The following is a 60,948-nucleotide window of genomic DNA, read 5'->3' as shown; positions in this document are numbered from 1 at the left end:
GTATATATACAAAATTTAATACCTAAGACACAAAATTAAAGAATTAACTAGATTCTAAGATTCTCACCTTACCAGTGAAAAATTGGGACAAGACTCGGCAAGTCCACCAAGTTAAATTGATCCTAATAAACACTGAAATTACACAAAATCTCAATACCCATTAACCCAAAAATGAAATCTGAATAGAAGGGAAAGGCTGGGCATGAAAATAAAGTTTCTTACCAAATTTTTGGTGATTTTTGTAGAGAATTCCGAGACGAACGTGTGGTCGCTGACGGCTCGTCAATTAGAGCTCCGGATTAAAAGTTATTTGAGAATTGAAATTAGACAAGGTTTTTTTTTTTGGTGACAAATTAGACAAGGGTTTGCTTCTTCTTCTCTTCCCCCAAATCTGTTTTTTCAGCGTGTGTGTGGTGTTTGGCTGGGGAAGGAAGGCTGTTGCCTTCATTAAAGGGTGATTAGGTTGGGCCTTGGGCCTAATATGGGCCCGATTCAACCTGTTTGACCCAATCTTGGGCCAAATTCTTTGAAACTAGTGTCAAAATTCTTATTTTAATTTTCTTATCATATTAAACCATAAAAATCACATTTTTAATTATCTTGATTAATAATTAATTTATTAACTAATAATTTACTAATTACTCGGGATTTACATTCTACCCCTTAACAGAAATTTTTGTCCTCGAAAATTTGCTCTTAATTTTCCATATACGCTCCCTCAAATTCAACCGATCTCTTACCATTCATTTCGTCATTCTCCAACATGAATTTAATACCCTATTCCCAATTCAAGTCTAAGCTAAACTCGTTTGTCTCACTCTTAGCTTCATTTAACTCTCTTGACGAGTACAAACTTCTTACCCTTCAAGGGTTCTCTCTAGATGAAATTAATCTCAATTCTTTCTCGGCTGTCTCACTTACTAAACGATTCCTTAATATCTTATTCTGAGTTAATCTGTTATAACCTAAGCCACACATTCTCACTTTCCATTGCTCGATCCTGTGTTAATCCTTGAATCATTCTCACACCCCACGACTTCGTCCTCTCATCATTACAACTCTAGAGTCACCAAAATCACTGTGCTTTCGCAGTGTTACTCTGATTATAAGTCACTAAGATTCTTAATTATTTACTTACTCTTCCCGAACACTCCTTGAATTTAATCGACCTTCACCCCAACTACACGAGTCCTAATCCCTGGTCGTCTCTACCATCTAATCGGTTATCGCCTCCATCACAATTCCCAAGTTATCCACTCCATTCCTTCAACAGTAGCTTGCACATCAACAGCCAAGAATCAACCGTATTATCTTGCTCGCATTCACGAGATGTCATTTGGGTCTTGTTCACATCGAACAATTGATATTAAGGTGATCAATCTTAATATCTAAATTCTAGTACTTCGAATCTCTAAAAATAATGCTCATGAAAATTTATGCTATATATGTCAAGTAGACATCCTAAATAGCATGTACACACAACCAGAGTATTCTCAGAAGCATAGTCAGTCCATCCCCCAGGCTCTATGGGAACGAACTGCTCTGATACCATAATGTAACACCCTACCACATAAAATCTTATGCTTAAGTCATAAGACAGAGGTGGTGAGGTATTACGACCTTTAAGAGTAAAATTATATATATAATATAGTGAAAAATGTCTATAACTAGGAGCCTTTGAAGGGAAGTTTAAAATAAAAGTCGTAACACTCACGTAAACGAAAACTTGCGTACGAAGAAACGTAAGAGATATGTATATGAATAATAAAAAGGGAGTGTCAAAGATATAATTAACAAAGCTTCCAATTCGGTTCGCGAAGATAAACTGGCCAGAATATACAAGTATATATATATATATATATATATATATATATATATATATATATATATATATATATATATATAAGAGGATCACAAAATGACCCAAAGTAGAAAAACGACAACCTATTTCTCCGAGTCAATCTCTAAGAGGGATAAACATAAAATACAAGGTGGAGATCCTATATACATACATAAATATAAACAAAGATATGACCCTGAGTTCCAAGAGTTCTTCGCTTCATCAGCGTCTCCAAAATACAGAGTGGTGCTTCTCAACCTGCATCTGAAAAACTACAAATATTATATGGGATGAGAACTAGGGGTTCTCAGTATGGTTAAGGTACCCACATATATAATAAATAAGGTCCCGGAAAAGGTGAAGGCGATCCTAGAACCCCGACACTCAGATATGATATAATCTTAAAGGAAATAACTAAACCATAAAATTCGGTTATAACGCTCTAAGGTATCCAAGTCACAATAAAACTCTAACCCTTGCTTCCACTTTTACCTAACATAACATTCTAAGGCATTTTACCGCTTACTAATAAATCCTTGTTAACCAACCTTTACCACTGGTTCAACCAGTCACGGCCTAAGGCCCAAATAAACTCAACCCGACCTCCGGCCCAAATAAACTCAACCCGGTCTCTGGCCCTTTTCAAAACAATTTATCATTATTATCAGTCCACCACCAAAGTACCCAAAATAAAAATATAATCACAAACACAAGGAAATACAAGGCAAATATATTTAAATAACAGTTACAGCAAGTATCACAATTACCAGTTATACCTAATTTATCAGATAGGCAGACCAAAACAAGTATGCACACCTAAACAAAGCAAACAAATGCAACATGATGCAACCCTGTCCTACTGGCCGTGAGCTCACGTGTCGGTTAAATCGCCAGAACCCGACACATCTGGTAGCTAACCCAGACATTTGTCTCTAGGTTGCGCATGTCCAAGAGGATCATAAACGAAGGAGAGTGCCTTTCCACATCGAAGGAGTGTGCCTTTCCACCTTCTCCTGGAGGATATACGAAGGAGAGTGCCTTTCCACATCGAAGGAGTGTGCCTTTCCACCTTGCAACCAGAGAAGAATGTGGGAGAAACAATACGAAAGAGAGTGCCTTTCCATATTCCCCACATCCTCATCACGACAAGAGAGGAAACTTCTGTTCTCAACTTGCCATCCGAACATATTTTCAAGTTAACACGCAAGCGAGATCGCACCCAGACCTTGTCATCTCGACCATTTCGGCCACACACACATCTCGACCATTCCGGCCACACACAATCATCCCCAATCTTATCATTAACATCTCAATTTGGTTACTCTAGACCTTCCTTTACTTTCAAGTAACCTCCCTTTCCATTGCTTAATCTCATCATACCTCAATTTTAAACAATTCTCATGCATAACCTCAAGAAGGCCATCAACAATCTATCATTTATACACATTCATTATTCTCAATTTATCAACCATCATTAAATCATCATTTAACATTCAAATTTTCATTCTCAACATTAAACAACAAATTCATATTCAACTTGGTTCACAATTATCAACAAGGCACTAAGTAATTTACACCCTCGTATATTCATTCTTAGCCTATGGTCATCTAACCTAAGTTTTCACAAGACATTATATATTAAATACGAGAAACCAAAATCATACCTTGGCCGATTTCTACGTATTACCCGAGACAAGACCAAAGGCAACAAACACAGCCTCAAGGTTCCAAGATCTTCAAAACAATGATACTCAACCTCCACCAAGTCTCAAGTGTCCACAAATCAAGCTTCAATTTATATATATACACCTAATTTGATATCACCACATATGTATATATCCAAAATTTAATACCCAACACACAAAATTAAAGAATTAACTAGATTCTAGGATTCTCATCTAACCAACAAAAAATTGGGACAAGACTTGGCAAGTCCACCAAGTTAAATTGATTCTAAATACCAAAATTACACAAAATCTCAATACCCATTAACCCAAAAATGAAATCTGAATAGAAGGAAAAGGCTGGACACAAAAAAAAAGTTTTTTACCAAATTTTTCAATGGATTTTGTAGAGAATTTTGAGATGAACGCGTGGTCGTTGACGGCTCGTCAATCGGAACTCCGGATTGAAAGTTATTGAGAATTGAAATTGGACAAGGGTTTGCTTCTTCTTCTCTTCCCCCAAATTTGTTTTTTCAGTGTGTGTGGTGTTTGGCTGGGGAAGGAAGGTTGTTGCCTTCATTAAAGGGTGATTGAATTGGGCCTTGGGCTCAATACGGGTCCAGTTTGGTCTGTTTGGCCCAATCTTGGGCCAAATTATTTAAAACTAGTGTCAAAATTTTTATTTTAATTTTCTCTATCATACTAAACTATAAAAATCACATTTCTAATTATTTTGATTAATAATTAATTTATTAACTAATTATTCACTAATTATTCGGGGTTTACAATAATCCATGTGAATATTCATTGGACGATTTAGATATCTTTAGTCTTTCAAGGACTTTCATATAGATATCACGATCTAATGACCGTATAAGTAGGCTGTTACCACATTCATTAAATGCTAATGTAGTTTATGATATGTAGATAAACTGACCAAATAACGCAATGTTATCACATCCACTACAGGAGAATACGCTTCTTCATAATCTATATCGGGCCTTTGTGAAAAATCTTGTGCCATAAGTCGGGCTTTGTAGCGCACAACTTTATTTTTTTCATTTCATTTTCTCACAAATACCCATCGGTATCCAACTAGTTTTACATCTTCTGGTGTACGGACTACAGGTCCAAAGACTTCACGTTTTGCAAGTGAGTCTAGCTCAGCCTTCATGGCTTCTTCCCATTTTGACCAATCATTCCTTTGTCGACATTCTTCGACTGATCTTGACTCAAGACCCTTACTTTCATGCATGATATTTAATGCCACATTATATGCAAATATTTCATTGACAATTGTCTTATTTCGGTTCCATTTCTCTCCTGTAAAGACATAATTTATCGAGATCTCGTCATTTTCACAATTCTCAGGTACCTGAACGTCTTCTGGCGTTAAAACTATATCAGAATTTTGGACAACTGCATGTGTCTTTACTATGTCTTTTTCAACAGAAATAGTATTTACCTCTTTACTTTTTCGAGGATTTTTGTCTTTGGAACCGACAAGCCTGCCACACTTCTGGCGTGAATTTGTTTTAATGGCAATTTGTCCAACTGGGATATCAATTCAAATTGGGGTATTTTTTGCTGGTATATAAGATTTGGTTATTCTATTTGTATCAGAAAATGCATCAGGCAATTCATTTGCTATTCTTTGCAAATGCATGATATTTTGAATTTCTAGTTCACATTGCCTTGATCGAGGATCTAAATGCATCAAGGATGATGTATTCCAATTAAGTTCCTTTTTAGGAAGCTTATTCTCTCCCCCTAATGTTGAAAATTTTTATTCATCAAATTGACAATCCGCAAATTGGGCTTTAAAATACATCTTCAGTTTGCATCTCAAGATACCTTACTATAGAGGAAGAATCATATCCAACATATATCCTCAGTTTTCTTTGGGGTCCCATTTTGGTGAAATTAGGTGGTGCAATGGGAACATATATCGCACACCCAAATATTCTTAAATGGGAAACATTTGGCTGCTGGCCAAAAGCTAATTGCATAGGAGAGAACTGATGGTAACTCATTGGCCTCAAACGAATAAGTGCTGCAACATGTAAAATAGCATGCTCCAAACCAAATTTGGGAGATTTGTTCTCATAAGTAAGGGTCTAGCAATTAATTGGAGGCGTTTAATAAGTGATTCTGCTAACCCATTTTGTGTGTGAACATGAGCTACTGGATGTTCAACACTTATTCCATTAGCCATACAATAAGCATCAAATGCCTGGGAAGTAAATTTACCAGCATTATCAAGACGAATTGCTTTGATTGGATTTTCTGAAAATTGTGCTTTTAATCGAATATTTTGAGCAAGTAATCTCGCAAACGCCAGGTTGCGAGAAGACAATAAGCACACATGTGACCATCTCGAAGATGCGTCTATTAGGACCATAAAATATCTAAAAGATCCACATAGTGAATGAATATGTCCACATATATCGCCTTGAATCCTTTCTAGGAATCCATGGGACTCAAATTCAATCTTTACTGGTGATGGCCTTAAAATTAACTTCCTTTGAGAACATGCAGCACAACAAAATTCACTAGATTTAAGAATCTTCTGGTTCTTTAGTGGATGCACATAGGAGTTTTCAATAATTCTCCGCATCATGGTTGTTCACGGATGACTCAATTGGTCGTGCCAAGTTATGAATTCATTTGGGCTAGTAAACTTCTGGTTTACAATGGCATGTGATTCAATTACACTAATCTAGGTATAATATAACCCAGATGAGAGTGAGAGTAATTTTTCTAATATAACATTTTTATTTAAATCATGAGTTGTGATACATAAGTACTCATGATTTCTCTCATTCATTGTCTCAATATGATATCCATTTCGGCGAATATCTTTGAAACTTAACAAGTTTCTTAGAGACTTTGTAGTCTGTAGACAATAGTGCATTATTTATTATGGATTTTGTTCCTCCAAGAAACAAAATTATAGCTCTTCCGGAGCCTTCTATTACATTGTCTGAGCCAATAATAGTATTAACATATTCTTCTTTGGCACAAGATGGGAAAATATATATTACTTTTAAGAATGGTATGCGAACTTGCACTATCCGCAAGGCAAATATCTTCACTATATGTCCTTGCCATTCTCTTCAAAGACAAATAATAATAATAAAATAAGAGAAGTATATGCACATAAAATTATTTTCTTGATTAAAAATATTTTTCTAAGAAGTATAGTATATACTAAAAATTTTATTATTATTATCTTGACACATTCAATAATTTTAAAATTTATAAATATTTTATTAAACATTATTTATATACATTATACTTGAAATTCAGATGCATAGAAAATAAAACTTAACAAGGAGTTCTTTACATTATTTATTTACATGAATACTTAACAATCTCACATATTAAACTATTCCATCATTGATCAAAAGACCAATATTTCCTTCAGGAACCTCAAAGAAATAAGATACATCATAATGAGCGGTGGAATTCTCAACAGCATCATTTGAAACGAAATTTGTTTCTTTTTCTTTGTCGTCTTTTTTCAAAGATATTTGATAAAGATCGACTAGATGCCTTAGGATATAACAGGTATGTGACCAATGGCCCTTTCCACCACAACGAAAGCATTTATCCTCAATTAATTTATTTTGTCCATTGTTTATTTCTTTATCCCACTTCTGGTGAGATCCTTTCTTGTGAACATAATTCCTTTTCCTTCCAATAATTTTTCTTGTTACCAAAACCTTGCCACTTACCTCTTTTGTGGTAATGATTTGCTGCATTTGTTTAAGGAAATGATGCGTCGCCAGCTGGACGCGCTTCATGATTTCTTAAAAGCAATTCATTGTTGCGTTCAGTAACAAGAAGGTAAGAAATTAACTCATAATATTTTTTAAATCCTTTTTCTCGATACTACTGCTGCAGGAGCACATTCGAGGCATGGAAGATTGAGAAAGTTTTCTTTAACATATCAGGTTTGAGAAAGTATCACCGTCTTTTGATTATTATATCTTTTTTCAAGGTATTTCCACAGATCTGCATGATATTTTATTGTGAGATATTTATTTTTCAATCCTTCGTCAAGATGATGACGAAGGAAAATCATGACTTTGACTTTATCTTTTTGGAATGCATTATTTTTAGTTTTAATGGTATCTCCAAAATCCATTGAATCAAGATGGATTTCAACATCTAATTTTCATGATAAATAGTTATTTCCAGATATATCAAGAGCATTAAATTCAAGATGAGAGAACATTGACATAATGAAAATTTGTTACTTGAGTCTTCCTAAAATTTGATCAGAGTCTCGTGCTGATAATGTGTTGTAAAATAAATAAAGAAGATGTACTAAATATAAAATAAAGATATGTAAATAGAAGACTCTAATATTAATATAATTAGCTCAATAATAATAATTTATATATGTATTTACTAATATTATATATTGTAATATATATATATATATATATATATATATATATATATATATATATATATAAAGAGAGAGAAGTATTCAGTATAAAGAGAGAGAATGTTTGTTATTATTGATGTATATTATTCTTCATATCAGACTCTATTTATAGGCGTCCAAAAGTTAAAATTTCAGATGCAATTAACTTCAATCTTCTTTTAATAGTCTAAACTTTTCATTTAAAAAAGTTAGCCGCCAAAACATTAATGGACATTTACCTCATGCCTCATTACAATAATCTTATGGACTTATACAATTAGGGCAATACTATGGTGCTGAAATAAATTTTTTTGGAAATATTTCAAGTGCATCGAAAGTACCGGTACTCCAATTATTTTAACCGTTGATCTGAATTATAAAAAATATATATAATATATATTAATTGAAATCAACAGTTGAAACAGCTGGTGCACCGGTACTTCCCGGTACACTTGAAATGTTTCCAAATTTTTTTAACATCCACTGAAATGAGTCAACAAGATGAATTATTTACTTGCAAGTGTAGATAAAGACTGAGATAGTAGCAGCGGGTGTAAGATTGTGTCGGCTTGTGTTAGATTAATTATTTAATAAAGTATATTAATTTAGAAGCATGAACACATAATTAAAAAAGATAATATTTTTGTCTGTTTTTGTTGATAATGGGTATGGGCATGCCTTTCTTTTGGGTTGGAATAATAATAATAATAATAATAATAATAATAATAATAATAATAATAATAATAATAATAATAATAATAATAATAATAATAATGATAACAAATTTCACTCCTCTCCTTTAAAAAATATTAAAATAATATTTATTTTTTTATTTATAAAATATATATTTTATTCTCTTATAATTTTTAAAAAATTCTCTTTTAATCTATTTTAAATTTTTTGTATTAATTAATGTTAACTTTATCTATTTTTTAAAAAAAATAATTTTTTTTACAAAAATACTCTTTAACAAAAATTTATTTTTTGTCATTAAATTTTACTTACCAAAATATCGTTTAATAAATTATTTTTTATTAATTAAATTATATTTTTATTAAAATATTTAAAAAAATTAATAATTGAATTATTTTTTCTAAGATACTTTTCAATAATTTTTAATTATTAAATGGTGATTTTATTAAAATTTTTGTTAAAAATTATTTTTTTATTTTTTATTATTAATTTTTCGATATCAATATATATTATTTTAACATTAGATAAAAAAAATATTACCACTGTTAATATGTATAACTGTTAATATATATTGATATCGAAAAATAATTTTACTAAAAAAATTTTTATTTATGATTATCGGATTAGATATCTGAGTGTGAAACATTTAAGGTTTAGAATCTAAAATTTAGGATCATATAATTAGAATTTAATTATGAAAATTTACATTAGATAAATTGACTAACTCTAAACCTTCAACTAAGACCCTAAACCCTTGTCCTAAGAATTGGCTTAGCAACATTAGATAAATTTCTAGTTTTCTTAGTGCAATTACAGTATCAAAATATAAATTGTTGTATAATTTAATAAATTATATTTTACACCATCAAAAAAGTTTAGCTTAATTAAAATTTGTAATTATAATAGTTGTGCATTATATTTATCATTAAAATTATCTTAAAATATAATATTTAATTTATTATTAACATAAAAAATATATAATTAATTTGTTATGTGTACTTTGTTACAGTAATTTTATTATTATTTATTACTAACATAGAGTACTTTAATATTAAACATGAAAAATTAAATATTTTATTTACCATTTGTACAGTAGCATAACATATTCATTATTTTTTATTATTAAGATAAAAAATATATCAATATACTATTTATCTTTTGTACAGTATCATATTATTTTTATTATTATTTATTGTTAACATGAAAATATATAATGTTAATTATAAAAAATAAAATATTTTATTTATGATATGTACACAGTATGAAAATAAATTTGTTTACATGACTATTTAAAAAAGATAACTTTTAAATATTTATTATTCAATCTCTTATTTCAATCATTATTTTATATCAGAAACTCTAAATTTCAAATCTTAAATTATAAATCCTACTAACCTAAAATGATAAATCCTAAAACGTAATCCCTATTAAATTATAATTTAATAATTAAAAAATTATTAAAAAGTATCTTTGAAAAATAATTTAATTAAAAAAAATTTATTGAATAGTATTTTAATAAGCAAAATTTAATGACAAAAAATAAATTTTTTGCTAAAGAGTATTTTTATAAAAATAATTTATTTTTTTTTTGAAAAATGGATAAAATTAATATTAATTAATACAAAAAATTTAAAATAGATTAAAGAGAGAGTTTTTTAAAAACTATAAAATATATATATATATATTTTACAAATAAAAAGAAAAAAAATATTATTTTAATATCTTTTAGAAAAAGAGAGTGAAATATTATTATTATTATTATTATTATTATTATCCCAACCCAAAATAATTTTTTGTTCAAAGTATAAATTCTCACAATAGCCCACCTGAAAAAAAAAAACAACATGCCCATATCCATTATCAACAAAAACAGACAAAAATATTATCTTTGTTAATTATGTGTTCATACTTCTAAATTAATATACTTTAATACTTTATTAAATAATTAATCCAACACAAACTGACACAATCTTATACTTGCTGCTACTCTCTCAATCTTTATCTACACTTGTAAGTAAAATAATACCACGCGTATAACTCATCTTATTGACACCTCGTTTCAGCCATGCTAAAAAAAATTTACTTCAGCACCCTAGCACTGCCCATACAGTTATACCGTCAATAAAATAATAATATAAGCCCAAAACATCTACGAAAAGTTTTATTTATTTTTATTTTAAATCGGTGATTTCTCATAAATATATTGAAGCGGGAACAAAGAAAAAACCGGAAGAGGAATCATTCATCTCAAACTCAACGCCTTCTTCTGCAAGCTTGATTCTTTTTCTCTTCTTCTCCATGGCTCGAAACAAGGTTCCATCTTTTCTCTCTTGTTTTCAATTTTTCTTCCCGTTTTCATTCCCCAACACTATAAGGATTTTAGGGTTTTTCTTCTATAATCTATACCAACTGAAAAGCCTAATACCCCATTTTAAAAAATTTAAACTTTTCACTATTTTTGAATGCATAGATGTATATTTTCTTGTAAATGCTGTAATCAAATGCAGGAAGCTTTGGTTTTGCTGCTGGATGTGGGGCCATCCATGCACTCTGTTATTCCTGAAATTGAAAAAGTTTGTTCCATGCTTGTGGAAAAGAAGGTTGCTATATTTATTTCTCCTTTGTCATTCCTTGCCCACCTTGTGTTTGATGTTTGTCTTCAAAGAGCTGAAACCTGTAACATTAAAATGACCTTTTCCCCCTTCTTTTGATGAGTGTGCAGCTGATCTTTACCAAATATGATGAAGTGGGTGTTGTCTTATTTGGAACAGAAGGTGCTCTCTTTGACCCTTATGATGCAAACCTACAATGCACCATTATCACCATTCAGTTAGTGTTTATTATCATGTCATATGGCATAAAGTTCTAAATTGCAATGCAGGAATAACAGCAATTCAGTATTTTGCTCATAATTGGGGTTGGTAATAAGAATCGAATGGTGACATTGTTTTCTTGTACCAAAAGATGTTAGTTATTTGTGATGATAAAATGGAGACTAAGAAGTCCATGGTTCTTATTTGATTATCTTGTAGCAATGTTTATTGTGTTTCAGTCTCATTCTTGTAGAATCTTCACACTGATTTATTCACTGTACCGAGTTTGTTTTTCCCGTGGAGTTTTACTATTATGCTTACAATTAAATGGGTTGATGGAAGTTTCCTTCAAATCGTTTCTTTGATTTGATAATTCATTTTTTTCTTTCCATGAAGTGATTCAAAGGCCTTCCTCACCCATGTTTATGTCGAAATTTCCCAGATACTGATAACGAACTTACGGAAGAAGTTGGAGGATATCAACATGTTGTGGTTTTGAAAAATATTAAAGTTGTGGAGGGAGATATTGTTGAGGCTCTACAGCAACTGCCTCGAGGAGCTACACATGGTGATTGTATCCATGAAGTTCATGATTCTATACGTTGGAAGCTTTAATTATTTATTTATATATTTAACGAAAGAATTTTATGCTCTAACATTTTGACCGTTTACTAAAACATTCATACTATTTGACTTTAGATGGTAAAATTTTTCCTGATTTGTCCTGTGTAATATTCTGCACCACTTGTGCCTTGTTATTGATTTGTTCAACCCCACCTCCAAACATTGGTATATACTCAGTTTATCTTTTCCTGAGCTCTATTCTGTTTCTGTTAATAAAATTGAAGCGATATCAGCTGTAGTATTACTTTGAAAGTTCATTCATTTCACTAGCAGTAAGTTGACTCTGGCTGGTGGATTTTGAGTGATTAACTGCCATATTGTGGTTTGAATACCTTGACTGTGATGTTAGTTCTTGATGCTATTATTGTTGGCATGGATATGCTGATAAAAAAGTTTGGAGAAACTAACAAGGGAAAGAAGCGTCTATGTCTTATTACAAATGCACAATGTCCAATAAAAGAGCCATTTGAAGGAACAAAAGAGGAACAAGTGACCACCATTGCTAAACAAATGATCGTCCATGGTATGAGGATGGAAAGTATAATTCTGAGAGGAAAGCTTAGTCAAGATGCAAATAAGAAAATAATGGACGAGAACGATCAACTGTTACGTATTTTTTCAACAGAAACTTCTGCAAGGTCAACATATGTGGAGAATCCAGTTTCTTTGCTTGGTGCTCTTAGAACCCGAAATATAACTCCATCCACAATCTTTAAAGGGGATCTTGAATTAAGCCCAAAACTGAGGATTAAGGTGAGATATTCATAGCCCTATTGGCCGTGCCCATCAATGCAGATAAAGATTATGTTCTTGACATGTTTTTTTCATTATCTCATTACTTTGGTGATTAATGTTCCTATGCCACTTACAAACTTTTTATGTACATGATTATTGAATGCTGAAGTTTTGAACAGGTTTTGGTATACAAGAAAACAGCAGAAGAAAAGTTTCCAACTCTCAAGAAATTTTCTGATAAGGCTGCTTCAACCGATAAATTTGCTACACATGAAGTCAAAGTGGATTATGAATACAAGAGTTCTCAAGAACCTGATAAAGTTGTCCCGCCAGATCAAAGAATTAAAGGTTATCGATATGGGCCTCAAATAGTTCCCATATCCCAAGCTGAGTGGGATGCTGTTAAGTTCAAACCAGAAAAAGGTCTGAAGCTTTTAGGATTTACTGATTCCTCCAATGTATTGAGGTAAAATTGTATATGCTTTATTTGATTTGAATTTGGCGATGGAGATTTTCTTACTCTGTTTCTTCTGTTTCTTTTCTTTTCTCCTAAACCATCCGATAAAGACACCAATACATGAAAGATGTCAATGTCTTCGTAGCTGAAACAGGAAATACAAAAGCCACACTTGCACTTTCTTCGCTAGCAAGGGCTATGAAGGAAATGAATAAAGTGGCAATACTACGTTGTGTTTGGAGACATGGACAAGCGAATGTCGTCATTGGGGTCCTGACGCCCAATCTATCTGATAAGGAAAATATTGTGCGTTTTTTCCATCTCTTTTTATTTTTTTAATTTATTTTTTAATTGGTCTACTTCCACTGACATGATTTCTGGATTTGTTTTGAAATTATTCCTTTGTTGCATGGTCATGCTGTGCAGCCTGATTCGTTATACTTCAATGTACTACCTTTTGCTGAGGATGTGCGAGAGTTTCAATTCCCTTCTTTCAGTAATTTCCCTGCACCGATACAGCCAAATGAACAACAGCTAGAGGCCGCGGCTAACTTGGTAAAAATGCTTGATCTTGCACCACAAGGAAAAGAGGAAGTTCTGCTACCTGATTTTACACCAAATCCAGTCCTAGAGGCATGAATTCCGTCACTTATGTTTTCTAGTTTATCTCCTGTGTTTCATTCATTCCCTCTTTTTTTTTTCTTATTTATTTTTTAAAGAATATTATGATTTTGATATTCATGACATGGGATTTCTTTATCTAATGTTTGTTGCTTGTGGGCTGTGAATTTGTATTTTCCGAATTTTTCGATAATGCTTTGTCCTTGCTATCCTTCTTATCTGAGCCAATCACCTATTACCCCCATTGTATAAAAGTTAGCATCATGATGAACTTGAAGGGTACAATAGAGATTTCAAATTTAGCATATGCACCTCCAAAAATGGAAGGTAACCTTGAGATAAAGCTAACATAAGAATGTTCATATATCTTTTCAGCGCTTTTATCGCTATCTTGAGCTCAAGTCAAAGCATGCAGATGCTGCAGTACCCCCTCTTGATGATACGCTCAAGAAAATCACAGAACCTGATGATGAGCTCCTTCAACAAAACAAATCTGTGATAGAAAAATTTCGTCGGTCTTTTGAACTAAAGGAAAATCCGAGGGTAAGACGTGTTTTCGTGCCTAGTTTATACAAAACATCAAACTTCTTTTACATTATACGAACATTGTATATCTTTCATGTTTGAATTGAACTGTCTTACAGCATAAAAAGTCAAGGCGTTTATTGAGAGAGGAAAGATATGGTTCCAGTGAGGAAAATAGTAAAGGAGAAATACCTGCTCTGGCTTCGAATCTCATTGAAGATAAGTCAAATGTTGAAGTCGACAACATTGGAGATCTGACTCCTGTACAAGATTTTGAAGCCATGTTTGCGCGCAGAGATAATCCAGATTGGGTTGTAAAAGCAATTGATGCTATGAAAAATAAAATTCATGATCTCATAGAGGATTCCCACGAAGGCGATAACAATTCGAAAGCATTGGAATGTTTAGCTGCGCTCCGCAAGGGATGTATCAATGAGCAGGTAATCTATCTTCCTCGCTTTTGCAACATAGAGCCAAGTCATGACTTTCCATGTCTAACCAATTTTTATTCCTCTATTATTCCTCTTGGTTGTATTTGGAGTCAATGATAACTTTTTTTTTCTGTGAAGGAACCGAAACAGTTCAACAATTTCCTTCGCGATCTTTGGAGTTTCTGTCAAGAGAAGAACCTTCATGGTTTCTGTGATTCTCTTTCTTCAAAAGGAATCACCTTGATCCCCAAATCAGAAGCTGCAGACAGGTTTTGTGATTTCTTTTTTTATCTTTTTCTTGGTTGGACCATTTAAAATTCAATGTTTCTTCTTCAATAACTTGTTATTTGGTTTAACTTTACAGTGAAGTTACTGAAGATGAAGCAAGAAGTTTCTTAGTCAAATCTCAGCCAAAAGTTTGAATGATTACTTAACTGGATGTGTTGAAATATTTAGGTCCTTTCTTTCTTGTATAAGCATCTCTGTTAGGCTACTGTAACAATACATTGTAAATATTATTTGTACTCTAGCCTTAGATTACTGCACTTGATTTTCTTCATTAGAAACAGAGTTTTTAACCCTTATTGCCCTATTTCACTAAGATATTATTATTATTGAAATCCCTTAATACAGTTAAACACAATTTTAGAAAGTGTTAATAATAGTATTTAGAGAAAATGACAAATAGGTTTTGACATTTTGATTTCCAGACATTTAAATTTTCGAAGATTTAAAAATACATTTAGGTTTCTGACCATTTTAAAATTTGGGCATATCAATCCTTCATGTTTATTTGGTCTATCAGATCCAACAAAAGAAATCAAATGTGACTCTTGTTGTACTGACTTGGTTGATATGGATGTACACATAGAAGAGTTTGAGTTTTTAAAATAAGACAAATTAGGTTCAGAGTTGATGTGTCCAGATTTTGTCCAGATTTTAAAAAGGTTAGAAACTTAAATGTATTTTTAAATTCTCAACTATTTAAATGTTTGTGGACCGTCAGGGATCAGTTTGTCTTTTTTTTCTAGTATTTATATATGAGAAATATTTGGTAACTAATTTTTTTATTTTTGTTTTATATTTGAACTAACACTATTTAACTTTCTAATTTTTATCTAATTAGTTTTTTATAAAATATACTCTGTTTTTTTAATGATAGCTAAATTTAGACACAACTAACATTTTCATATGATATTTTTTCTCTCATACTTATACAATGTTAAAGTTTATTCAATCTCAACAAATCTAAATTAGATTAGTTAGCTACTAGTTAAACTGATGGAATTTTTGCACCAAAGGCAAAAACCCCATAGAATGTCACTTTTGCAAATTTGACTTTGATACATAAATAGTGTTTGCAAAAAAGCAATTACATGATACAAAATCAATCTAATGAAATTCAGTGTCACGTGGGTTTAATTAAACTGTAATTCCTTGTAGATTGGCTTGATTCATTAACTAATTTTCAATTAAATTTTTAATAGATTCTATTTTTCAATCTCATCTAATTTTATTAAGCAACAATTTACTCAATTTAGTCGAGGTGTCCAATTATATTAAATATTAAATCATTCTTACTATTTGAACGAGCTTATGTTAGACATATTAAAAAAAGAGAGCAGAAAGAAAAAAACACATCTATTATTCATACAGTAGAGATTAGTCCACAACCATATCCATATGTATAAGAAATTTTCACACGTGTCATAAGTCAAAGGTCAAACTGCTTGACACAGTGACACTTGTCAAAGTAGAAATGTTTGACCATATAGAACAAAAAAGAACACCGCAAAGTAGATTCAAGTGTAAATTACTTAATCTAGCATCTACCATTGGAGTGTAGCTGACTAGGAATCAGTTTCTCCATTACTACTACTACTACCATGATTGTGTTGTACTCTTATTGGTTAAGCTCATGCTCATGGCGTATCCGCTTTGCTTTGTGCCTCAAAGGTAAAGCTTTGGGATTTTGATTTGCAAATTTGTCTTAAAAATATGTTCTTTATTTCTAGAGAGTTCAGAAATTGCAGCTCTATGCTAATCTTTGAATTTATTTATTTAACTTGGGACAAGTAATGTAGACTTTATTTGATTTTGGTTTCTCTATTGATCTGAAATGAATAGGGATTCCTTATGAGTATAAAGCAGTGGATCTTGTAAAAGGGGAACAGTTTAGTCCAGGTGAATGCATAGTTAGAGTACATGTGTATCAAAGGAAAAAAAAATTGACTTTTACTGTTGAATGTATTGAATTAGAATCAATAATCTATGCTTGAATTTCAGAGTTTGAGAAATTGAACCCTCTCCATTGTGTTCCGGTATTAGCTGATGATCATGTGGTGGTTTCAGACTCTTATGCAATATTTCTGGTATGTTTAATGCTAGCAATTTGTTAGAAAAATACTTGGTTGCGTGGTTTCTGTTTTCATTTTCTGTTTTTTTCAGTGTTTTTTTGCTTTTAAAATCTTGAGAAGGAAAACAATGAAATCTGTTGATTTCTCAGTCATATCATTGTAGAGTTTAATTTTGATGCTCTATTAGTATAATACTTACCCAGTGGTTCGATCACATTCGTTTTTTTGACATCTATTCACGCGGTTAACGTGAAAATGAGTTATTTTTGCTCACGTAGAATTACGTAATTAAATGTACATGTAAAATATTTTGCACTGGCCATCAAAATTAAATTCATTATTGTATCAAGCTTAATGATGGCCCTTAAGTGGGAAAATTATTAAAATTTTCTGATACTTGAATTTCGTTTTGATGCATGTCACTGATTATGGTTTGGTGTTCTTTGTTCAAATTTATACCAAAACAATAAAATAATGTCTTCCGCTTCGTCCTTTTTTATTAGTATTTGGAGGAAAAGTATACTCAAAAGCCACTTTTGCCAGTTGATCCTCAGATCCGAGCTCTCAATCTTCAGGTAAATTTTGGTATGATTGAAATTTTCGATTAGTAACAACTAACATGAATGCTTCTTGAATCGATGTTCATTACTTCATTTAAGCCTACTGGTTTAGCATCTTCTAAAAGAATTCAATAGGAACAAATCAAATCATCTTGAGAATTATTATAGTAGAGAGAATATTATAAATAAAACCTTCTTATAAATATTCTGATATATAGCTTCTACAGAATGCAATACATATATAAAGGAACAAGAAAACCATGCATTGTAAGCATTTTCAACTAGTTCTTGATTCTGTAATCCAATCTGTAATGGATAATAGTTGAATTTTGCATGATGTTAGATATATAGCCATTTGTGTGTCTCTTACTATCAGCTTGAACTTTTAGAACAAGTAGTTTCACGACATGGTATAAAAGTTTCTATAACCAAAAAGATCTAGAATTCAATTTAGCATTTTTCAAAAGATGATCTTGCATGAGTAGACGTGATAGAGATATAACCGTTCATATACCTGCATTTATTACATTATTACATGGTCATATCATCGAGGCCTCGTATCATCTAATGCTTATACTGTATTGTTTCACAGATAGCAAGTATGATTAACTCCAGCATTCAACCTTATCATATGATTAGTGCTTTGGTATATCTTCTTTTCATTTGAAATGCTTGGATTGCCTCTATGCACACAAAATGTTTTTGCAATTTTTGACATTTTTCATTTATCTGATTTCCTTTTTCCTAATAGAAAGATATGGAGAAAATGTTTGGTGCTGAAACAAAACAGTGGGCACAATATAAGATTGACAAAGGTTTCTTGGGTAATTAAGCACAATTTTACCACACTAAGATATGTATATATGGCATGTCCTTTGCAGTTTGAAATTGTTTCAAAATCTTTTCTTATAATTGACCAATATATATATATGTGTGTGTGTGTGTGCAGCTCTTGAGAAGTTATAGAAGGATGTTGCTGGAAAATATGCAACAGGAGAACATATCTACATGGTGCACTTCTTGTTGCTCTTAAAGATTAAAGATATCATACTAAAAGATGCATATCTAACAAAGTGTTTTTTTTTTTTTTTTTTTTTGAATTTTTCTTTTTGAAAAAAAAACTTGTAATGTGCAGGCTGATGTATTCTTGGCTCCACAGATTATGCAAGCAGTTAATAGGTTTGATATGGGTTAATACTCAAATTGTCCCTGAAAGATTACGCGATCTTCATTTTCGTCCTCGAATGATTTTTTTAATCAAATTAGTCCCTGAAAGATAAAAAATAAGTCAAATTAGTCCTTCTGTCAGTCAGGCGATGACGTGGCACGTTAAGTGCCACGTGGCAGGTCAGCGACACGTGGCATACCCAGGTCAACACCACGTGTCACTTGACATGTAAAAAAGATTTTTATAGTCAAAATAATCCTTGAAAGTCTAGACGTAAGTCATTTTCATTCCTCAAATTTTAAAAATTAGTCAAACTAGTCCTTATATAATTTTTTTTTTCTTCATAATATTATATTTGAAATATTTTTTGATACTACTAATTTTAATAGAAATGTAATTGACAAACAAAACATTAGTAATTGTATCTTTTCTTCTTAAAAATTTTTTCCAATAAAATTATCTCTTTCCTTTAATTCTTCTCAAAATCTCTCTTATTCTTTTCTATTCCAAAATATTTTTCTTACATACATTTTACTAGAATATATATATATATATATAACTTTGTTTAGTTTAACATACATAAATTTTGATTTCGAGCATATAACTTTGTTTAGGTTAATAAATACATATATTATGTATTTATTAACCTAAACAAAGTTATATGCTCGAAATCAAAATTTATGTATGTTAAACTAAACAAAGTTATACCACTATTTTTTTTCTACATTTTTTTTGTCCATTACGGTATTACTTACGTATAGAATGTAATGATAGTAATACTTAGAGTCAAAATTTGTGGATCTTCTTAAATTTTGACTCTAAGTATCACTATCATTACATCCTATATGTAAGTAATACCGTAATGGAAAAACAAATATGTAGCAGAAAAAAAATAGTGGTATAACTTTGTTTAGGTTAACATACATAAATTTTGATTTTGAGCATATAATTTTGTTTAGGTTAATAAATACATACATTTCAATTTTGAGTGTATATATATATATATTCCAGTAAAATGTATGTAAGAAAAATGTTTTAGAATAGAAAAGAATAAGAGATTTTGAGAAGAATTAAAGGAGAGAGATAATTTTATTGGAAAAAATTTTTAAGAAGAAAAGATACAATTACTAATGTTTTGTTTGTCAATTACATTTCTATTAAAATTAGTAGTATCAAAAAATATTTCAAATATAATATTATGAAGAAAAAATAAAAAAAACTTATATAAGAACTAGTTTGACTAATTTTTAAAATTTGAGGGATGAAAATGACTTACGTCTGGACTTTCAAGGATTATTTTGACTATAAAAATCTTTTTTACATGTCAACTGACACGTGTGTCAGTGGCGTGCCACGTGTCGCTGACCTGCCACGTGGCGTTGACCTGCCACGTGGCGTTGACCGTGGCGTTGACCGTGGCGTTGACCTGCCACGTGGCACTTAACGTGCCACATCATCGCCTAACTGACAGAATGACTAATTTGACTTATTTTTTATCTTTCAGGGACTAATTTGATTAAAAAAATCATTCGAGGACGAAAATGAATATCGCGTAATCTTTCGGGACGAATTTGAGTATTAACCGGTTTGATATTGATATGGTAAAGTATAAAGTAAATAGACAAAAGTACACTTGATAGAATTTGGGATAGACTAAAGTACACACAAGATTGTAAACATCAAAGTACACCCGGAAAATTGTTTTCGATGGACAACATTGTCATGCCGTTAATGATTTTGTAAGACTTAGGGGCGTATTTTCAACTAAATCATCATGTGTTTCTTTTTTTCATACATATATTTCACACTTCTTTCTTTAACGTCAGTATTATTATTGTTGCCATTACGGTCGTCGTCGTTGTTGTTATTATTGTAACTGTTGTTATTATTGTTATTCCTACTGGTGTTGTTATTGTTGTTTAATTTATTCACTTTTTTTTTCATCCTCTTTTATTATCATTATTATTATCGTCTTGGTCGTCTTTATTATCTTCTTCTTCTATATATATTCATAAAACTAGAGTATGAAAATTTTAATGCACAACATATAAATTTTGGAGCAGAGCTCAGAAAATTTTAGTATAAAACACAAAAATTTTCGGAAGATCACATGTCGAGACTATCGACACCCAATCAACAAAGTAAAATAAAATACGCACTACAGTCAAAACATTAACACTCAACTAACAAAATACACTCAGTTAGGGGTGGCAAAATGAATAGTCCGCCCTACCAAAGACTTCATCAATAAAAAAGCCCATCGTGCGTGCCAAGTAAAGTGGACTCAAAATACCAGTCAGGCCTGGTTTTTATGACGGATTGGCGGGCTAACCTGCTTAACATTTAAAAAAAATAATAAACATATGAAAATTAAAAAATTAAATATAAATAAAAAATAGTCAAATTATAATACAATTTTTTCACTATCTTCTTTTAAATTTTTAACTTTAATAAAATTATTCAAAATAATATCTATAAATTGAATCATCTTTATTTTAATAAATAAGTCACATAATTTCAGTATATATATAAAAATCTAAAATAAATAAATAAAGTGAATTACAAAAAGAAGAACAAAAAGAAAAAAAATGAAAAATTTATGTTTAAAAATTATATGATTGTTAATTTTTGTATAATTAATCACTTTTTTATTATAAAAAAATCTTTGGCACCAAAACTCGCAGGTTTAGCGCAGTTTTTCGATATTGACAAGTTCAAAATCATAGCGTTTTTTGCTTTTGTTGGCGGATTCGACGAGTTCAGCCCGTTGTGTTACCTCTATGCATAGCACATAAATTTTAGTTGCAGTACAAAATTTTTTTGACAACATACTAAACATATTGACTTGGCAACTAACAAAATACATTTGCAGTAAAATTTTATGTGTTAGGTGCAAAAAATTCTGTGCTATATATAAATGATTTTTACTAAGTTTGTGTGATGTGCAAAAATTTTTGTGGGATTTTTTTATATAAATTAAATAATTCTATTATTTACCGATATAAACAATTTTCAACGTTTTTACCAAATTGCGTCGCATCTCATATTTCGTTTACACTGCATTTCGTTTACAGTGAGAACGAAATACGTGTAAAATAAATTCGTTTACACGGTAAATGAAATACATGTAAAATTAATTTGTTTACTGTGTAAAGGAAATACGTAGGATAAATTTTCAGCAGCTATAAACGGACGTGCAACCCATTGTTATTCTTCACAACAAGTTCACTACTTCTCCTACACCTTATTTTTTCGCAAATTAGCCATAATGTCTAGTAGTAGCGGATATTTGGTTGTATGTGTGTATCCCAATTGTCTTATGAGAAATGGTGATAATGAGGTCGTGTTTGAGTGTGAGAATCCCGTGTTGTTGCGCACACAGCGAGTTGCCTCGTTGTCGGAGCTGCATAGTCTGATATTGAGGAACGTCGCTGATAGTGGGAGAAAAGAGGTCGGACGGGTAGGGTATAGGCTACTAGTACTGATGGAAAATGGAAATTTTTTATTTTGTCTGTTTTGGCTGCATGGCGACGAACATGTGCGGCTGATGTTTGACATCCATGGTAGAATCATGGCCGAACAAGTGATGGAGGCATGGAGCTCTCCGCAGAGGTTGGTGATGTTGGTGGTAGTGAATCTGGACAGTCGGACTTTTGTGTAGGATGATCCGCCTCTCGCACCACCGTCCATCCATGTTGCTAGTCCGTTGGATGGCATGGACGTTGACGGTGACGGATCTAACGAGGATTATGTTGCGGATAGCAACGACAGCGATTCGTCACAAGATGATGATGACGAGGAGGAGCTTGTGTACGAGATTCCGGTGGAGCCATCACACCGGTATCTTTTGCCGGCCCGCACCCAATTTCGGGGTTGTCGTCTGTGCCAAGTCATTATCATACATTGGATATGGATGTGGTGCAAGAGAAAAATCCATTTTTCAACACGAGTGAAGACGATTAAAAGTTAGATGGGGGTCTGGAGTTCAAGGTAGGCCACAAATTCAAAAGCAGAGATGCAGTACTGCAGAGGGTGAAGAATTACAGCATCCGTCGAAGTGCAGAGTACCGAGTACTGAAGTCTGATTGATTAAAGTACCATGTGTGTTGCCGACAACACGAAGCAGGCTGCCCTTGGAGTCTCCGCGTCGCTCTCCGACAGAATCTCGGATATTAGTAAATGTAAATGTCATCTATATTCTTAGCCATTACTTTTATGGTAAATGTACACAAACAATGTAGTTTTATTTCTTTAGGGAGGTTCGTAGGGTGGGAAGCGCGCACACGTGTCTAGCTCCCACCGACAGTTGGACAATACTCTCATCTGCCGTGTCATCCTCCGGTGATACAATCCAACCCGTCCGTGAGGATAGCCACCCTATAGGGTACAGTTAGACAAATCTATCACTTCAAACCCTCGTACAGAAAGGTGTGGATAGCAAAGTAGAAGGTAATTGTTCAGATATACAGTGATTGGGAGAAGTCATACAACAAGATGCCGAGGTTACTGCAGACACTACAGAATTATTGTCCCGAAACAGTATGTAATATCAATGTTGTTCCATATTATAATGGTCATCTCCTGGTACGTGATTGCAGTATGTTTGACAAGGTTTTTTAGACATTCCTTGCCTGTGTGAAAGCCTTCAAACACTGCAAGTCATTCATATTCGTCGATGGTACGCATCTGTATAAAAATTATGGTGAAATTTTATTTATGGGAATAACATAGAATGGGAATGGCAACATACTTTCTGTTTGTAATTATGAAATCCGAAATGACAGAGTTATAGTCTTTCTTCTTGACCAATCCGATACAATTTGATAAAAATTTTAAAAAGTTATTTATATCGATAAATAATAGAATTATTTAATTTATATAAAAAAATCTATAATTCAATTCGCTGGTATAATTTTATACATTTAATTTATTATACTTTTCTAATAGAACAAACAACAAAGCCATATACTCGTATATAGTTTTATCATTCAGTCAAACCACAAAATTTATTTGTGTTAGATTCATAATATTTTTTGAAAGAACCCAAAATAAAAAATAATACAAATCTAACACAAGAATAATACAAGAGTACTCTTAATATCATATAGTAATTATCAACAAGCAAATATATCAAATAACATAATAATAGAAATATATTAAAATAAAAAATATAAAAAAAATTTAATATAAAAAATAAAAATTACAAATCATTTAGACTAAAAAAATAATTTTATTATAATCATATATAAGGTACAATAGAATCTTAAATAAAACACAAATTATATATATAATTAGCTAAAACACTAAAATTTACAAATAAAAAATAAGATAAAAAGAGTAAAATGCTAAAATTATATCCAAAAATTTATATCGCTAATAAAAATAACTTTTAAAGATACGAATAATGATTTGAAAATAAAACAACCAATAAATATTATATTTTTTAAAAATAATAAAAAAATTTGGTATTTAATAAACACCTTATCCATTTAATTTCAATTTTTGTAGAGACATTTAAATAACTATTAGTATTTAGAAGGTGCACAAAAAGATTAAAGCAAATTTTGATTTTTAGAATATTTTTTAATTTAAAAAAACTTGATTATTCATAATAAAAAATTGTTTTAAAAAAATTACTTGATATAAAATTACTAAATTTTAAGAATGAAAAGATTTTATTTTTTTAATAATGCTTATAAAAAATTACATTAAAATTTAACTTTTAATTTTTAAAAAAATATATATTTAATATCTATTTATTTTTGTTGCATTTTTTAAAATTTTTAAGATTTATTTGTTATTAGTAACTTTTAGAATTATTTTTGTCAACAATATGCCTTTTTGAGTATTATTTAATAATTTTACCCAAATAAAAAATACTCAAAATGAGAGCTATTGACAACAATTACCGAGACGGACAAACAAAGACACAAAATCGTGTTTGATAGATAAGATGTGTACAGAGACATTGTATCCAATGACACTAAATTAGTGTATTTTATGTCCATCCTAATAAAAAGGATATGAAGACACTAACAACAGATACAACTTATTTTTTATTTTTTTTTTCATTATTCTTGTTAATTTTTTATAATTATATTTTTTATTGTAATATTTTTTCTCAAATTTTTTGAATGAAAAAAATGAGAATAAATTAGATTTTTATAATTTGTTATAGTTTATCACTAAACAGAATATAAAATTTTGTATTTTTATCATTTGTATCTTATTATTAATATCTTGTCTTATCTTATTTTCAAAAATGAATGCAACAATATACAAAATACAAAGGGAAATTTACATAATTAAATTGTTTGACCTCTAAAATTACACAATTGTAATTTTATAAAATAGAAGACATAAATACATTTTTTCATATCTAACCGCTACAGAGACATGTAATCCGCTGCAAGCAGCCGCATATTAAGTTGGTGGTGTGCAATACAGCAATACAGAAATCACTAGAGACAGTGGTTTTTATTGAAGGGGTTTGTGGGGATGCGAGCGTAAACCGCTGGAAGCAGTAGCGATTTACGTTGAGTGGACATATTTTATGGTGACCAAGCTGAAACACCACATCTTAATAAATAAAAATTAATTTTTTATTTTTTTTCATTGATAAATAGAGAGTATTCAAATTTTCTTTTGGAGTTTAAAATAATAAAAAAATTTAGACTTAGTTAATAGTCAATGATACCCATAAAACATTTTTATTGAGAAAAAAATTTAGAATTTAAAAAAAAAATGGTCTTTTTAAAGATTTTTTTTCTTATAAAATTATAAAGTTAAGCTCTCCTTAAAATTCAACCTAACTTTGCTTCATTTTATATATATTTCTTACCTTACCGTTCACATACGTGATATTTAATCCTTCTCATGTATTATTCATGATGTCGTGGTTTATTTGGCATAGCATCAAGGAACTTTTGTTAAGCACCAATTTTTGTTATCCTTCTTAAATTTCTAACAAACTTTTGTCTTTTATATTTGTTATTTGTTATATATACGATAATAAAGTATATAAGTTAGAAAAATGTTAAAGCAATCAGAATTTATTAATTTTATTATATATTTTTAAATATTAATAATTAAAAATAATAAATTTTAATAATTTTTAAATATTTTTTATTTTTTAATTTTTATTTTATTTTTCAAAAAGCTATATCTTTTTCATTTAAATAATATTAAAAATTTAATTTTTTATAAAAAAATTAATTTATAATATTAACATATATGTCCACTCAACGTAAACTGCTACTGACTACTGTCTTCAGTGGTTTACGCTCGTAATCTCATACACATAAAACGTTATTGCCAGTAGCGGTTATACACAAGCCTCCTTCAACATAAATCGCTACTGTCTCTAGCGAATTCTGTATTGCACTCCACCAATATAATCTGCGGCTGCTTGCAGCGGATTACGTGTCTCTGTAAACCGCTACTGCCAATAGCGATTTCTATAAAGATATAAAAAAATATATTTATGTCTTCTACTTTATAAAGTTGCAATTATATAATTTTGGAGGTCAAACAATTCAATTATGTAAATTACCCAAATAAAAAATTAACTAAAATTTATGTTAAAGTGGACTATTCTGTATAAAAACGAAAATTCTATTTCCTTTTCTTTCTCTTACCCTATAATTACTCTTTCATTCTCTGACTCTCTCAGCCACCCTCAAAAAATTTGATTAGGATATTAATAAATAGGTGCAGACCTATAAAGAGACAGCCTCCAAAATGGATTTAGGTCTCACTAAGAAGAGAAAATAAGTCCAATATTTTTATTTAAGCTATTTATAATATATTGACTTAAAATAATATTTGATTACATATTATTTATTGAATTTTTTTATTGATATTTTATCATATGAGGTGCATAAATTATAAATTATATGTTATAAAATTTATTCTTGAAAATTTTGTAATTAAACTTTTATTAATATAGTATATAAGAATAACAATTACACGAAACAAAAAAAATCCTTAAATAGAATTATTATGTGTGAAAATCAAAGCAACCTACAATCCTACATGATGGATATTGCAAGAGACAAAGACAACAATCACAACATTACGCAATGGTAGGACACTTGTGACTTTTGGTATTTATAACCATTGAAGCGGTAACAGAAGAAAAAAAAAGAAAAAGAAAAAAACGAAGACAAACCATCACCTCAACTTAACACTATACTTTCTTCTTCAAGCTTAAATCTTTTTCTCTGCTTTTCCATGGCTAGGAACAAGGTTATCCAATCATATTCCTTTTTTCCTTTTTTGTATAAAAGAAATAACTTTTCCATTTTCATTGCCAAACTTTAGTCACATAGAGGTTTTGGCCTTTTGGGTTTTTCTGCTCTAATAAAAAGATGAATAACAGAAACCCATTTTTAAAAAATTCAAACTTTAATATGTATTTTGCTTATAATGATCACAGGAAGCTTTGGTTTTGCTGCTTGATGTGGGTCAATCCATGCATTCTGTTATTCCTGTAATTGAGAAGCTTTGTTCCATGCTTGTGCAGAAGAAGGTCTTCTATTCATTACTCCTATTGTTATTCTTCACCCACCTTGAGTTTTATTTTTGTTTAGTTGCAACATGCAACAATAACATTGCATGACCCTTTTCGTGTTTTTCTTTTAATTTATGCGCAGCTGATCTACAACAGGCATGATAAAGTGGGAGTTGTGTTATTTGGGACAAAAGGTTCTTACTTTGATCCTTATGATGTAAACAAAAGTTGTAGTGTACAATGTTCTCTTGGCATTTTTTTACATAATTTGGTGTTAAGTTTTGCACCGAAACAATAATAAGAATTCAGCATTTTCTAGCTTGAAAATGTTTGATCCTCTTCAACATTCTTCTAACTACTAAATAAAGAAAGAATTACTTGTTTTTTAAAATTTGAAGACATTGAGAGTATCTACAATTCTACATTTTAGTATTTAGGAGGATATATGGCAATGCTTTTGTGATACTATATCATTACTCTCACTATTGATTTTAGTATTTTAGTATTTGATCTCTCACCATTGATTTCATAGGTGAGACCAATAATAAATATGAAAGAGAAACTATTCAAGGGTAGAAGATCACACTTTACTCTCTAAAGTGAAATTCAAACTTTAGAGGATCCAAATCCCGATATATAAGTGGATTGTTGTATGATCAAATGGGGCTATTGTTTTTCTATCATGGATAGTAGTTATTGAACGGCTGATAGTAGATTAGTAGAGGTAGAACTCAATAAACATCCCTTGATTAACTTTTAGTAATGATACTGTGATTTTGCTTCTCATTCTTGGGAATCTTCACACTGTCTGTGTTTAATTGTAATGAGTTTTTGCCATATTGATTTACCATTGTTGATGTTACTTATGCTATTCATATTGTCATGTACAATCTTCACACTATTGCTGTTTGTTTACTTTGATTCAGTGAGTTATCTTATTTTTTTTGTAACGAAGTTTGATCAAATTTAAAGGCCTCCCTCACCTGTGTTTACCTTCAAATTTTCAGAAACTTGTAACGAACTTACTTTGGAAGTTGGTGGTTATCGACATGTCGTGGTTTTGAAAAATCTTAAAGATGTGGATGGAGATATGGTTGAGGCTTTACAAAAACTGCCCCGAGGAACTAAAGATGGAGATTGTATCCGCAGAGCAATTGGTTTCATACTGTTGAAGCTTTTACTTGTTCAATGTTATGTTTTCCTAGTTGCTACTGATTAATAACCAGACCCTTTATAAATAAAAGTACACTTTGTGCAAGTTCTTTGACTTTAGACTATAATATTACATTAATTTATGACTCATGTGACAAATATTTTGTTCCATTACTATACTGTCTTTTTACCTTTTTGTGGATACCTTAATTCTGATATTAGTTCTTGATGCTATTGTTGTTGGCTTGGATATGCTGATAAAAATGTATCCTAAAGCTAATAAGGTGAAGAAACGACTCTGTCTTATTACGAATGCACAATGTCCAATAAAAGCATCTATGGAAGGAACAAAAGAAGAGCAAGTTACCACCATTGCTAAACAAATGTCTGTCCATGGCACAAGGATGGAAAGCATAATTGTGAGAGGAAAGCTTTGTCAGAAGAAGGCAAATAAGACTACAGCGAATGAGAATCATCGCCTTTTAAATATCTTTTCAGAGGAAACTTCTACAAGGATAGTGTATGTGGGGAATCCAGTTTCTTTGTTTGGTGCTCTTAAAACCCAGAATAAATCCCCACATACAGTTTTCAGAGGTGATCTTGAGCTAAGCTCAAACATGAAGATCAAGGTAAGAACTGTGGTATGATGTATAACATAAGTTCAATTTCTAGGCCTATGATGAAAATGTTTTTGATGTGTCATTGTTCGTTGTATTCATTTTTTTTACTCAATCCACCATTGATGATAAACCATTTGTTAAAGTAAAAGTTTCTCATTTCCATTGTTATATTAATTTAATTTTTAATAGGTAATGGGCCTATTTACTCTCTGTAAATAAATGATTATGAGTATTTCTAGATCATCCTAAAGTAAATAATTGATAAAAAATTGATAATTTCAATATCTTGGAATCTTAAAATGTAGTCAATTCTTACTTTACTTAATAATTAGGAGAATGATCAATGGAAGGATAATTGTTTTTCAATGATGATTGAATGCTCTAAGTTTGAGTTATCCATGGGCAATATGAACCTTTATCCCTGATTAAGTTGGATACTTTGAGCCATGGTGAACTGAGGATACTACTGTTTTTGTTTGCTTCTGTGCTGTGATTTGTGCTGCAAATACATGTTTTATCAGACTAATGATCCACTTATTGTATAAGTGTTTTATAGATTTTATATCTTGTCTAAGTCTATTATCGAGACAAATTTTATACCTATAATTATGAAAATATATAAGATTTATTAGTCTATTAGTTTAAAAAACTCATATTTTTATGATGAAATAATGTCATTTCTATTTATTATTTCAACAACCATGTCATATAAATATTATGTCTTGTCAATTATATTTTATTTCATACAATTAAGTTGTTTATAATTTTTTTTTATTTTTTGCATTCTATTTATATGTTTGTATATATTAATGTTATTTCTATTCTTCAGCTGTTTGTGACATAAATTGATATTTTTTAATCCCTACGTAGATTTTTTTTTAATTTCCTACTATTCTTTAGAGTAATATGTTTTACATTGATTAATCCTTGGAATAAAATTCTCTAGAGAATTAGAATTCTATTTCATGTTTTGGTATAAAAAAATAGCATTGATTTCAATTCTAATGAGATTTCAATTCTACTGTTTTTGTTTGCTTCTGTGTTGTGCTTTGTGAAAATAAGTATCATATTTCTGGTATTGATTCAATTTTGGCTACTGCAATTTGCTATTTTGTTTGTGGTTATTTAAATCCAGTTGTGTGCAAAGAACAACATTGTAGAATTGATGATTACTTATTCATGTTTTCATGAAAACTTCCATGATAATCAGGTATGGGTGTATAAGAAAACAATAGAAGAGCTTCCCAATCTAAAGAAATGTTACGAATTTCCTGATATAGCTGTCCCTTCAGATCAAAGGGTCAGAGGTTATCATTATGGTCCTCAAATAGTTCCTATATCGAAGGTCGCGTTGGATGCTGTTAAGTTCAAACCTGAAAAGGGTGTTAAGCTTCTAGGATTTACTAATTCTTCTAATGTATTGAGGTAAAGATCATGTATACAAATATGCTTCATTTGATTTGAGTTTGCTAATGGAGAGTTCTTAATCATTATTCTATTTTCTCTTGTCCTACAATGTCTATTAAAGACACCACTACATGAAAGATGTCAATATCTTCATACCTGAACCGGAAAATAAGAAAGCCATGGTTGCGCTTTCTGCGCTAGCAAGGGCTATGAAGGAAATGAATAAGTTGGCGATACTACGTTGTGTGTGGCGACGGGGACAAACCAAAGTTGTTATTGGGGTCCTGATTCCGAATATATCTGATAAAGAAAATATTGTGAGTTTTGTCAATCTTCTTTTTTCATTTTTTAAGTTGGTTTACTTTCCCTACCTTGATTTGTTTTAAAATGACTTAACATATTCCAAGATCATGCTGTTGCAGCCTGATTCATTTTACTTCAATGTACTTCCTTTCGCCGAGGATGTGCGAGAGTTCCAGTTCCCTTCTTTTAGTAAGTTCCCAGCAGCACTACAGCCGAATCAGCAGCAGCTAGAGGCAGCATCTAACTTAGTAGAAATGCTTGATCTTGCACCATGTGGAAAAGAGAAAGCTTTGCTACCTGATCTTACACCAAATCCAGTCCTAGAGGCATGAATTCGCCCCATTTGTTTGTTTCTAGTTTATTTCCTACCTTTTTATTCTGTTTATTTTCATGTTTCAATTCTCTGTTGACTTTATTTTTTCTAAGAAGGATATGATTTTGACAAGTGGATCTTAAAACACACATTCATAAATCTTTTCAGCGCTTTTATCGTTGTCTTGAGCTGAAGTCGAAGAATCCAGGTGCTGCAGTACCCCCTATTGACGAGACACTCAAGAAAATTACAGAGCCTGATTCTAACCTGGTTTTGAAAAACAAGTCTGTGATAGACTCATTTCGGAGGTGTTTCGAGCCAAATGAAAATCCCAGGGTAAGAATGTACACTTTGCTCTTAGTTGTTATGGTCTGCAAACATAAACAACTTTTACATTCAAAATATCTTGCAGCATAAGAAATTGAGGCGTTTATTGCTTGAGAAGAGTTCTTCTAGCGAAGAAGATGGCAATGGAGACATTACCCCACTGCCTTCGAATCTCATCGAAGGTAAAGTCGAGAGCATCTGCAATCCTACTCCACCCCAAGTTTTTGAAGCCATGTCTGGAAGCAGAAATACTCAAGACTCTGTTGTGAAAGCAATCAATGATACGAGAAACAAAATATTTGAACTGATCGATGAATCAAATGATGGTGATAACTATCCTGAAGCATTGGAATGTTTAACAGCACTTCAAAAGAAGTGCATTGTTGATCAAGTTATCTATCTTACTTCTTATCACACTTTCAATCATCACTTTATATGTTAACTTTTTTATTTGAGGTTCATCTTTATATAACTGGTTAAACTTATCTGCATTTTCTCTGAAGGAATCAGAACAGTTCAACAATTTCCTTTGCCGTCTTTGGAACTTCAATAGAAACCTTCATAATTTCTGTGGATATCTTGCTTCTAGAGGACTCACCTTGATCCCCAAAGCAGATTTTTTGGACAGGTTTTTGCATTGTTTTACTTCCTTTGCTTGCATCTTGCATGATTCATTCATTGTTCATTTAATTTTTTTTTTCATAACTCAGTGTTGTGTTTCACCTTACAGCCAAGTTACTGAAAAAGATGAGCCAAAAGTTGAATGATTCCTCAGGTGGATGTGCTGAAATGGGTAGAGCTTTTTGATAATCATTTGTTAAAAATTAGAATAGATTGTCTAATACAGTTATATAAACATTTGTTTTGGAACATTTGGCAAAGTTTGTTTTGGAACATTAGGTTATAGCACTTGATTTTATTAATGAGAAATAAGCAAATAGAAAACTTGATATATAATTTATATTTCTTGAGGGTTTTGAATTTAACAAGCAAATACATGTTTTATCATACTAATGATCCACTTATTGTATAAGTGTTTTATTGATTTTATATCTTGTCTAAATCTATTATCGGGACAAATTTTATACCTATACTTATGAAAATATATAAGATTTATTAGTCTATTAGTTTAAAAAACTCATATTTTTATAATTAAGTAATATCATTTTCATTTATTATTTCAACAACTATGTCATATAAATATTATGTCTTGTCAATTATATTTTATTTCGTACAATTTATTTGTTTATAAATTTTTTTGTATTCTATTTATATGTTTGCATATATTAATGTTATTTTTATTCTTTAGACATTTGTGACATAAATTGATATTTTTTAATTTCTACTTAGAATTTTTTTTTAATTTCCTACTATTCTTTAGAGTAATATGTTTTACATTGATTAATCCTTGGAATAGAATTCTCTAGAGAATTAAAATTCTATTTCATATTTTGGTATAAAAAATAGCACTGATCTCAATTCTAATAAGATTTCAATTCTCATGTTAAGGCTATATATAAATTAGACTAAAATAAGTTTGATTTTTAATTCCATTTGATTTGTTCCTCTTTATATCCCATTTTGTGGAATTGCTCAAACACCCACACTTTATCAAAATAAAAAAAAAAGAAAAGAAAAAGGAATTCCTTAACAAAAATTGGAGAAAAAATAGATAACAAAAATGGCAGAATACGAAAAAAGAAAAGAAAAAGGAATTCCTTAACAAAAATTGGAGAAAAAATAGATAACAAAAATGGCAGAATACGAAGTGTGAAGGCAAACAATTGAAGAAAAAAAGCGCAGCAACGAAGAAGAAAATTCACAGTGAAGTGAACGATGAACCAACAAAAGATTTCTTAACATGAAATTTTTTTTATTTTTGTTTCGAAGATTTGTAACTTTTACTATTATTTAATTGTGGCTAATTAAACAGTTTTAATATTAAAAATTATACTTTAAATAATATCTATATAATTTTAATACATGATGAAGGTACAAATTGGATGTATTGGTTTTGCATAATTATAACAAATTGGATCGAACTTAGATTATCCTAAATTCTAAATCCTAGAAAACTTAAAAAATCTTAGAAAATTTTAAAATTTCTAAAAAATATCTCTGAAAAATCCTAAAAAATCCATTGTATTATCATACCAATCGATTAAATACGAAAATACTTTAATCACGTACAAAATTCAATCGATTTTGTTACCAAACTAATCGATTGAATTTTGAGAAAACTCGCTCTACAGCACAATTCAATAGCATTGTGTTACCATGCCAATCGATTAAATAAGAAAATATCCTTATTGCTTTGTGAAATTCAATCGATTGGACAACACTACCAATCGATTGAATAAGAAAAAACTTATATTCGATAGTGCAATTCAATCGATTGTGTTGTACGTTCGATCTATTAAATTACCAAGGAACACGATTTTCATGGCGTTTACAGAAAAAATTCGTTCGCATTGGCAAAATATTTATTAATAGAAGATCTATTTTATTGTTTATTTTTCTAATCATTAATAAAAATAATAGATAAATAATAAAGTAATAATTTATAAAATAGAGGATAGACTTAATAATTAAATAATATATAAAGAATTATATAATATTTTAAATTTTTAAAAATTAAATAATGAGTAATTTACGATTTATTATATTTATTGAGAATTTTATTTAAAAAAATATTTTTTTTTAAAATAATTAAATAAATTGTACGATACTTTGAATTTAAATTTATTAGATTTCTTAAATAATTTTTATTATGATGAGTTATTTCGAAAAAGATAAAAAAATTTTTAATTATTATTATTATTATTATTATTATTATTATTATTATTATTATTAAAAAGTTCAAAAAAAAAAAATACAAAGTGGCCGAAGCCACAAGAAAACAAAAGGAAGAATGAAATGTGGCTTGTATGCATGAAATTATATACATGATCATGACACATATACTTCTTTCATTTAATAATTAATAACACTTGGTTATAAATTATTATCAATCACCTTTCTTTCTTTAATTTGACCACCGAACTAAGCTTAAGGAAAATAAGAGAAAGAGAGACGGTGGGTGAGGGAGGGAAACCGTGACTTCCTTAATTTTTCGGCTTCGATTTTTTAGATTCGTAATTCCAATAAAAAATTTAATCCGATAAAAATATTTCTCTTTTTTTATATATTGGCGTTACTTTTATTCGATAGAAGTTGACAGTAATGTAGCTTCTCTTCCTCTTGAGTTCGGTCAATTGGAGTTTTAGGAGGCACAAAAAATTTTTGCCATTTTCTTTTTCAGCAGTTCGGTCAAAATTTCTTCGAAAATCCCGTTGGTTTGATTTCATACGAAGGTAGGATTTTGGTAATTTTAATATGAATTAAATATATTCTTGATGTGTGATTATTGGTTTGATGACTATTGTTTGAGTTTGAATGAGTTTATGTTGAATTATTGTTGTTGCTTGTGATTTGTTGGTTTGGCTATAAAGAATAGCTCAGCTGTGATTATTTTAATGATTTTGAAACTGTTGTGATATGGTATTTTGAAAAAAAATGATAAAATTTGGTGGTTGAAAAATTAAATTAAAAGTTGAGAAAAATCGGTAACTGAAAGACTCGAAAACGGATTAAAATACAAGTAATATTTTGAAAGGAAAGGGTTAAGGGTTTCGGTTTTGGTATAAAAAAAAGATTAGTAATTACATTTTATTCTTGAAGGGTAATATTGTGTTTGTTTTTTTTGAAATAAATAGTGCTCAACACAACAAGGTGGAGCAGCAGAACATAAGTAATAGGCTACTAAACGTACAGACCACCATGGGTCAACACAAAAGTAAAGTACCCCTAGTCATCTTCGGCATTGCCATCAACAACCAGGAGGTTCACCACCAAACCACTCGTCGGAGAGCATAAAGGATCTGTTTATTATTTCCATCACCCCTTAGCCTTTATTATTGAAGACTCTACCATTCCTTTCTGTCCAAATTGCCCAAATAACAGCAAAAAACCCAATCAACCACCGCTTCCGCTCATTCTTTCTTTTGAAGCATTCGACCAGCTTTCAAAATGTTGCTTTATTGTACCCGGCATAGCCCATATCCTTCCAAGAGCGAATAGCCATGCACACCACACCTGCCAAGTGATCTCACAGCCAATAAATAGATGATAAGCAGATTCAACAGACTTACAACATAAAACATACATATTATCATGCTGGTCAATGACTCCTAATTTGCATAGCCTCTCCTTAGTATTCACCCTCTCAACCAAAATAAACCATGAAAATAACTCAACCTTTGGTGGAGCAAAACCCCTCCAAATAGCGCTAGTGAAGCTATAGCTCGCAATTTTCTCCGGGAGTGCTGCTTCCTGCATTACCTGCACAAAGGAATTAGTAGTAAAAATACCAGTTTTATCATATTTCCAAACCACCCTGTCCTCCCTCTCAGTTGTTATTCTAACTGACTGCAAGACCTCATGGAGTTGGTGTAAGAGCTCCAGCTCCCACTGAAATAATTCTCTCCTCCACTGGAAACTCCAGATCCATTCTAACCCATCCCAAAACCCGCACTCTCCTATAACAGATCCTGTGAGATTTGAGACCGAAAAAAGTCTTGGGAACATCTCTTTCAACCTTCCACCAGGCAACCAGATATCCTCCCAGAACTTGATTGTTCTGCCATTTCCTACATCCATAGATAACCCTCTGATCATCTTTTCTCTGATATGTGGCTCCCTGATCTGGAGCTGACAGATATCTCTCCAAGGGCCCCCTCTTGAAAGAATAGGCTGACCACACAGCATTACAGAGGGATTCATGCTGTTACAAGAGCAAACTACTCTCTTCCATAAGGGGCAATCCTCTTTCGAAAACCTCCACCACCACTTGAATAAAAGGGCTGTATTCCTAACCACTGCATCTCCCACTCCTAACCCACCCGCCTTTCTAGGAGCCATCACTATCTCCCATCTCACTAGTGGCATCCCTAATTTCCCATCCTCCTTACTCCACAAGAACCGTCTTTGCAGTGAGATCAACTTTTCTGCTACTGCCTTTGGCATCTTATACAGGTAATTGAGGTACATTTTGTAATTGTATAAGATTCTGGATAATAAATAAAGTACGAGAGTAAAAATAGGTATTTTATAAAAGTTTAGAGTTATATTTATAAATATGAAAATAAGTGAGGGTTCAAATATAGTTTTATAAAATATTAAGGTTAAAAATATAATATTAAAAAATTCATAATTTAAAAAATAATTAATAAAAATTTAAAAATAAAATTTTATAAACTACATTTCAAGAATATATATATATATAATATTAGTTATTTACTATTTAAATTATTCTATTTTTATTATTATTAACATTTTATTACGAATATTAAGTGGTAGAAATATTATCTATCTACTTAATATACTAAAACTGGGTTTTTCCCCAGCTACTAAAGGTGACGTGTCGATCTCTCATGCCTCCGTTTTCCCTCCAAAACGAATAATTTTTTTCTATTCTAAATTATTTTATTGTAATTATATTATAATTAATACTAAATGAATAATATATAATTATACTAATTTAGCAACATATCTTCATTATAATTATATCAAATCAATATTTAATGCACTATTAAACTACTTATCAATTATCAATTAAAAATACTTTTAATAATTTTAATGATAATAATAATATCAATAATAGTAATAATAATAATAATAAATCTTTGTTATTCAATTCACGTATATCAAATAATTTTTATAAATTATTTTATAAAAAATATCTTTAATATAATTATATTATAATTAATATTTAATAAATAATATATAATTATACTAATTTAGAAACATATCTTCATTATAATTGTATCAAATCAAAATTTAATGCATTATTAAAAAATTACCTTAATAATAGATAATTTACATATTTATTTTTGTTTTACTAAAGTCTATATATAGTGTTTTCCTGTGGTACATGAATTTAAATTTGAGAGTCAATTTATAATTTTATATTTAGTGTTTTTTTTTACTACTTCATAGAATAAGAATGTATTCTTTGTTTTTTATTGAAGTTGATCCTTTTAAAGTACAATTTATAATTTTTTATAATATTTTTCATATACTCATTCTATTATATTATTCTTTTGATAATTTTTTTTTTGTTATTACTCTAAGTTATTCTTATCGTCTAATGTTCCAGTTCGATTGTCTTTTGCTACAATCATTTATAATGCATCACATCCATGAAATACCTCATCGAGTTGTCTTCACTGATTCGGGTTCCAACTACATGAATGTAAGAGTTCAAAGAAGAGGCAATAGTCTCTACTTTACCGAAGGATGGTTGGATCTACTCACCTATTATGACCAACCCAATGGAATGTGGTTAAAGTTAGATTTTTTAGGAGGAGCTTGATTTTTTATTGAGGAATTGCATCCACGTAACTTTATAGGGCAAGTTCAAGTTCCATCCCCTCCATGCTTTTTACGTCTGCCCGAAAATCTTCGAAGTGGAGCACATAATGAAATTGAATTCCCTCAATTTCAGTTCAGTTTTGCTAAATTCGTGACAAATTCAGATATGCAATTTCAACGATTGGTAATATATTTAAATTTTCTTAGTTTAAGCTGTTCATTATTAGAATAATTTTTTAACATATTTTGATTTTTTTTCAGAAATTACCAGCTTTTTTTTGCATGCATGCAATGCCATTGAGGGGGAATAAGAGTTAGTTTGGTTTCTCGGTGTGGCAATTCTATACCTTACCGCATTGCATGGATAGCGGATGATGAAGCTTATTTAACAAGAGGATGGTCTGATTTTGCATGAATTCTAAATATTGAAACTTACGATATTATTTCAGTTGGTTGTCGTTACAAGAATGATTCTATACTATAGGTGACTAAGGACTAGAATAGGTTCAATATTGTTTAGGTAATTTGGTTTTACTATTAGTATTTGATTAAATTATAATTATAGAGTTTTAAATTATTGCCTCAATTTATATATTACGATTATTTTTTGTGGATGTGCTATTTTTAAATAATTTAATAAAATAAAATAGTGTCAGATATTATTAAGTTTATTTTTATCCTTATTTTTTTATTTGTATTTTCATTATAATTATTAATAATAGTATTATTATCTGGGTAAATAATATAATTTCAAATTATTACTTGAAATATAAATAATATATGGAAATCTATTGAGTAAATCAATGATTTTGCACCTTAATAATTTGACAATTATTACTCCATTAACCAGTTAATTAAATTAGTAATAACAATTTCCAATTTCAAGTTTTGTATATTAAGTAGTTATTAAAAACTGGGTAATAACGATTTACACGGGAAAATCATTGATAAATTCAATTAACCATATAGAAGATAATATACTAATAGTTTTAGTATATTATTTATGGCAAGCGAAATTATTTCCTCAGATTTTCTATTAAAATTAAAATTAGTAATAGTTTAAAAAAAGGTTTATTAATAAAATTACTAATAGTCACATTTTTATACACATGATATATGTTTTCTATATATTATTTAAAAAATATAATAAAACATGAATAATGAATGAGTATGTTATTTCTTCGATTAGCTAATTAATGTAAAATCGAGTACCTTTTTTATTCGATTGAGGTCATATTCTGTTTGGTGAAAGTTTCAATCACCTTAATTAAATCCTGTCTTTGTGCCTTAACTTATACAAGTAATAATATATTATATATTATTTGGTATATCTAAGTAGTTATTTCCCATAGCGAAAATGTAAAAAATCCTATTAAGGTTTATTGCCAAATAATTAGTAGATGAATAATAGCAGATTATATTATTTTCGGAAAGTATTTTCATTATAATTATATCAAATTAATATTTAATTATGATAAAATATTTTAATTATAATTATATCATAGAATTATAATAATTACGATATTTATGTTATATATTTTAATCATTTATGTACGTAAATAATTAGAAATCAATCAAATCAAATTATCACGGTAAATAATATGTTGTATATTATTACGGAAAATAATTCGTAGATAAAATTGAAATTACACCCATGTCATATAATTATAATTGATTAATTGGTATAAAATGAAATTATACCCGTGTCATGAGTAATAATCTAAATAATTATATCTTAACAAAATATAATTTGAAATAATTTATAAACAATTATCTTAACAAAAATAATTATTTAATAATTGATTTAAAAATCAATGCAAAAAATAATTTTTAATAATAGTATTATTAACCGGGTAAATAATATATGGAAATCAATTGAGTAAATTAATGATTTTGCACCTTAATAATTTGACAATTATTACTCAATTAACCAATTAATTAAATTAGTAATAACAATTTTCAATTTCAAATTTTGTATATTAAGTAATTATTAAAAATTGGGTAATAACGATTTACACGGAAAAATCATTGATAAATTCAATTAACCATAAAGAAGATAATATACTAACAATTTTAGTATATTATTTATGGCAAGGAAAATTATTTCCTCAAATTAAATTTTATATAATTATAGTAAATCTCTATAATTAAAGCAATACAAAATTGCTTCATATATAGTAATAATATTATACATATTTATATATCTCTTTTTTTATTTTTTTTTAAAATATTGACATATAATTAATGTAAAAAATATATAATATTAAACTGTTTTGTTATGCATATATATGAATTTATATAATAACCCGTATAATTTATACGTATCGCATAATACATATGTCAAAAAAAGATTCCATAATTTTTGAAAACCACTGTTTTGTTATATGAAATTGAAATTGAAATTAAATAATTTCTATTTATATAATTTTTTTTCTATTAGTATTAAGTATCTCTATTAAAAATTCATATCGTTTGTAATTAGTATATATATATATATAAAAGTCGTAATAGTCAATTGTTTCAATTATTTTTCATCTACAAAATTTGTACCTTATTTGTATTTCTTTTTCTCTTTATTATTTTTCATATCTAATGACTACAAGTTATGATTTTATCAACAGTATTACGTGTAGTAGATTATGTAATGAAAAGGCTTGAAAAATAAAGGTAAGGATTATAAGGTTATGAAAAGTTCCATTCAAATTTGACAAGAGTAAGACAGCTTATCTAAAAATGGTTCTCATAGATGATAAAGTAGGTTGATTATTCTACATGATTTCTTCGAGTGATACTAGGTCCAGTTTATATATATTTACTGTTCACATTTTAACTTTATTTCGTGAGTAAACTCTTGGAGGAATCAACCACAGTGCGATTTAATAGAGTTGTAAGTGCTAATAATCTTCGTTTTTAATTTGTTTTACAGTGTGATAAAATTCATTGTTCAGTGAAGAATTATTTGGCAAAGATGTTTGAGAATGATCTGATCGAGGGGAAAGTTTATGTCTTCTCAAATTTTCTGATTGAGAAATCAAGCGAAATTTATCTTCCGACTACACATGTGTGTAGAATAACCTTTAAGAAGGAGTCACGTATAGTAAATACGATCGATGATCGTAACATTCCTGACAATCATTTCAATTTTCTCGATTATGCTGATATATTGAGACAAACAAATGAAAAAGCTAACTTATTTGGTGCGTAGCTAATTTGTATTATTATTATTATTATTATTATTATTATTATTATTATTATTATTATTATTATTATTATTATTATTATTATTATTATTATTATGTTGTTGTTGTTGTTTCATTTATTTGTCTTTAATTTCATGCTTTTAATTCATCTTTTTTTTAAAATTAGATGTTATTGGACTCTTAACCGAAAAAGGAGAACTTATAAAATCATATTGAGTATTACTAGATTATTTATGGTCATATTGAGTATATATGCCTGATTTATTGAAAAAAGTAGATTAAATAACTATTTTATAGTTAATACAATTAACACTATATTAAGAAAAGAAAAATAACGCATACAAGTTATTCTTTTATTAATTAAATTATTATAATTAAAATAAAATTTAACATAAAAATTTAAAATTATAATTTCAATCTTATCACGTGCATGGCACGGGTGATTAAACTTGTTAATATTATTATAAGTTAGAGAAAAGCAACCAGAGTGGTCTTAAAAGCTTTGAAAAACGCAGACTTAATTAAAGTACTTTATAATTCTTTTTCATAAGACACTTAAGGAAAGACGAGGAAATGATGCGAGGATAAATTATATTGTAAAATGATAAGAAAGATAAGAAAGAAAGAAAGAACGAAAAGAAAATGAGATAAGTAAAGATATGGTGGTGAGCCCACTGAGATTCACTTTCTAGAGATACATCAACCACTCCAAGAGATGGTCACACCTATAAGACAGAGGTTGCTTACAAAGGTTATCAATACATACATTGGCTAGAAAGAGCCTCACCTATAAGACAGAGGTTGTTTACAGATGTTATGTTTGCATACATCGACTCAAGAGAGTCGCACCTGTAAGACAGAGGTTGCTTACAGAGGTTATGATACTGGAAACCAAACTCAGATAAAGGTTACTGAGTTAAGTGAAAATATAATTCAATAAATAACCGAGAACAAAAAAATTAAAAGAATAAAAGAAAAATACTAAAGGACCTCTGTCATAGGAGAGTAGAGAGCAAATACTAAAAGAATCTAAAGAACCTCTACCACAGGAGAGCAGAGGGCAGGAATGAAAGAATGTATTAACTAAAGGGATCTCTACCGCAGTAGAGTAGAGAGCAAAGATTGAAAAGAAATTGAATGCTGTTTGGGCCTTAGTGCCAAGTGTCTAGTGGAGACGGCGATACGTAACGCTCACTTAATACTATAAGGACGGTTCAGTGAGGACGGCAATACGTAACGCTCACTGGAGACTGGAAGGAAGGTTCTCCCATGAGGACGGCGATACGTAACGCTCATGGAGGGGATGTTGGCTGAGATAAGGACGGCGGTATGAAACGCTTATCTCAGAACTAGTGTCGGGAATCGGGCAACAAACCGACACATGAACTCATGGCCTGTATAGGATTAGACATGCATCATACTTCTTTGCGCATATTTGTTTGTGATTATGTTTTCTATGATTGTGTGTGCTTGTGATTGGATTTCTATGTTCTGTAATTGCTTATTTGGATTATACTTTGTTGACTGTTATTATTGACTGGGAACATAATGGAACGAACTTAACTGTACACCCCAACCCTACTAAGAACTCTCCAATTCTTACCCCTATCTCCACCCCTTTCAGCTACAGGTGCGAAGGTTTAGTGCAGAACTACAAGAGCATAGAAGATTATGTTTACAAGTTGAGTTGTTAGATTTTATTTTTCCCTCGTCATTTATTGTTTTAGTTTTTAGAGGGTAGAAATTATATTTGAGGATCTTTGAGTAAGTCTATGTATATAATGCTATGCGGATATATATGATTTTGTGATTAAATGTTTTAAAGTACCGACTCTTCGTTTTCTTGGTGAAAGTTTCAGTTCGTATTCACGAATGCTCAATATTAAATAAAAATAGTATAGAATAAAAAGGTTTAGAGGTAAGTAACATTTGAGCTTTTAGTGCGATCATGAAGTACTAAAAGTTAAGGTGTTATAAATTAAGTTGTAGTTAAAATTAAATAAAGACTATTTATTAATTATTAAAAAACTTAAAAAAATATTTTGTTATTGGACCATTTAATAATCCAAACGTTCTGAAAGTATCGAATTTTATGCCTAATTTATTTAAGCAAGTGTAGGAATTCGAATTCCAAAAATAAATATGAATTGACTTATTAAACATAACAAATTAAGGCAAAAAAATTTTGATATGGAAGCAAAATAAGTGATATATTTTAACATGGTAATTTTTGGTGTTTTTTTAAATTGTGGGAGTACACAAATCAGTCCCTCCGATTTGTGTTGAAAAAGTTGAAAAAAATTCAGAGTACACAAATCGGAGGGTCCGATTTGTGTTAAAAATTTGAAAAAACTCAGAGTACACAACTCGGACCCACACGAGTTCTTTGGTCATGAAATTCCATGCGAGTTCTTTAGTCATGAAATTTTGCTTCACCATGGTCCGATTTGCAGCTGAGGGACACAACTCGCAGGGTCCGAGTTCTGCTTCATCTGATCCCACAACGAGGTGAAGCACCCCTCCTCCCCATACGCGAGTTCAACACTTCTTTTGGTTCCATATTCAAATTAAAAACTCACAAATTAACAATGCTAATATATTTTAGAAAAAACATCTTTTTTTTTTATCGAAGATATGGAGACTCGAACTCGCAACCTCTTAATTGAGTATGGGGAGATTATGCCATTTGAACTATTACTTCTCGACAGAAAAAGCATCCTTTTACAACTCTATAAAAAGTGTGTATTTTATCAATCACACAATTTAGGAAAGAAAATTGTTGATAGAAAAGTGGAGTCTCATCATTAATTTTTTTTTTAAGAGAAACGTTAGAGGACATACGAAATAATTAACTTTTTTAGTTCTTTGGGGAATATTGTTTCTTTAATTTTTAATTTTTACATTGCGTAAATGATTTTTTACCTTGAATTTAGATATTTTAAAGTAAAAATTATTATAAACTTTTGCTTCTACAATTTCATCTTTGTTGTAAAATAAATAAAGAAAATGTATTAAATATAAAAAAGATATATAAATAGAAGACTCTAATATTAATATAATTAGCTCAATAACAATAATTTATATATGTATTTACTAATATTATATATATATAAAGAGAGAGAAGTATTCAGTATAAAGAGAGAGAATATTTGTTATTATTGTGTATTATTCTTCATATTAGACTCTCTATTTATAGGCGTACAAAAATTAAAGTTTCAGATGCAATTAACTTCAGTCTTCCTTTGATAGTCTAAACTTTTCAAATCAAAAAGTTAGCTGCCCAAACATTAATGGGCATCCACTTCATGCCTTATCACAACACTCCCCCTAGGATGACCATTCAAGATTATGTCTCGTTAAAACCTTACTAAAGAAAAACACAATGGAAAAAAGACTTTAGTGAAGGAAAAAGAGTATGATATCCTTTATGATGGGGACTGCCTCGTTAAAAACCTTATCAAGAAAAACCCAATGGGAAAAAACCTGACCAAGAAAAAAAAGTATAGTTTCTCCCTCTTGTCGACATCATTTAATATCTCGAAATCGGCGCATCCCAATCTGATGTACCAATCTTTTAAAGGAGGATTTTGGGAGTGACTTTGTAAATAAATATGTCAAATTATCACTTGAGCGGATCTGTTGGATATGAGGATATCAATTGTCCCTTGATTTTGAAAATCATGAGTGAAGAAGAATTTAGGAGAAATATGCTTTGTTCTATCACCTTTAATGTATCCACCTTTAAGTTGAGCAATGCTTGCTGTATTATCTTCAAATAGGACAGTTGAAGCTATCTTATGATCAATCAGTCCACATGATGACAGAATATATTGGATCAAACTCCTGAACCAAAAACACTCACGACTAGCTTTATGTATCACTAGTATTTCAGCATGATTAGAGGAGGTTGATGCTATCGTCTATTTCGTGGACCTCCATGATATAGCTATACCACCATATGTGAACAGGTATCCTGATTGAGATCCCCCTTTGTGTGGATCAGACAAGTATTCAGCATCTGCATAGCCAACTAATTGTGACTTGGATTCATATGGGTAAAACAATCCCATATCAACCGTTCCATGAAGATATCGAAAGATTTGTTTGATTCCATTCCAAGGTCTTCTCGTTGGAGAGGAACTATATCTTGCTAGTAAATTCATAGCAAATGATATATCGGGTCTTGTATTATTAGCAAGATACATTAGCACTCCAATGGCACTAAGATATGGTACTTCAGGACCAAGGATATCTTCATTTTCTTCCTTAGCACGGAATTGATCCTTTTCCACATCCAAAGATCTTACGATCATTGGGTACTTAACGGATGTGACTTATCCATATAAAATCTCTTCAAGATCTTTTTTGTGTATGTTGTTTGATGAATAAAGATCTCATTTTTTGTATGCTCGAACTGCAAGTCGAGACAAAATTTAGTCTTTCCAAGATCTTTCATTTCAAGCTCTTCTATTAGAGTTTTTATAATTGTTGGAATCTCTTCAAGAGTTCTAATGATATTTAAATCCTCAACGTACACAGCAATTATAATGAATCCAGATGCAGATTTCTTTATGAAAATACATGGGTAGATATCATCATTCTTAAATCCATTTTTGGCCAGATACTTAGAAAGATGATTATACCACATACGTCCAAATTGCTTCTGACCATATAAAGATCTTTTCAATTTAATTGAGTATAATTGTAACACCCTACCACACAAAATCTTATGCTTAAGTCATAAGACAGAGGTGATGAGGTATTACAACCTCTAAGAGTAAAATTATATATATAATATAGTGAAAAAGGTCTATAACTAGGAGTCTTTGAAGGAAACTTTAAAACAAAAGTCGTAACACTCACGTAAAAGAAAACTTGCATACGAAGAAATGCAAGAGATATGTATATGAATAATAAAAAAGGAGTTTCAAAGATATAATTAACAAATCGACAACTTGTTTTTCCGAGTCAACCTCTAAGAGGGATAAATATAAAATACAAGGTAGAGATCCTATATACATACATAAATATAAACAAAGATACAACCCTAAGTCCCAAGAGTTCTTCGCTTCATCAGCGTCTCTAGAATACAGAGTGGTGCTTCTCAACCTGCATCTGAAAAACCACAAATATTGTATGAGATGAGAACCGGGGGTTCTCAGTATGGTTAAGGTGCCCACATATATAATAAATAAGGTCCCGGAAAAGTCGAAGGCGATCCTAGAACCCCGACACTCAGATATGATATAATCTTAAAGAAAATAACTAAACCATAAAATTTGGTTATAACGCTCTAAGACATCCAAGTCACAATATAACTCTAACCCTTGCTTCCACTTTCACCTAACATAACATTCTAAGGCATTTTACCGCTTACTAATAAATCCTTGTTAACCAACCTTTACCACTGGTTCAACCAGTCACGGCCTAAGGCCCAAATCAAACCAACCCGGCCTCTGGCCCAAATAAATTCAACCCGGCTTCTAGCCCAAATAAACTCTACCCGGCCTCCGGCCCTTTTCAAAATAATTCATCATTATTATCAGTCCACCACCAAAGTACCCAAAAGAGAAAAATAATCACAAACACAAGGAAATACAGGACAAACATATTTAAAGAACAGTTACAGCAAGTATCACAATTACCAGTTATACAGAATTTATCAGATAGGTAGACTAAAACAAGTATGCACACCCAAATAAAGCAAACAAATGCAACATGATTCATGCCTGTCCTACTGGCCGTGAGCTCACGTGTCGGTTAAATCGCCAAAATCCGACACATCTGGTAGCTAACCCAGACATTTGTCTCTAGGTTGCGCATATCCAGGAGGATCATAAATGAAGGAGAGTGCCTTTCCACATCGAAGGAGTGTGCCTTTCTACCTTGCAACTAGAGAAGAATATGGGGGAAACAATACGAAGGAGAGTACCTTTCCATATTTCCCACATCCTCATCACGACAAGAGAGAGAACTTCTGTCCTCAACTTGCCATCCAAACATATTTTCAAGTTAACACGCAAGCGGGATCGCACCTAGACCTTGCCATCTCGACCATTTCGGCCACATATACATCTGACCATTCCGGCCACACACAATCATCCCCAATCTCATCATTAACTTCTCAATTTGGTTACTCTAGACCTTCCTTTACTTTCAAGTAACCTCCCTTTCCAATTTCCATTGCTTAATCTCATCATACCTCAATTATAAACAATTCTCATGCATAACCTCAAGAAGACCATCAACAATCCATCATCTATACACATTTATTATTCTCAATTTATCAACCATCATTAAATCATCATTTAACATTCAAATTTCCATTCTCAACAATAAACAACAAATCCATATTCAACTTGGTTGACAATTATCAACAAGGCACTAATCAATTTACACCCTCGCACATTCATTCCTAGCCTATGGTCATCTAGCCTAAGTTTTCACAAGATATTATATATTAAATACGAGAAACCAAAACCATACCTTGGCCAATTTCCACGTATTTTCACCACATATGTATATATACAAAATTTAATATCCAAGACACAAAATTAAAGAACTAACTAGATTCTAAGATTCTCACCTTACCAGTGAAAAATTGGGACAAGACTCGACAAGTCCACCAAGTTAAATTGATCCTAATAAATACTGAACTTACACAAAATCTCAATACCCATTAACCCAAAAATGAAATCTGAATAGAAGGGAAAGGCTGGGCATGAAAATAAAGTTTCTTACCAAATTTTTGGTGAGTTTTGTAGAGAATTCCGAGATGAACGTGTGGTCGCTGACGGCTCGTCAATTAGAGCTCCGGATTGAAAGTTATTTGAGAATTGAAATTAGACAAGGGTTTGTGATAAACCACTATTTTATGGTTTATCTTGTGCTCAATTGAGTGGTTTTTATCTACTCTTTATCCACTTATTCATACTATTTGCATGGTTTTATATTTCCTTCCTAATTATGTGTTTTGATTGAAAACATGCTTCTTTGATCTTATATTTGCTTATTATTAATCCTCTCTTATTACCATTAGATGCCTTGATATGTGTGTTAAGTGTTTTCAGAGATTACAAGGTAGGAATGACTCGGAGGATGGGAAGAAAGCATGCAAAAGTGGAAGGAATGCAAGAAGTTGGAGAAATTGCTAAGCTGTCCAGCCTGACCTCTCTGCACTCAAACGGCTATAACTTTAGCTATAGAGATCCAAACGACGCGGTTCCAGTTGTGTTGGAAAGCTAACGTCCGGAGTTTCAATTTGATATATAATATGCTATAGTTCCTCTGATGTTAGGCGACGCGACCGCGTGATCCATGCGGCCGCGTCGCAAGTGACGGAAATCAGCACAAATGAATTCGCAACCAGCAAATTTTGGACTGTTTTTGACCCAGTTTGCGACCCAGAAAACACAGATTAGAGGCTATAAAGTGGGGGAATGCATCCATACATATCAGGCTCTCATTCACAATTTTAGGAGTAGATGTAGTTTTTAGAGAGAGAGGTTCTCTCATCTCTCTTAGGATTATGATTTAGGATTTCTCTTAGTTTTAGAGTGACTCTCAATCCCAGGTTCTTTATTTTTATTTAATTTATGAACTCTTTCATGTTACATATAATTTTCTTAATTAATGTTATTTGAGGTATTTCCATTCATGATTGCTTTTTTTTATTTACATGATTACTGCTTCCCATCTGAAGACATTTTTTTTATTCAGTAAATTTACCATTTTCTTCCTTTTGGCTTTGGTTAAGTAATTGGTAACGCTTGAGCTGTCAATAAAGGAGTGGTTGAAATTGGGAGTTGCTCCAATAACTCTAGTCTTTCCATCGGAATTGACTAGGACCTGAGATTAAGCTAATTAATCCACTTGATCTACCTTCATAGTTAGAGGTTAACAAAGTGAGATTAAAATCCAAATTTCATCACAACTGATAAGGATAGGACCTCCAGTTCTAATACCTTGCCAAGAGTTTATTTTTATTGTTATTATTTTATTTCCTCTGCCATTTACTATTATTGCTTCTTATCTTATACATTAATAGAACCCCCAATTTGCAAGACTCATAACCAATAATAAGAACACCTCCCTGCAATTCCTTGAGAAGACGACCCGAGGTTTAAATACTCGGTTATCAATTTAAAAGGGGTTTGTTACTTGTGACAACCAAAACGTTTGTACGAAGGGATTTTTGTCGGTTTAGAGACTATATCTACAACGCGACTGTTTTTATGACATTCTTTACTGGCAAAAATCCTAACGTCAAAATGGCGCCGTTGCCGGAGAATTGCAAACGTGTGCCTTATTATTGGTTATTGTAAATATTTGCTTTTTGATTTGTTTTTATTTTTATTTTTATTTTTATTAAATTAAGAGGTTATTGATTTTTATTTTAAAATTTTTATCTTATCTTATCTTATTTCAAAAGTCAAATTTCAAAATTCAAATTTAAAAATTTTAAAAAAAAATTCAAATTAAAAAAAATATTTTTTTAAAAATTTAATTTTCAAATTCAAAATTTAAATAACCTTTTAATTTCAATTTGTTTTTATTTTTGTTTTTAAATTTTTATTAGTTACTATGAATTCTCACCCCTCTCGCTTCAAGTTTGATTCCAATGTTGTTGTTAGGAATGGAAACTATAATGAAAATATGCATCAAAGTTGGAAGAATCAAAGATGGGAGGAGCCACAAGGATTTGATCAACTCTCATGGCAACAACCACCTCCAATGGACTATCAACAACCACCACCATGTGCCTATGAACCCTTTCCTCAACATAACTTTGGACCACCATACTCACAAGCCCCTTTCCGCCATTCACCTCCATATGATCCTAACCCTCAACCACCATACCAACCACCTTATGAGCCATATGAACCATATATAGAACCACCCCAATTCCAACCCAATTACTCCCAAGAACCACCACTTCAATATTCACCATCTCCATATCCATCAATCCAAGAGCATTATGATCCTATTTATGAAAACCGAGTGCATCAAGAGGCAAAGGATCGTCTCAAGGAAACAGTGGATCGATGTCAGGCAACCATTCATCAATTGGGACAACTCCTAATGAGTCAATTAGCTTCCCGACGTTCGGACACTCAAGGAACCCCATGGCTTCATGTGGACAATCTAATGAAGAACGTAGTATGAAGGAGATACTAGAAACTCCAGTGAACAGTACGGAGCATGACCTTGTACTGGAACAAGTAGAGGAAGCCGGAATTATTGAAGAAAAAGAAGTGGTTGAAGACTTAGGAGATGCAGAACCTCCATGGGAAAGTCAAGACATAGAGCCTCCTTCCAAGACGGTTGAAATTGATGCTGAAGAGGGTGTACAACCTCCAAAGCATATCATAGTTGAAGACTTGGAAGAGGTTGTTCAAGAGACGGAGATTCAAGAAAAAGAAGCACAACCTCCCATGCCCTTGGAGAGCAATGAAGAGAAGATTGAATTGGAAGAAAGCTACCAAGAGGAAGAGGTTGAAATTAAAGAAGCTTGCAAGGAGGTGGTAATTATCAGAAAAGAGCACAAGGGAGTGGAGCTTGCAATTTCATTAAAAATTCCTCCCCCTAAGTTGCCATCATCCTTCACAACATTCAAGTGGGTAAAATTCATATCCCATAGCTTTCTAATCCCACTTGAATATGGGCTACTGGAGACGGATGGTCAACTTAGAGCTCTTTGTGGCATTAAGAGTAAGAGGAAGATGGCCAGTGGTAAGAATTGTCCTACAAGGTTCATCATGGTTGGAAGCTTTAAGTTTAAACGCAAAGGTTGGTATAAAGCTCAACTGAATGGGTCTAGGAAGCTGTTTGGTCACTGTAGTGAGAATTTAGATCACCTTTCACCCGGCTGGAAAAATGAAAATCGAGACAAAAACGGGTGTAAAAGTAAAGTTTGGGATCCTGGAATCTGTTCTGACATCCAACACCCCGGGAGCCTAAGAATCTTTTTGAAGCTGCTCAAGGGTTTTACATGCCTAGTTTGGGACCCCGGAGGTTACTGGAATCACAAACATTGGTGGAGATTCCTAGATGAGTTCAAACACAAGCCACCATAACAGGAAGCTCATCAAATGTCCAACTTAAGGACTTTAACTAAAAGTGCTAGGTGGGAGACAACCCACCATGGTATGATCGTTCCCTTTTCATTACTTAGTTTTATTTATTTTTGAATTTTATTTTATTTTGTTATATTGAACCTGGAGTTTTGCATCACATTTATATTAACACTGCATTCTGCATTTTTCAGATTAAAAAAAAAAAGCGAGCACGCGACGCGACCGCATCAGTGACGCGTCCGCGTCGCAAGGAGAGAAGAGAAAATAAAAACGAACAGAGAGTCACGCTGGAGCAAGGCTGGAGGCGTGCCAGTGGCACAATTCGTCCCACGCGACCGCATCGCTGACGCGTCCACGTCGCAGGGGAATACTGGCCTCCCACGCGATCGCGTGCCCCACGCGGCCGCGTGACCTGGATTTCGACGTCAAAGGGTGCATGGCCGAAAGTTGAGCTGGAGTTGGGCTGTACTCATGCTGGTAGCCCAAGCCTCACCACGCAAACGCGTGCCCCACGCGTCCGCGTCATATCCCCATGTTGGTCACTCACGCGATCGCATGCCCCACGCGATCGCGTCACCCAGAATTTTGGCAATACTGAGTTTTGAACAGAGAGTTGTGCGACCGCGAGGCTGCACTCGCGCCACTAGCACAAATCAAGTCACGCGATCGCGTGTCCCACGCGTCCACGTCGCCTAACCTTATTTGCGCACCACGCGACCGCGTCGCCAGCATCGCACAACCTATCCAGATTAGTGCCAATTTTCTTATCTTTTCTCTTCTAATCCTAATTTCTTCCTTATCTCTCCTTTTTCACTTTCTTTTTCTACTTCTCATTCTTTTTCACTTTAATTTTTTTTAGTTTATTTACATACTTTCATTCATTGCATTATTATTGGTGTTAGAAATTTATTTGGGTCATTATTTCTATATTTTACTTGTAGATTATTAGAGGAATTATTTGACAATTATATATATTTATTTTTTTAAAGGGTTGCTTGCATGTTCAATTTATTATTTTCATTAGATTATTTACCATGCATGCTATGTGTTTATGAAAATGTCCGTATGGCATTATGCACTGCTTTTCAGTATCTTTTATCCTACTACTCTGAATGCCTGCTTTTCACAAAACCCTTTTTCATATCATATTCATTCAATATAATTATTATTACAAACATGTTGCTAGTTTGAAAGGCTTGGTAATCTAACTTGGACATTAAATGTTTGATCTATGCTACTCATGCCTTTGCCTGCATGCCAATAAACACATTGCATTCAATTGTTATCATATGCACTAACTATTTTCCATTGATGACTTTTCACATGTACTCATGAGCGTGTGTTAACGTCATTCTTCTTTATTGTGCATTGATTACCACCTTTCCCGCTCTCCTCCTTGCTCTAATCCTTAGCTTTATAAATCACTTTCTTTTTCCCTTTTCAAGATAGCCACCAAGAAGGGTAAAGAGAAAGCTACTCCCAAACTACCGGCAAGGAAAGGAACAAAAAGAGCCCTAGCTGAGGAACCACAACCCCCGTCCACTTGCAAATCTCAGCATGCACCGAGGACGGTGCAATCTTTAAGTGTGGGGAGGTCAATACCGATCTCCATGGGTTAGTTACTCCTCTATCTCAACACCAATGATTTATTTTCCTTATTCATTGTTGCATTTGCATGTTTGATTGCATATTTGTTTGAATTTTTTTGCATATTTTACCACTTGGTTAAAGTAATATTTTCTTTTTCAAGAAACCTTTTAAGAGCATTTCACTAATTTGAAAAAAAAATTTAATGTTACACTTATTTGAAGAGATATTATACTGGAACATGGTTTAGAGCTCGAACACACAAAACCTATGAGATTTTGAGCCTATTTGAATTGGTTGCATTTTATCAACCAAAATTTTGTTTCAGTGTGTATTTTTCTCTCTAAAATTGTGATATTTGTCTTGCTTAATTCTATATTTCCATAATTTGATGTATGCATACACTTACATGATTGAGGCCTTTGTTTCACTAAGCTTACATACCCATATGGCCTTACCCTTTCATTATCTTTTGCAAACCAATTTGAGCTTATTTTACCCCTTTTATTCTTTATTTTAGCTCATCACTAACTCTAAGCGGAAAACAATAATGTCCTTAATTTGAATCCTTGGTTAGCTTAGACTAGTGAGAATGCTTATGATTTAAGTGTGGGAAAAGTGGGTTTGGAAATATTTGGTTTGAGAATTGAGTATGTTAGAATTTTCAAAAAAATGTGAAAAAAATGTTTGGGACATGTTCATGAATTCAATAAATTAATCATATGCATTGAGAAAAACAAAAGAAAAATATATATATATATATATAAAGAGAGAGAGAAAAAGAAAAGAAAAAAGTGCAAATAAGAGAAAGGGGACAAAATGCCCCAAAGTAAGTGGTGAAAGCAATGCATATGTACTGTACTTAAAATTAGAATGCATGAATATGTGGAAAACATGGTTAATGGATAGTTAGATGTTGTATTGTGATTACATGGATTTTAGGTGGAAAGTTTAAGTTAATTAAGGATTCAGATTTTAGTCCACTTGGCCAAATACAATCCTACCTTGACCCTAACCCCATTACAACCCTTAAAAGACCTCCTGATATGTGTATCTGTGCATTAAATTTGTGTTGATTATTAGATGAAGAGCAAGCCTTAGAAAGCAAGGTTAGTAGAGAATTGAGAGAATCGAACCTAAAACACTTGAGTGATTAGAGTGTATACACTACCAGTGAGGGTTCGATGCTCAATTCCTTGTTCCCTGCTTTCATAAGCTATTTTCTTCTTACAAGTCTATTTGTGCTTCATTTTTTATGATTTGAATTAGTGAAATCCAGTTCATATTTGTTCTTGAAAGATTTGTTTATTTTTAACCAAGTAGGTAGAAACATTTTAGCATGTAGTTGCATTCATAGATTGCATTTCATACCATTCCTCTTCATTCCTTTATAGTTTCTCTTGAGCTTAGCATGAGGACATGCTAATGTTTAAGTGTGGGGAGGTTGATAAATCACTATTTTATGGTTTATCTTGTGCTCAATTGAGTGGTTTTTATCTACTCTTTACCCACTTATTCATACTATTTGCATGGTTTTATATTTCCTTCCTAATTATGTGTTTTGATTGAAAACATGCTTCTTTGATCTTATATTTGCTTATTATTAATCCTCTCTTATTACCATTAGATGCCTTGATATGTGTGTTAAGTGTTTTCAGAGATTACAGGGTAGGAATGGCTCGGAGGATGGGAAGAAAGCATGCAAAAGTGGAAGGAATGCAAGAAGTTGGAGAAATTGTTAAGCTGTCCAGCCTGACCTCTCTGCACTCAAACGGCTATAACTTTAGCTACAGAGGTCCAAACGACGCGGTTCCAGTTGCGTTGGAAAGCTAACTTCGGGGCTTCGATTTGATATATAATATGCTATAGTTCCTCTGACGTTAGGTGATGCGACCGCGTGATCCATGCGGCCGTGTCGCAAGTGACGGAAATCAGCGCAAATGAATTCGCAACCAGCAAATTCTGGACTATTTTTGACCCAGTTTGCGGCCCAGAAAACACAGATTAGAGGCTATAAAGTGAGGGAATGTATCCATACATATCAGGCTCTCATATTCTCAAGTTTAGGAGTAGATGTAGTTTTTAGAGAGAGAGGTTCTCTCCTCTCTCTTAGGATTAGGATTTAGGATTTCTCTTAGTTTTAGAGTGACTCTCAATCCCAGGTTCTTTATTTTTATTTAATTTATGAACTCTTTCATGTTACATATAATTTTCTTAATTAATGTTATTTGAGGTATTTCCATTCATGATTGCTTTCTTTTATTTACATGATTACTGCTTCCCATCTGAAGACATTTTTTTATTCAGTAAATTTACCATTTTCTTCCTTTTGGCTTTGGTTAAGTAATTGGTAACGCTTGAGCTGTCAATAAAGGAGTGGTTGAAATTGGGAGTTGCTCCAATAACTCTAGTCTTTCCATCGGAATTGACTAGGACCTGAGGATTAAGCTAATTAATTCACTTGATCTACCTTCATAGTTAGAGGTTAACAAAGTGAGATTAAAATCCAAATTTCATCACAACTGATAAGGATAGGACCTCCAGTTCTAATACCTTGCCAAGAGTTTATTTTTATTGTTATTATTTTATTTCCTCTGCCATTTACTATTATTGCTTCTTATCTTATACATTAATAGAACCCCCAATTTGCAAGACTCATAACCAATAATAAGAACACCTCCCTGCAATTCCTTGAGAAGACGACCCGAGGTTTAAATACTCGGTTATCAATTTAAAAGGGGTTTGTTACTTGTGACAACCAAAACGTTTGTACGAAGGAATTTTTGTCGGTTTAGAGACTATATCTACAATGCGACTGTTTTTATGATATTCTTTACTGGCAAAAATCCTAACGTCAGTTTGCTTCTTCTCCTCTTCCCCCAAATCTGTTTTTTCAACGTGTGTGTGGTGTTTGGCTGGGGAAGGAAGGCTGTTGCCTTCATTAAAGGGTGATTGGGTTGGGCCTTAGGCCTAATACGGGCCCGGTTCAACCTGTTTGGCCCAATCTTGGGCCAAATTCTTTGAAACTAGTGTCAAAATTCTTATTTTAATTTTCTTATCATATTAAACCATAAAAATCACATTTCAATTATCTTGATTAATAATTAATTTATTAACTAATTATTCACTAATTACTCGGAATTTACATTCTACCCCTTAACAGAAATTTTTGTCCTCGAAAATTTGCTCTTAATTTTTCATATACGCTCCCTCAAATTCAACCGATCTCTTACCATTCATTTTGTCATTCTCCAACATGAATTTAATACCCTATTCCCAATTCAAGTCTAAGCTAAACCCGTTTGTCTCACTCTTAGCTTCATTTAAGTCTCTTGATGAGTACAAACTTCTTACCCTTCAAGGGTTCTCTCTAGATGAAATTAATCTCAATTCTTTCTCGGCTGTCTCACTTACTAAACGATTCCTTAATATCTTATTCTGAGTTAATCTGTTATAACCTAAGCCACACATTCTCACTTTCCATTGCTCGATCCTGTGTTAATCCTTGAATCATTCTCACACCCCACAACTTCGTCCTCTCATCATTACAACTCTAGAGTCACCAAAATCACTGTGCTTTCGCAGTGTTACTCTGATTATAAGTCACTAAGATTCTTAATCATTTACTTACTCTTCCCGAACACTCCTTGAATCTAATCGACCTTCACCCCAACTGCACGAGTCCTAATCCCCGGTCGTCTCTACCATCTAATCGATTATCGCCTCCATCACAATTCCCAGGTTATCCGCTCCATTCCTTCAACAGTAGCTTGCACATCAGCAGTCAAGAATCAACCGTATTATCTTGCTCGCGTTCACGAGATGTCATTTGGGTCTTGTTCACATCGAACAATTGATATTAAGGTGATCAATCTTAATATCTAAAGTCTAGTACTTCGAATCTCTAAAAATAATGCTCATGAAAATTTATGCTATATATGTCAAGTAGACATCCTAAATAGCATGTATACACAACCAGAGTATTCTCAGAAGCATAGTCAGTCCATCCCCCAGGCTCTATGGGAACGAACTGCTTTGATACCATAATGTAACACCCTACCACACAAAATTTATGCTTAAGTCATAAGACAGAGGTGGTGAGGTATTACGACCTTTAAGAGTAAAATTATATATATAATATAGTGAAAAAGGTCTATAACTAGGAGCCTTTGAAGGGAAGTTTAAAACAAAAGGCGTAACACTCACGTAAACGAAAACTTGCGTACGAAGAAACGTAAGAGATATGTATATGAATAATAAAAAGGGAGTGTCAAATATATAATTAACAAAGCTTCCAATTTGGTTCGCGAAGATAAACTGGCCAGAATATACAAGTATATATATATAAGAGGATCACAAAATGACACAAAGTAGAAAAACGACAACCTATTTCTCCGAGTCAATCTCTAAGAGGGATAAACATAAAATACAAGGTGGAGATCCTATATACATACATAAATATAAACAAAGATATGACCCTAAGTTCCAAGAGTTCTTCGCTTCATCAGCGTCTCCAAAATACAGAGTGGTGCTTCTCAACCTGCATCTGAAAAACTACAAATATTGTATGGGATGAGAACCAGGGTTCTCAGTATGGTTAAGGTACCCACATATATAATAAATAAGGTCCCGGAAAAGGCGAAGACGATCCTAGAACCCCGACACTCAGATATGATATAATCTTAAAGGAAATAACTAAACCATAAAATTCGGTTATAACGCTCTAAGGTATCCAAGTCACAATAAAACTCTAACCCTTGCTTCCACTTTCACCTAACATAACATTCTAAGGCATTTTACCGCTTACTAATAAATCCTTGTTAACCAACTTTTACCACTGGTTCAACCAATCACGGCCTAAGGCCCAAATAAACTCAACCCGGCCTCCGGCCCAAATAAACTCAACCCGGTCTCCGGCCCTTTTCAAAAAAATTCATTATTATCAGTCCACCACCAAAGTACCCAAAATAAAAAGATAATCACAAACACAAGGAAATACAAGGCAAATATATTTAAATAACAGTTACAGCAAGTATCACAATTACCAGTTATACATAATTTATCAGATAGGCAGACCAAAACAAGTATGCACACCCAAACAAAGCAAACAAATGCAACATGATGCAAGCCTGTCCTATTGGTCGTGAGCTCACGTGTCGGTTAAATCGCCAGAACCCAACACATCTGGTAGCTAACCCAGACATTTGTCTCTAGGTTGCGCATGTCCAAGAGGATCATAAACGAAGGAGCGTGCCTTTCCACATCGAAGAAGTGTGCCTTTTCACCTTGCAACCAGAGAAGAATGTGGGAGAAACAATACGAAAGAGAGTGCCTTTCCATATTCCCCACATCCTCATCACGACAAGAGAGGAAACTTCTGTTCTCAACTTGCCATCCGAACATATTTTCAAGTTAACACGCAAGCGAGATCGCACCCAGACCTTGTCATCTCGACCATTTTGGCCACACACACATCTCGACCATTCCGGCCACACACAATCATCCCCAATCTTATCATTAACATCTCAATTTGGTTACTCTAGACCTTCTTTTACTTTCAAGTAACCTCCCTTTCCATCGCTTAATCTCATCATACCTCAATTTTAAACAATTCTCATGCATAACCTCAAGAAGGCCATCAACAATCTATCATCTATACACATTCATTATTCTCAATTTATCAACCATCATTAAATCATCATTTAACATTCAAATTTTCATTCTCAACATTAAACAACAAATTCATATTCAACTTGGTTCACAATTATCAACAAGGCACTAAGTAATTTACACCCTCGTATATTCATTCTTAGCCTATGGTCATCTAACCTAAGTTTTCACAAGACATTATATATTAAATACGAGAAACCAAAATCATACATTGGCCGATTTCTACGTATTCCCGAGACAAGACCAAAGGCAACAAACATAGCCCCAAGGTTCCAAGATCTTCAAAACAATGATACTCAACCTCCACCAAGTCTCAAGTGTCCACAAATCAAGCTTCAATTTGTATATATACACCTAATTTCATATCACCACATATGTATATATCCAAAATTTAATACCCAACACACAAAATTAAAGAATTAACTAGATTCTAGGATTCTCATCTTACCAACGAAAAATTGGGACAAGACTTGGCAAGTCCACCAAGTTAAATTGATTCTAAATACCAAAATTACACAAAATCTCAATACCCATTAACCCAAAAATGAAATCTGAATAGAAGGAAAAGGCTGGACACAAAAACAAAGTTTTTTACCAAATTTTTCAATAGATTTTGTAGAGAATTTTGAGATGAACGCGTGGTCATTGACGGCTCGTCAATCGAAACTCTGAATTGAAAGTTATTGAGAATTGAAATTGGACAAGGGTTTGCTTCTTCTTCTCTTCTCCCAAATTTGTTTTTTCAGTGTGTGTGGTGTTTGGCTGGGGAAGGAAGGTTGTTGCCTTCATTAAAGGGTGATTGAATTGGGCCTTGGGCCAAATTCTTTGAAACTAGTGTCAAAATTTTTATTTTAATTTTCCCTATCATACTAAACCATAAAAATCACATTTCTAATTATTTTGATTAATAATTAATTTATTAACTAATTATTCACTAATTACTCGGTGTTTACAATAATCCCTGTGAATATTCATTTGACGGTTTAGATATCTTTAGTCTTTCAAGGACTTTCATATAGATATCACGATCTAATGACCGTATAAGTAGGCTGTTACCACATCCATTAAATGCTAATGTAGTTTATGATATGTAGATAAACTGACCAAATAACGCAATGTTATCACATCCACTACAGGAGAATACGTTTCTTCATAATCTATATCGGACCTTTGTGAAAAACCTTGTGCCACAAGTCGGGCTTTGTAGCACACAACTTCATTTTTCTCATTTCATTTTCTCACAAATACCCATCGGTATCCAACTAGTTTTACATCTTCTGGTGTATGGACTACAGGTCCAAAGACTTCACGTTTTGCAAGTGAATCTAGCTCAGCCTTCATGGCTTCTTCCCATTTTGGCCAATCATTCCTTTGTCGACATTCTTCGACTGATCTTGACTCAAGACCCTTACTTTCATGCATGATATTTAATGCCACATTATATGCAAATATTTCATTGACAATTGTCTTATTTCAGTTCCATTTCTCTCCTGTAAAGACATAATTCATCGAGATCTCGTCATTTTCACAATTCTCAGGTACCTGAACGTCTTCTGGCGTTAAAACTATATCAGAATTTTGGACAACTGCATGTGTCTTTACTATGTCTTTCTCAACAGAAATAGTATTTACCTCTTTACTTTTTCGAGAATTTTTGTCTTTGAAACCGACAAGCCTGCCACACTTCTGGTGTGAATTTGTTTTAATGGCAATTTGTCCAACTGGGACATCAATTCAAATTGGGGTATTTTTCGCTGGTATATAAGATTTGTTATCCTATTTATATCAGAAAATGTATCAGGCATTTCATTTGCTATTCTTTGCAAATGCATGATCTTTTGAATTTCTAGTTCACATTGCCTTGATCGAGGATCTAAATGCATCAAGGATGATGCATTCCAATTAAGTTCCTTTTTAGGAAGCTTATTCTCTCCCCCTAATGTTGAAAATTTTTATTCATCAAATTGACAATCCGTAAATCAGGCTTTAAATACATCTTCAGTTTGCATCTCAAGATACCTTACTATAGAGGGAGAATCATATCCAACATATATCCTCAATTTTCTTTGAGGTCCCATTTTGGTGCAATTAGGTGGTGCAATGGGAACATATATCGCACACCCAAATATTCTTAAATGGAAAACATTTGGCTGCTGGCCAAAAGCTAATTGCATAGGAGAGAACTAATGGTAACTTGTTGGCCTCAAACGAATAAGTGCTGCAACATGTAAAATAGCATGCCCCCAAACCGAATTTGGGAGATTTGTTCTCTTAAGTAAGGGTCTAGCAATTAATTGGAGGCGTTTAATAAGTGATTCTGCTAACCCATTTTGTGTGTGAACATGAGCTACTGGATGTTCAACACTTATTCCATTAGCCATACAATAAGCATCAAATGCCTGGGAAGTAAATTTACCAGCATTATCAAGACGAATTGCTTTGATTGG

At 31.8% G+C, this 60,948-nt stretch overlaps 3 protein-coding genes across 6 annotated transcripts; all 3 read left to right on the top strand.

Moving 5' to 3' along the window:
• The first annotated feature begins 10,636 nt into the window (after window positions 1-10,636).
• On the top strand, window positions 10,637-15,490 carry LOC112728297 (ATP-dependent DNA helicase 2 subunit KU80). Its single transcript, XM_025778374.3, has 12 exons — window positions 10,637-10,945; window positions 11,140-11,232; window positions 11,355-11,406; window positions 11,888-12,019; window positions 12,419-12,822; window positions 12,984-13,270; window positions 13,372-13,567; window positions 13,688-13,894; window positions 14,258-14,425; window positions 14,527-14,847; window positions 14,977-15,107; window positions 15,203-15,490. Exons 1-12 carry the CDS (start codon window positions 10,931-10,933, stop codon window positions 15,258-15,260), a joined length of 2,064 nt encoding a protein of 687 aa, XP_025634159.1. The 5' UTR covers window positions 10,637-10,930; the 3' UTR covers window positions 15,261-15,490.
• A 1,139-nt stretch (window positions 15,491-16,629) lies between these two features.
• LOC112728299 (glutathione S-transferase 1-like) lies at window positions 16,630-19,299 on the top strand. Of its 3 annotated transcripts, none has more exons than XM_025778377.3 (8): window positions 16,631-16,794; window positions 16,966-17,022; window positions 17,125-17,210; window positions 17,699-17,770; window positions 18,348-18,401; window positions 18,511-18,579; window positions 18,705-18,766; window positions 18,891-19,299. In XM_025778377.3, exons 1-8 carry the CDS (start codon window positions 16,725-16,727, stop codon window positions 19,033-19,035), a joined length of 615 nt encoding a protein of 204 aa, XP_025634162.1. In that variant the 5' UTR covers window positions 16,631-16,724; the 3' UTR covers window positions 19,036-19,299. The 3 variants fall into 3 exon arrangements, with proteins under 3 accessions (XP_025634163.1, XP_025634162.1, XP_025634165.1); XM_025778380.3 differs by having other exon boundaries at window positions 16,632-16,794; window positions 18,507-18,579; window positions 18,891-18,942; XM_025778378.3 differs by lacking the exon at window positions 18,511-18,579 and having other exon boundaries at window positions 16,630-16,794.
• Window positions 19,300-26,987: 7,688 nt separating this feature from the next.
• On the top strand, window positions 26,988-32,514 carry LOC112728298 (ATP-dependent DNA helicase 2 subunit KU80). Of its 2 annotated transcripts, none has more exons than XM_025778376.3 (12): window positions 26,988-27,170; window positions 27,361-27,453; window positions 27,578-27,629; window positions 28,443-28,574; window positions 28,810-29,216; window positions 30,418-30,632; window positions 30,736-30,931; window positions 31,037-31,243; window positions 31,399-31,566; window positions 31,643-31,948; window positions 32,061-32,185; window positions 32,288-32,514. In XM_025778376.3, the coding sequence occupies exons 1-12, from the start codon at window positions 27,156-27,158 to the stop codon at window positions 32,322-32,324; spliced, it is 1,953 nt and encodes a 650-aa protein (XP_025634161.1). In that variant the 5' UTR covers window positions 26,988-27,155; the 3' UTR covers window positions 32,325-32,514. The 2 variants fall into 2 exon arrangements, with proteins under 2 accessions (XP_025634161.1, XP_025634160.1); XM_025778375.3 differs by having other exon boundaries at window positions 27,010-27,170; window positions 31,022-31,243.
• Window positions 32,515-60,948: the final 28,434 nt, after the last annotated feature.

This window comes from Arachis hypogaea, chromosome 12 (assembly GCF_003086295.3).
Source record: "Arachis hypogaea cultivar Tifrunner chromosome 12, arahy.Tifrunner.gnm2.J5K5, whole genome shotgun sequence".
In the NCBI taxonomy this organism is placed as follows: domain Eukaryota; kingdom Viridiplantae; phylum Streptophyta; class Magnoliopsida; order Fabales; family Fabaceae; genus Arachis; species Arachis hypogaea.
This window is presented reverse-complemented; position numbering and strand designations above follow the sequence as displayed.

Bases quoted from the DNA above. Each gene is read 5' to 3' on its own strand.
- LOC112728297 (XM_025778374.3), top strand. The intron at 12,823-12,983 runs GTGAGATATTCA...AGTTTTGAACAG, and splicing joins GCCCAAAACTGAGGATTAAG to GTTTTGGTATACAAGAAAAC. The intron at 14,848-14,976 runs GTAATCTATCTT...TTTTCTGTGAAG, and splicing joins AGGGATGTATCAATGAGCAG to GAACCGAAACAGTTCAACAA.
- LOC112728299 (XM_025778377.3), top strand. From the start codon at position 16,725: ATGATTGTGTTGTACTCTTATTGGTTAAGCTCATGCTCATGGCGTATC. The intron at 16,795-16,965 runs GTAAAGCTTTGG...TGAAATGAATAG, and splicing joins CTTTGCTTTGTGCCTCAAAG to GGATTCCTTATGAGTATAAA. The intron at 17,023-17,124 runs GTGAATGCATAG...CTTGAATTTCAG, and splicing joins AGGGGAACAGTTTAGTCCAG to AGTTTGAGAAATTGAACCCT.
- LOC112728298 (XM_025778375.3), top strand. The intron at 27,454-27,577 runs GTCTTCTATTCA...ATTTATGCGCAG, and splicing joins CCATGCTTGTGCAGAAGAAG to CTGATCTACAACAGGCATGA. The intron at 28,575-28,809 runs GTATCCGCAGAG...TTCTGATATTAG, and splicing joins AGGAACTAAAGATGGAGATT to TTCTTGATGCTATTGTTGTT.